General features: G+C 36.9%; 1 protein-coding gene across 2 annotated transcripts; it reads right to left on the minus strand.

Moving 5' to 3' along the window:
* Nucleotides 1–11,566: 11,566 nt before the first annotated feature.
* Nucleotides 11,567–55,789, minus strand: LOC145662378 (kelch-like protein 40a). Of its 2 annotated transcripts, none has more exons than XM_081727894.1 (5): nucleotides 55,632–55,789; nucleotides 43,687–43,798; nucleotides 32,348–32,493; nucleotides 23,406–23,616; nucleotides 11,567–18,630 (listed from the first exon to the last, which is right to left on the minus strand). In XM_081727894.1, the coding sequence occupies exons 2-5, from the start codon at nucleotides 43,786–43,788 to the stop codon at nucleotides 17,587–17,589; spliced, it is 1,503 nt and encodes a 500-aa protein (XP_081584020.1). In that variant the 5' UTR covers nucleotides 43,789–43,798; nucleotides 55,632–55,789; the 3' UTR covers nucleotides 11,567–17,586. The 2 variants fall into 2 exon arrangements, with proteins under 2 accessions (XP_081584020.1, XP_081584021.1); XM_081727895.1 differs by lacking the exon at nucleotides 55,632–55,789 and adding an exon at nucleotides 46,485–46,507.
* Between the last annotated feature and the right edge of the window lie 16,300 nt (nucleotides 55,790–72,089).

The following is a 72,089-nucleotide window of genomic DNA, read 5'->3' on the forward strand; positions in this document are numbered from 1 at the left end:
GTGATTTCGCAGGCCGCCTTTTTATAACGGCGCACAAGTTCATTACCAACAGCACTATACGAATTTACTAAACAGAACTGGCATACAGAACTAAAACCATTTATCCATAATGTGATGTTTCGCAAGGCGCTCTGTACCCTTCACAGGTTCTTTGTCAATAATAACAGTATGTATTTATTGCATAGAACCATACTGTAAAGAAGAATAAATAAAATTGTTTATCTTTGATTTGGTTTCACAAGGGCGCCTTACGTAAAGGACGAACTGTACCCCTCATGAGTTTTTTTTACCAACATCAGTAACAGTATGTATTCATTGTACACAACTGTACTATACAGAAGAATAAGTAATACCGTTTATCTTTGGTGTGGTTTAGTAAGAGCTCCTTATGTAAATAGCACACTGTAGTTATCATGGGTTCTTTACCAATAACAACTGTAAGAATTATTATTATTATTTTTTTTAAAAGCTGTACCTTTATTTATAAAGTGATGTTCCTGAGCACTCACCGGGACATATCCCGGTGGGGCAGCACGGGCAGCACGGCAGCATATCCATAAATCTATTACCCCTGATTTATCATGTTTGAAGGAGAGAAGGTTGAAAAAAATGGGACATGGATGTAGCATCATGATAAATCAGGGGTATAGAAGCAAAACCTGATAAGCCCATCTTTCAATTTTGTCACGAAACGAAAAAAAAATAGTGTTACATCCTTGTGTTTCAGAATTGTTAAACATTTTGTGTGTGTGTGTGTTAGTGGTAGACTTGACTCATCTGCATTAAGTAGTGGTATCACTTTTGATCAGTTTTGTACAGCTTTCCAGAAAGAAATAAATTTTTGTTGGTCTTAGCATCTTTTGATTCCAAACCTTCAATTTATTTGGTACTTACATCATATTTTGCAATGTTATGACACTTTTGCATGGAAAATACGAAAACAAAATACTCCAGGATATAAAGAACGTTTACACTCACTTATAGATTACGGAAACAATGAACATGCTTGAGAACTCATTTCTTAGAAAAATGAAAGTCGATTTAAAAATAGTTATTAGAAAAAAAATTAGAAGTCTCTTTCAAAACACGTCTTCGGTACAAGTTATCATCTCTTCTTCCCTTGTTGGTCCCGAAGCATGTTTTCATAGAAGGATAAATCGTTGTTATTTAGAATGTTAAGAATTATTTAGTATGTTGGTATCTCGTTTTTGTTAAACCGAGACAAGAAATTTCCATTTCTCATGTCAAGAGCGAGACTATTCCAGTTCACCTTACCATGATCAAACGAACAGTAATTCTATAATATTCTTAATAAATTACCGGGTATTGGCACTGTTTAGAAGATTACACAAGTTCTTATTTTACAATATTTTCAACAGAAATAATCCGCATTAACACCAGAGACCAACATTCAATAGAGAAGTCTTTATATGGATTTTGTATTGCGAATCTCGTTGAGTCAGTATCGCTATGTCATTGCACAATATAATAGAAAGAAGTCTTACCTTAGTTACTTTTGCATTCTTCGTTTTCAAGTTTTTTATTTTGTACTTTTATTCTGGACAAGAAAGCAATACTCTTGTCTTGTCATCTCAATATTGTAGTGCCTGTTCAAAGTTAAGCACAGTGAACACTAAAAATAGACATAAGCGCATTCAGAAGCAAAACATGCTTAATTCATTCATTGTAATTGGTTGGTGGATGTGGTATTCTTTGCTTTAAAATACGAGAAATTTACACATGGATATAGCAGATTTTGTTTCTAAAGAGCAACTTCACCATTGAATTTCAATGGGAAATATTAAGATTTGGCAATCAAAGTTTCGGGATTTGGTTCACCTCCCAACGAGGGATAAACTGCAATAAAAAACTCAATTTGTCGAAATTTGGACTTAGCAGGTTTTCCTCCTATACCCCTGAAATGCTTCTAGCTATTCAGCGCTCTTCATTAACATTAGGGAGTCTCGGGCGAAGAAAAATACAAATATCGTACCCGCAGCGGCGTGCCGTCAAGGGGACTAGGGGACTAGGCTAGTCCCCTGGCGTTTTAATTAAAGTATTTTGTGATAAATATATACCAAAGAAAACGAAAACATTGTATTTCTCTATTTTCATAAAATAACACTATTTCAATTGTCCTGACACAACTATAGTCAGCGCCCGTGTGCTGGGTGCGACAGTGAAGTGGAGATCGCAAACGCTAGGGTTTTAATCGGCTTTTCTCGGGGACAGGGTCCAGCCAGCTAGTCCTCATATTATGTTGTCTAAGCTCTAAGCACGGGCGTTCTGTCGTAAGCAAATTTAATGCTCGTTTGCTTTTTACAGTTAATAGTTTTAACGCAATTAAATTTACAGTATTAACCTTGACACTTTAAGAGATCTAATGAAGTGTGAACTTTTTAGATTATCAATATATTTTGAAAATGACTCAAAGAATAAAATATGGAAGGGGACTCGTTTGAGAAACCGAGTCCCTTGCAGCAAAGCGATGGCGCAAGCAGTGATATTACTTCAATTGGTATAGGGGACAGTAGGGGTGGGAATCGGCCGTTTCAGTGTTGAATTCTGGACCAATTATTCATGGTATCATTTGGATTCCTTAATTTTCAAGAAAAAGCAACAAATAATAACCAGTGGTAGAACAACTCCAAGCATTTCCATTTAGACAAAAATGAAAGATTATATACATAACTAGCAGCGTTCACCCCGCTTCGCTGCGGTCACCCCGGAACGCAATAAACTTTGTTACTTAGATAATTTTTACTTTTTCGCTTTCAAGTGATATGATAAAAACCATAGAAGATTGCAGTAAATGTTAACATTATATCGCCTGTCATTTATGTTAACCCGCCCCGCTTCGCTGCGGTCACCCCGGAAGTTTTCGCTTTCAAGTGATATGATAAAAACCATAGTAGATTGCAGTAAATGTTAACATTATATCGCCTGTCATTTATGTTAACCCGCCGAGTTACACGGTCATGCGGGTTGCATATAAATACGTTTATTTTTACCTATGATGAACTAACAAAGGATTTGTACGTTATGGACACTTGAATGGTCAATTATCTCAAGACACTGGTAATTAAAAATTAAAGTGATATGATAAAAACCATCTAGGGTCCAAATCCTAATAACCCCCCAAAAATAAAAGAAATTGGTTCAGCCGTATTAGCGTGATGAGGTAACAAAGGATTTGTGCGTTCTCTTTTATATATATAGATAGAAGATAGATATCAAAACGGATTATTTTGCTTGTTCGAAATAGTTAACTGCATGTAAGACAAGAAACAAACTGTATTGCTGGCCTTGTATTCTGTTCCACATAGAAAAGGACGTGTGGAAGAATGATGGCTTTTGTGACATGAACAATTTTCACAAACCCAAGTTGCGCCAAGAAAAATGTTATTCATACCTGTCCACAATAACTAGATTGAAAACTTTCGGGAAGCCAAAATTGATTTTTAATTGAGCAAGCAATGCAGAAGTTGATTCAAACCGGGAACTAATGAACCGATTGATTTATTCCTCTTGTTTTATGGCTAAACAAGAGCTATCATTTAGAAGTCATAACAAACAGGAAGATCCTGTCAATTAGGGAAATTATATTGAAGTAATTCAGTTACTTACTAAGTACGACACTAAATGGACTTGCAGGGGCGCCTGAAGAAATTTTTCTAGGGAGGGGCCCATCTCCATGGTTGCTATGTTGCGTCTGGTGTTTCTGGTATTTAATGTACGTGGTTTGCCGTATTACGTATACATTTTCGTGAGCCAGAGGAAGGTCCGGGCCCCACCCTGCCCTTTCGTTGGGGCGCCCATGTTGACTTGTCATCTTCACAGCATGGGAGTGTTTAAAGGAACATCAAGCAGAATTCAGAATTATATTATTAAATGTGTTGGTGAGTAATTCTGGATAAAATTAAGTCAGAAATAAACAATACACTTCTTACAGCAATAACGTTGGACAAAACTACGGACATTGCAAAGATCTCTCAACATTCAATCGGTACGTGAAAGACGGCAATTCATGAAAGATTTATTTGTTTTGCAAGTGTTACTAATGATTGCACTGCGACTGCACTAAGTGAGCATGCTTTCCAAGTTCTCTCTCACTTTAATTGTAAGCAAAAGCTTGTAGCATTAGGTTATGGATGGGGCTGCCACATTTTCTGGACATTTGAACGGTTTGCAATCTTATGTGAAAAGGTGTTTGAGTACACTCACCATACACTGGTATGCTCAGTCTAAATCTCGCTGTTCCACAGTCTCTTAATCATATCAAGGAATGTAAAATATATTTTAGAATAAGTGGCATTCCAAATTTCTTTTCATATTCATCGAAACGCTGTAACGCGCTTGCTGAATCAGAAGTAACTAAGCGATTTCCAACGGTTGCCACTATAAGATGGAATTACAATTCCAAAATTGTGAATGCAGTAAATGAAAATCAAATAGAACTCTTACGGTGTTCTAAGAACATTGTAGAAGATTCAGATAATTGCGACACCGAAGCTTTCAAGACTACAAAAAAGAAAAAAGAAGAAAATGTGTGAATTATCATTGAAGGATTTCGATTTTGCATTTCTACTAAAAGTTTTGTCATTTTTTTTTTTTCGCACACGGATATACTAATTGTTTAAAGTAAAACCTTGGATATGAAATATTGCATCCAGAAAGTACAAAAGATGGTATCTCAATTTAGAAATGCAAGAAACGATTTTTAAGATTTATAGAAAAGTAGAATTGGATGACAATGGGAACCTTCTAATAAAAGACGTAAAGTAGATGACTCAACAGATTCAGAAATTAAATACGTGCGTCTCTTCAATGACATTATTGATACTGTGATTTCAAGATCTCAGTGAGTTACAATTTCTTGAGCTGTTAGATTTAAAAGAATTTTCAGTGCGTGAAATCTCGATTTCCTGATTGCTTGTTTTTGGCCCTTAAATCAATTTACGGGAGTTCTTTTTATTTTAATTTTAACAATTTGCGGAGTGAATTAATATAGGTTTACAGACTCGTAGATTTTTCAAATAAAACTGTGACTGAAATTATCCATTTCTTGAAAGAGGCTTGGTTCAAGAAGCGTTTACAGAAACACACAAATTGTTGAGTTGATTTTGAGTTTAACGTCCCGTTCAGCAGCGAGGCTATATGAGACGTGGACCTACTGATTAACGTGGAATCCGAACCACATGAGCTCCCACCGGGAATCGAACCCGGGTCTCCCACGCCAAAACACACAAATTGTGTTATTTGGTGTCAACAATATTACTCAGGACCTCCACTCTACAGCACACATTCTCTTCGAACTAGTCCCCTGTGAGAAAAGTCACGGCACGCCACTGCGTACCCGAAACCACTCTACTCGCTTGATTTGGCGTTTGCGGACTTCCTTTTAGTTCCCAAGTTGAAATCCATTCTGAAAGTTCGCCGTTTCCAATCCATAGAAGAGATTTTAAAAATCTCTATGAGACCTCCAGGAGATTCCAAAATGTGCGTTTCAACAGTGGAAGGTACACTGGAAACTATATACTATTAATAGTGGACTGAACTATTTTGGAGGAAATAAATCCGAATAACTTCCATAAATGGTAAGTACCATTATATTTGGAATGTTCGGTCTCTTTCTGAACTGACCTATATTATCTACCCCTGTTGTTTTCCCTTCTTTCGGTCCTTCAGTACTGCAAATACTTGTCATTCTCGTTTTGTGCATCCTGCTCCGTATTACCTTACTTGTACTCTCTCTGGAATTAACTGGACTTCTTCTCCGCTCTGGTGTAATGATTTTTAATCAGTTAGCTCTAGAATTGGGTACGAATCTCGCTTATCCAATACTACCGTTGGAAGTGCAAAACTTTTTTCGGTTGACCTGCACTGTACAAGATAACTGCCTTTGAATCTTAATGGGTGATCCGTCTATATTCCTTAAGACTATATAGTTGGACACATTTACCTCGCATAAAATATGCCCTACTACTAATTGAGGATACAGCTGCTCCAGTGTAAATTATGAATGTTACTGTCATAATGAAGCTATTCTGGTGTCTTACTTACAAGGGAACCTTCCGAAAATGATAGTTGCAGTGAAAGATGTGGCCTATGCTAATTGAAAGAGCTGTAACAGAGATGAGCATTTCCAAAAAAATTAGCTGCCCATAGCAATAGGCTCAAGAAATATAAGGGGTGGAAGTTCGGGAAACAGCAAAGTTGGACAAGGGGGAAAAGTGCAAATTCCGCAACAAAAAAAAAAAAAAAAAAGGGGGGGGCACGGCAAAATACAATGCTGACAAGTGATGTATAGAAATAAACTTGCTACAATAGGGAATAAATGAAGGCCACCATTGGGGTTAACAGTGTTGCCAACTGCAATGAAAAGTACATGTTTTGCAAAGAGCACTATATGAAGTGAGTGCAATATTCAGTGTCAACCTCTCATGTAGAACATAAGATATGACGTGTATAATCAGTGGTACAATCTAACAAAAGAGAATAGAAAAATCAGAAGTACGAAAAATACGGAAAAGACGGAGTTGGCCATAATGCGCCACATTTGATCACGAACTGTGCATATTAGAATGAACAAAACAAGAAGCACCGACTATGCAAGAAACCGACGTACAGAAAACGAGTTCCAAAGATGGCAACACTGGCTATGAACATCCAGACAAGTCTAATATAGTTAGGCCACTCGCTTCACAGAAAGAAAATTCCGGCAACAGGCATCACTCGGAATGCATCAATGCTAGAGTGATTGAGGCAATGTCAAGTCGGGGAACATGAAAAGGTTGGGTTGAGCCAACAACCGATAATAGAAGTAGTGAACATTATGTCATGGTTGGGTCGTACGTGGGAATATACAGGGTGTCCCACGAAACTTTGTGACCTGAAAGATTTGCGAAACGAACAAAAATGTGACGGATCCAGTTGTGCAGGAATGTACCAATGTCAGGGGGTGATAAAAGTCTGTGAGAAGCAAGTGCCCCCAGGATCCCCATTATAGGGCCCCAGGAGCCAACTTCAAATTTTCAAATGGCAACAGGGACCTCTCTCCATAGATAATGGAATGTGCAACAACATCTATAGGAAACATTTGCTTTATGAAGCACGGGTTTCAAAATGGCCGCCAAAAATGCACGTTGTTCTTGTCACCGAGCAGATATTTTTGGCGGCCATTTTGAAATCCCATATAGTAAATATTTCTGATATGCGTTGTTGCATATTCCAAGATTTATCGAAAGAAATATAACTCGACCGATGGTGCTATTTGAAATTTTGAAGTTGGCCCCTGGGACCCTATGATAGAGGACTTGGGGGCACTTGCGTCTCACAGAAGTTTGGCGCCCGCTGACATGGGTACATTCCTGCATAACTGGATGTGTCACATTTTTCCCTTTGAAACTATTTCAGTCGCAGAGTTAGGTGGGATACTCTGGATATATCATATAGGCGGTGATAGTACTGCAGACAGCAACACACAGCAGATCAAGCCTTTGATTATGTTTGCTTTCTACACGTGTGGATATGTGATAGAAAGACCACCAAAGGTTCCGACACCTCTAAAGTACTGTTTCGAGACATTCATAGGCGATCATTGTACCATGTGTGACGGATTGGCAGTATTCCGCTGTGCTCACTGCAAATGTATCTTCTGTTTGGACCATTGTCTCATCGAACAATTGCACGTACAATGTGGACGAGCATGTACAAATGATGCGAAGGCTAATGACTGTTGCCGGAATTTTCTTTTTGTGAAGCGAGTGGCTTAACTATATTAGAATTGTTTGGATTTTCATTACCAGTGCTGCCAACTTTGGAACTCGTTTTTCTTTTCGACTCTAGGTACGTTGGTTTCCTGCATAGTTGGTGCTTTCTTGTTTTGTTCATTCTAATATGCACAGCTCGTGATCAAATGTGGCGCATTATGGCCAACTTCGTCTTTTCCGTATTTTTCGTACTTCTGTTTTTTTCTATTCTCTTTTGTTAGATTGTACCACTGACTATACATGTCATATCTTATGTTCTACATGACAGATTGACACTGAACATTGCACTCACTTCATATAGTGCTCTTTGCAAAACATGTACTTTTCATCACAGTTGGCAACACTGTTAACCCCAATGGTGGCCTTCATTTGTTCCCTATCGTGGCAAGTCTCTTTCTATACATCACTTGTCAGCATTGTATTTTGCCGTACCTCCCTTTTTTTTTTTTCGGAATATGCACTTTCCCGCCCTTGTCCAACCTTGCTGTTTCCCGAACTTCCACCCCTTATATTTCTTGAACCTATTGCTATGGGCAGCTAATTTTTTGGGAATGAACATCTCTGTTACAGCTCTTTCAATTAGCATAGGTCACATCTTTCACTGCAACTATCATTTTCGGAAGGTTCCCTTGTTAGAGCCATTATCAATAATTAAACGCAGATTCCATTATCTAACTGCGCCCAGTTTCCTAGACGCAGATCTTAAACATCGTATCTTATTGACAAGCAATGGCGTAGGGAAGGGGGGCAGAGGAGCCGCCCCCCCCCCCAAAGAGGTCCGGCAATGTACTTTGATGTTTGTGATTTTTTAAATATATTTTTATGTTTGTAATTTTTCTATATGTACCTATAACAGCACTTCCCCCCCAACACACATCCTGGCTACGCTACTGTTGACAACTATAATTACTGCTGTCACAAGGTAAACGTACTTTGTAGACATTTAGGATGAATATACTGCTTTGGTTTTCTCTTCAACGTTATATATGCATTGTTTTCTTATCTACCATATATTATACAGTGATAATCTAACTTTTAAAGATCACTGCATACAGCTATTTAACATGACACTTTCTGTCCAACAACATCACTGGTGTTTTAGAATAAAACAAAACGGTGTTTCAAACATTTTCATGGGACGCATGTGCCTTGCTGGTAGTGTAAGGTTAAGTGCAAGTTCATCCCTTAACGTCATGGGGGATGATGGATAAAAAGAGTAACATTAGAGATTTTTATCATTACACTTTCATTCTGATGGGCATCCTAAGAAGGGAAAGGGTTCAAATATTTTCCATAAATCTATTATCTCCGTTCGAGTTTCAGCTAGTTAGAAATAAAAATGGAACCTACATACTATTCCTGATAATAAATCATAAGAAATAAAAATGAATCAATGAAATAAGAATAAATCATGAAAGATACATATTAATCATTTCCCTCTCTGCACAAAATAAGAATATAAAAATAAAATGACGCTTTCGACAGCTTCTTGTTCACATATCCCGCGTTATTGCTGTAATAATTATGTAATGGAAAAATGATACTCTAGAAGAATCCTTTAGCCAAACTCCAACGCAAACTCAACTAAGGCTAAAGACGATCATAAATGTAAATGAATGATGACAGGTGAAAGTGGTGGAATGAAGTGAGAGGAAACGGGAAAACCTCGAGAAAATTTAGTCACGATGTTACACCTCTACTAAATTTACATAGACGACTAACACGTCCCTTACAAATGATCATGTCAATGAAGACGCAGACTACAAAACCTCCGTATTAAAATTTGGAGTAATCACCGTGTGCTGCGCAACTACTGCACCCAGTCGCTCTTGCAGCAAGTGCAGAAAAGTAATCTTATTGTGATAGTACTGTGATACTTCTAGAATATAAGATTCTAGAATCGTCTGGTTTCTATTCTCTCGCCTTTCCTTTCTGTGCACAATGAAACCACATAGATGTTTCATTGAGATGAGATTAAGAGGACGTAAAGTTCATGCAGATGACTGTCAGGTGTACTTGTAGCCAGGCCTGGGTATGTCTGAACGTACGCACATCATTGTTATCGTGCAAGAACACCAATTCCTCTTGTGTGAAAAAATTACAAGAGGTGGAGACAAGCTGGTCTCCAGTATATCAATAGAAACCTGACTGGTCGTTCACCTCGGCATTGGAGTAATTTATCCTGGACCGCGGCTGCCATGCAGCTCTAGAAGTGTGCTATAATCCGTTCGGGTTGCAGTGTCTACATTACATGTGGAAGCACATACCTTGTCTCTTGTGACCTATAAAGAATGAGTCTTCCTCGCTGATCGGAAAAGAATACCTCCTCATCACACTATATGGTTAGATTCCAGTATGCCTATGGGAGTCCAATATTCCACTGTCTCCATTCCAATCATCTCGCCTTATGCTCCTCTGCGAGAAAGGGTCTTCGTGACAAGACAACAGTTCTCAGGCCTACCTGATCTTAGTAAAGAGTTGTATCATCTAATTCCAAATATCTGCAAACAGTTTGTCAGTCAGAACCGAGTGTTCTTGAAATTTGAGTTGTACTGTGATCTTGTTACGCATGACCTACAATTTCACCACAATGAGCTATTATTAACTTTTTGACGACCACGCAGACGCGGCATGGCTTTGTTTCTCAAAATGAACGTATTGGTCGATATGCTGTCAACAACATGCACGGCGTTATTGCACATGCTTCTCGGTAATAATTATGTAGTCCCCCATACTTTTATCCCCCATAAATCAGGGATGAGGAACCTTTTTTTTTTTTTTTTTTTGTTTCAAAGGCCACATTGACATTGCCAATTTAAGGCCGCATATGATAATTTTGAACATATCTAACTTTGTACTTATTTCACAGTTATTAGAGTTATATTAAAACTTTAGGTGAAACTGTATAACATATTAAACAGATAAAGGAAATTTATCCGTTATTTAGTTTTCAGAAGTATATTTCATATTCCTTAATTTTACATGTTTTACAAGAGGCCTGTATAAGGCCGTATTTTATGACTCTGGAAGGCTGCAAGTTCCCGTACCTTCCCTTAAACAAACATTTCTGTTTCCACGATCACAAAAACTTAGTTTAGATTGTCTAAATTATATCGTCAACGACAATACCATTTTTACCTTACTTTAGAGTAAAATATTACAACGTTTGACCGATGAAGAATCGAAAAAAAAAAAAAAGAAACTCAGTTTATTTGAACTATGGTCTGTCAAATTCGTAGTCGGCTATCTTAACCATTAGAATATGACTATTTCGCCCTGAATGCGTTGTCATTGGTGTCTTTACTGCAGTCGAATTCTGTGTCTCCACTTAGGATCTGTGATATTTTTCTTTGTTTCATTCCTACTTTTGTATTTCATTTACGTTGTCCTCACTTATCTACACTACGCATTATTTATATTTACAACTTCTTCCGTAATGTCTTCCAAACTGACACTGCCTCTCTCAACATGTGGCGTTTATTTCATAGGTTGGTAATCCAAGTATAGTAAACATCACATTAGATAGCCATTAATTGAATTTTTCTCCCGAGCGTTAACGAAGAAACAAGTTATCACAAAATGATATCTTCTTCCACCGCTAATACACCTAGAAGAAAATTCGAGTAATGACTTTAGCTTGATAAGCGAAACAAGATTTCAGCATCATTGAACATGAAAATTTAATTAAACACTCTAAAATTGCATTTGTATCAATATATTGCACCATGCACACAAGGCGAGAGCACATATAAGGATCGACCACAAGTTACATTAACGTCAATGATACCCACAAATTTGGGAAGTACGTTTAATATCTATAATACTTACATTATTTATCGACATAGGTAATATCTCTAACAGTTATGTATATTAATGTTCTAAATGTATGTATCTATGTACGGATGCGTTGAGATTTTACATTTTGTATAATTGTACCAGCAGTGCTAAGAAAAAGGTTCCAAGTACGTTGCAGATTCTGGCGCCGAATGAAAGCAGTTTCCCGCGGATTCTCTCTTGTTCTCGCTGTTTGCGTGAGCTCCACTTACCAGATGACGTAATCACAGGTAGGGCTGTAATTGGCTGCCGTTGGTTGCCAAGGCCATAGCCACATCGTCTGCAGGATGTTGCTATCCGTGCGAGAATGCCTAGCGCTGTTGTAAATATAGCAGTCCTTTTTAAAATAAAAAGGAACTAAATTGTTTGAACTGGATACACCAAAAATAATGCATAAATGAGTTTATCACAAACAAAACTGTAGCGCTGCCTAATTTAATTCCCATATTTTCCATACTATTCGGTATAGGAATGCCAGACTTACAAATAGATATACATTTACTTGTTTGACAGATAGTGCGCCCAAATTATTATCTGTCTTCGTGATCAAAATGGTTCTTTCCACGTAGGAGACGATGCGCTTAATATAATTCTTAACTACACAGAATCTTTCAAATAATCACAGTCCAACCAATCTTGTGTAACAAAAGCAGAAGAAACAACAATTTCGGTAAAAGTATAAACTTACAAATAAAATCTTTATTTAAAAAAATAACTTAATTTTTTATTAATAATATAAATGCTTTGACGTAGACAATGACATTTTTTAATTACATAAAATACATTTTGATATACATCAGACATTTTGATGTCTATTCTTAATCTTTTATTTCTGTAATATAATAATATTTGAAAATTTTCCTTTACAACTTTTTTTCTTTCTTTTTACCACCATGATATTCAAGTAGTAAATATATATTCCACAAATCAATAACCAAAATCGAACCGTTTTCGAAGATTGCAGTACTATGAAAAAAATCAGCAAACACGCTTGATACTCTGTAGACTGTCATTAGAGAACGAAATGAAAAAGAAAAGTGGTCAACGTTTATTGTTAAGGACCACATAAAAACAAAACCTGACAAAACCAAATATTTATATTACAAGGGCTGTCCAGAAAGAAACAGATGTTTTGAAATAAAAAAAAAAAGGAACAGAGTGAACAAATCAAACTGAATTATATACATTTGGAAGGTATACTCTTAAGCTATTTTTCCAAATAATCGCCATACAAATTAAGGCACTTACCGTACCATACCATGGGGCAAGTTTATCAATACCGTCGCGGTAGAAATCTGCTGCCTGTGATTTCAACCACTGGCTTACACCTGCATGTAGTTCGGTGTCAGTATCAAAGCGTTGTATAGCGAGCAATGTCTTCATTGCTGGGAAGAGGTGATAGTTGCTCAGCGCCAAATCCGGGCTGCATGGTTGCTGATCGATCACTTCCAATCCAAAACCATCCAAGAGCTCTCAGGTACGCTTAGCCGTGTGTGGACGTACGTTATCGTGAAAAAACATCATCTTCGCGTTGTTTTCCCCGGCGCTTGCTTTGAATCGCGCGCCTTAACTTTCTCAGCGTTTCTCTAATACACACAAACACACACAATATCTCTCTAATACAAAACCTAATCTAGGAGAGCACCTCACAAGAGCCAGGAATTTCTATTACAGCGCACATTGTTACACGTTAAAGAAAGCACAGTAAGAACGTCACGGTCCTCACGCTACCACAACTGGAACGTACTGAGTGTGGCAACGTTCTGACACCAAGATGGCGATTCTAGCCCCGCCCACAGCCGCGATAGGCCAATACGTCTGGCACTTTCTGGACATCCCTCGTAATATTTTGTTACACTTTCGGCAATATATCATTGCCTTCATCAGACATGCTTCAGTTCAGAATATAAGTTCAAAGTAAAAGAAGAAAAGATAGAGGCAAGACAACTAATGTATTTGGTGTAACAAGATATTATGGGCAAGAAAGTTGAAAGAAACAGATAAGAAGGAAAGTGGCGGCAAAAGTGAAAGAAAATATGAACAGAAGAGTAGGAAATCTTAAAGAAAAAGGAGAGAAAGACCCTATGTCTGATGAAAGCAATGATACACTGCCGAAATTTTATCACAGATTACTGATATAAACAAACTGTTAATACGATAATGATCTATAGATAATTCAAAGTATAAATAAACTTACTTTATGCAGGTACTCGTCTTTAATGGTTAGATAAAACAAAGAGTATAAGAACTTTCTACATGTTAATTTTCATAAGTCTGCAAAGGAATAGTTTTCTGAATGACAGTATATTCACAAACACATACTAAGAAGAGTGATCAAACAATAGGTTTCGAAGAAGTTCTTGCCCGTGACAAGTCTACACAAGCTCTGGAAATACAGTACATTTGTTCAACTTAAGTTCTACACAGTATACGAGTATCTCGGTGATATGTCAATTATGATATTTTATATTTGATATCGCAGTCTTTCAAATGAAACAACCGACACTTAGGTTCCTATATTGAGAACATTTTCAATAATTTCTGTATAATAGGCAAAGTTGCTGTCACTGTAGACAATACGAATATAAATTTTGATGAGGTGGTAATGGTTATTAGTTTGAAATTCTGACCTGCGGTTGAGTAGGTACTAGTAATTTAATATAACAGAATTACAGTTGTAACAAACTTGTTCGTATAGTTGGTATTTACTGGGAAAAATGCTCTCTAAAAGGCCTGACAGTGAAATTAATTTACAACCTTTTGTTTTAGTTTGATTTAACAAAATATTGCAAACAAAAATATATTAAAACTACGGAACAAAGGAATGTTCCATACCAGCCCCCCTGGACCTTGGGACAAGGATTTCTAACTTCAAATTTTATTTACTTTTTGCGAGTGCTGCTACACATAGAATACTTAACTGTTATACATCTTGACAACGGTTTGAGTTCATCAACGCCTGCGAGTCTATAGCCCTTGACGTCACCACAGAAAAATACGGCAGTAATTGTTAGCCAAGACTTATTATCTGCTTGTTGTTATCGGAAATTGAAAGAGTTCAATTAGTTGAAAAATTATGGTAATAAACATTGGCCAGCAACTCTCCTAACCTTTACCTTTGCTTTACTTTATTGCAACTTTTATTTAATTAGTCAGTTCCGCACAATCAGCTATACTGCTTCTCAATTCAATTTATGTTTTAATTTCTATGTGTTTAATAGTCTGTTCTTTGCTCGTGTGTTTCACAAGTCATCCTTCGTAATACCTCTTTGAAAGCCAAATACATAGTTTTTATAGGATGTCGATATGTCAAGCCTGGAAGAAATGCAAAGCTTGAAATTCTTTCTACTTGACTGTTTTTTTAAGTTTCCTGCTTCTTGCTGAAGAATGCTCGGTTATGTCCTCTTGGAGCTAAGGACATGTGTATTGGTGACCATCAGGACAAGGAGTATTAACTACCTAAAAATATTTAATGGAACAAAAATATACTTTTTTTTCTTCTTGCAGGACTTTCGTTCGTACACCAACGATACTCTCAGAACGAGAACTTTTCTTTTATTGTGTGAGTTTGCGTGTCGCTGCTACAGGCACATGGTGCATTACAAAAGGCGATAGCTCACGGTAGTTTATTCTGTGAATCTGCTTTGCACAAAATGGGGCGTCAAAAGGAGTTAAGTAGTGATTTGAAGAAAGTGACCGTGAACCTTGCGGTAAAAGATAAATCACTTAGAAACATAGAAAAATTGTAAGAAAATCCCATTCAACTATTCAGTACATAGTTAATAAAGGCTCAAACAGGTATTTGCCCCGCTCAAAGGAAACTAAATAAGAGAAATGAATGAATGATTGTGAATAAGAAAAGAACACGAAAATCAGTGAACCGACACTCCATTCAGCAGTAAAAAAAAAAGTACGTAGAAAAGTAGTGTTGTGGAAAAACGGAAGCCATGGTAGACGAATAAGGAAAAAGCCATATGTTAGCAAGAAAAATCATCCTGCTAGACGTGTGTTTGCTGAGAGGCATCTAGATGATAGAAGTTTTGGGATCTTGTAATCTAGATCCTATTTCCCAAAGCAACAAGTCTTGTAGTTTTTTTTTCTTACAAGTAAAATATGATGTAGAAATTCTAGAATATTATCAGTAATGCTGATTCCTACAATTTGTCATTATTTCACAGTATATTATACAATTGTACAATATTTGATTTCCAAAAAATTTACTTTAGTATTACAAGACTAGTAATTTTGAGAAATAGGTCCCTGATCAGATGAGTCAAAAATAAATTTATATGGCTCAGAGGACATCACAAAAGTTTGGAGGAAACCTAATACGGACAATGATCCCATAAACGCCCCCACCCAACTATAAAACTTGGTGGGAAGTCTCTTATGATATGGAGCTGCATGTTCGTCAGAGGAGATGGGAATATGCACTTCACACATGGTATTATAGGTAAGTGGGATTATAACACAATTTTCGAACTGAGTGCGAAGCAGAGTGCCGAGAAGATCGGGATGCCAGCAAATTATGGTCTTCAACAAAACGATAGTAAGCATACGGCGTACATTATCAAAGAGTGGCTAATATGGAATGCTCCTCAACAATTGCAAACTCCTCCTCAATCCTATTAAGAACCTTTGGTCATATTTGAAAGAGCAAGTCTCCAAAGTCAACCTAACAAGTAAAGATGAACTTAAAAATGTTACTCAGAAAGCATGGGAATCGATTATGCCTTCAAGATGTAGGAAAGTGGTTCAATTAGTGAAGCGACGATGTGCTGCTGTAATCAAAGCCAAGGGCTACTCCACAAAGTGATAAATGGTACTGTACGTTGTTATTTTTTCAAGGCTTTTTTTCTGTATTTTTTTATTTACTTCTTTGAGGGTACGAACAAGTGTGTTGCAACAAACAAAAACGTCTCTTTGTTAAATCACATATGTTACAGTTGTTTTATAGGCTTACACACCGTCCGACAACTAAGTAATGAAACTGTTTTTCTTGTGACGCAACAGTGAATGCAATCTATAAACCAACACGTGCGTTTGAAAGAGTAATCCTTCCTCTACAATCTGGCAACTCCACATTGGTGCATGCGAAGCATGACCAGAAACATGAGCCATTTCCAACAGCCACTAAGAAGCCCTCGTCATACTAGCAGCATGGAGCAGAGAGGGAATATCAAATTCTGTGTTAAATTGGGTAAGAGTGCCACAGAGACTGTCGATTTGATGCGGAGAATATATGGGAATACGGAGAAACTTCGACTTCGGAAGTCAAAAGTGAAAACAATGCTCCTGTGTTTCTACGACAGTAAGGGTATTATTCATTATGAATTTGTACTAAAAGGTCACACAGTGAACACCCAGATTTATTTAAGTGTTTTGGAGCGTTTCATGAAGAGAATTCGTAGTGTTCGGCCTGAATACTCAGCCCCAGGTAGGTTCCTTATCCATGACAATGCACCTGCTCACCGGGCAGTATGTGTTCAGGAATATTTGGTCAGAAAGCAAGTGTGTGTTCCACAGAACCCTCTATTCTCTAGATATATCCCCCCTGCGACTATCTTCTGTTCTTTAAACTGAAGTTACCATTAAGAGGGCTTTTATTTATTTATTTTGACAATACCACAAAAGTTGCAGAGGTCGTTTTACTTCTTGCGTGATTGTGCCACTCGCTGCATTAATGCAGGAGGGGTGTATTTTGAAAAATAAATAGGTATTATTACATTTGTTTGGTCACAATAAAATCAATCTCATTACTTAATTGTCGGATGGTGTATGTTTATTTTTTCCCTTTATATATTGATAGTGTTCAACAGACACTTAAAAGGAAAAATTACAAGGCAATTTTTATCAGTAAAGTCCCAGTGTAGGAACAAGTCTTATTACATACGGTGTATAGAATAAATCAGTCTTTTTTTTTAAACTAGTAATTCTATTCTTCTCACAAAAAATAATTTTAGGTAACTCTACTACTCAGTCAGTGTCCTTGTATTATTAATCCCCCAATGCAACCTGTTTTCCAAGTATGTATATCGAACATATCGAAATGCCAGGATTTTTTGTCAACGGTACGATAGCATTTTGTGGTATCACTGTCAGCATAAGCATACAATTCAAATAATTTGCCCACATTAAGACGAACTGGTTTTGGAAAATAAATCTTTGTTAAAGATACAGTGTTTTCGTCAATAATGCTTACTTGAAACTTATGGTTTTCAAGATCCAGCTTATGTTCTATGACTTCACTGGAATCACAAAAGGTTTCCAACGTAATCGTAATTGTCTTTTCAGGACGCTGGATTCTGGCATTACTGGCACCAACAAATGTGCTACTAATTGCACCGGCACCGAATGAATTACTAATGGCATTAGTGGCACCTAAATTGCTATTAATGGGACTACCAAATTTGAAATTAATGGCACTACCAAATGTACTACTAATGCTATTACTAACACCAAATGGATTTGGACCAAGTGCCACCGTTCCTTGGGGTCGTTGAGAACTCGAAGTATTTTGCATAATTATTAAGAGACCAAGCAACATAACGTCATTGTATGTCCTAAATATGATTTTATATTCCGGTTCGTCTCCTCCATACTTCACTAACTTACCACACCAATTGACTGTTCTCTCATAAGCACGTCGAGCATTGTTTTTACTGAAGATATCAGGTAAGGAATATGTTAAAGGACGTACTATGCATTTAGAAACAATAATTTTCTCTTCGGTAGTTAACAAATCTGAAACCATAACAACTTCTTGAAACTCTTCAGGTGTGAAAGAAAGGAATCGAATTTTTCCTATTATTTCTTCGTCTACCTTTTCCCTCAGATTAGTATGACTGGGAGACAAGTCTTGTTTAGCACACTGATGTTCTGCCCATTTCTCTACACCACTGAAAAGTACAGCTTCGTTCCTCACATTTAAATGATCCAAGTCAAGAAGTTCTGACAAAGTTTCACGGCTTAACTGGATAAAGCTTGGATCTTCTATCAGTTGCTGTGTTTCTGATTTTAAAACCTAACAGAAACGAAACAAATAAACAAACATTTAGTTCAGTCAAAACAAACATGGCGGAAGCCGGTATTAGAACAAGACAATGGTTCTTGTCTTAGAATATTACTATTCTTATTAGTGTCAGTGTGGTAGTACAGTGATAGTGTGTGACCTATGATTCGATTCCCCTGTAGGGTATGCTATCTACAATGCAATAAACAGTATATGCTTCTTCTTCCTAACGGGACTGGGCAATAAGCCCCTACAACTCCATCATAAATAGGGACGTAATTATTTTATAAACTACTTAGTGAACCTTCGCCAATATAACGCTAATAGCTCTTACAATCTTTCGTTAACCATATTTAAGAATTGCAAAATGGAATAAGAGAGAAAACACATAATGACGATGATTGTTTATTTACATAAGTTATACATACAACAAAAGGGAATCTGTTGGTCACTACTGCTTATCTGCTAAACCAGGGTCAAAGTCTGTGTGTCATAAAAGTTAGTTTAACAGAGTTTAATTTAATAATATAGATTCTGTCCGACTTACAAAGATCATCATATTAGCAAAGTGATTTGAAGTAATACGCCAGGCATAAGATAAGCCTTGGGCTATATCGCTTAGAACTGTCTTAAGACTGAATGTATCATTTATGCATTGAATTCCATTACTGGCTACTTACATGTTTCGGCCTCGTCTTGGAAGTCAGCTTCTGGTCTCATATTCATACCACACGATAATGAGTTTAATCACGCACTAATTATAGGTACTGTAGTTCACTGGATGCATCACGTCTTCCTCTTCCAAGCCCAGAGCAGCGATCAGAATGCAAGCCCACAGCAAACATCTTGGTATGGCTACGGAGTTGGGATTGAACTTTGGACCTCTAAGGATAGCATCAGTGGTAGCCCTTAGCAAACCTCTTTGCGTGCCTATATAGAGTTGGATGGATCTCAGGACCTCTGAGATAGGCAATAGTCACGGCCCACAGCAAACCTCTTTGCGTGGCTTATGGAGCTGGATATAATTGGATTGAACTCTGGGCCTCTCTCTTTCGAAATCGAGGCAGTCTGTTAATCAAGAACTCCTCGGCGAACGTGCAGCACCTTGACCTACCCTCCGAGAACGACCCTCCTGACCTCAAAACCCGAAGTTTAAATACTGCTTGTTGTTCTTGGTTTTTCAGGTCACGAACTACTTTCTGTAACTAAATTTTACTTGGAAAGTTAATTTTTAGCTTGTGTTCCGTGTCTTAAATGCAGCCACGGAAACTCTTCCAACGGTTTCTTGTTGACTTGTAGGAAAACACAGGTTTATTTTGTTTAATATTAGAAGTAAAGTTTTTATATTTTTTTTTCATTCTTTCAGTGTATATTGTCCTGATCCTAGGTGATCATTACAGTATAAAGAAACTTATTCATATATCAATACTATCCACTACGGCTAATTTACTTTTGTCATTGTGCTACCACACGACAGATACCTCTATTGAAGAATTATTGTGGCTGTGAAAGGGTACCCAATGGTGAAATCTCTCGTGATCGTCTTGGTCCTACCGAAAATGAGGCTTCCTCAAATTCTCCAATCACATGAAGAAATGTCAAGAGTTGTAGACTGGAGGGGCCGAGCCTTCCAATGGCGTACTGTTTCCTATGCAGAATGTAGAAGACCACAACTTTGAATCTTGATGTTCTGCCGCAACGATGCTGAATTAGCGATTGACAGTAACGATCGCATAATATGAGCCTAAGTCGCAGTAACGAACTATAGCGTCATTTTACTGACTTTTGCCAAGTCTTACTTCACTATTCTTTTACAACTATACTATAACTATATATATGTAGGGTGTCCCAGGAGGAAGGGGCAATATTTTGGGAAATGATAGTATGTGTGATTCTAAGCAAAAAAATTCATATGAATATGGGTCCTAATCTCAACGGTTTGAGAGCTACAGGTTGTAAACCATTTTTGACTTCATGCTGCTTACTGCTCACAATGTATATACTCTACAGAGGTGAGACATAGCAGATTTAAAAGATTATGGAATTGCCTTTCCAACGGTATGCAACATGTTGCAGTGGTGTTTTTGAAAGGGAAATTTCGGAATCAGTTTTGCCATCCAATTCCCTTACATCATCTTAACTTTCTATCAATAACCTTGGTATTCTATCGCGTATTCAAAAAATGGCGCCCACTGTAAAAGGCAGAACTATCTCTGTTTTACATCTGCATATCGTAATGCAGATTAGTGCACATTTGCATATCAAAATAGTTCTTCTGACCTATGATGTTCAGAATTAATTGCTATATTTGATATAACAATTTAAGGAATTATGTATGTACAGCTCAGTGACACACGATAGTAACATTATAAATAAATAGTATTGTGTACTACTATGTATTTTATGTAAATAATAGTCAATGCTTCGTATTGGACGATAATGAATAGGAGGAGATATTTAAGTTTTTCAATTACTTTGCTATTAGTGAAGAAAATAGAAGTGGCCCCTCTAGACCTCAATACAAAAAGCACAATTTAGATATTGGTAAGAGAATTTTTAATAACTTGCTTAATAACTTTTCACTCATGATCGAATAATATAAGCAGTTAAACGGGTTGAATTTGGTAATGATAGACTTTCTTTTATTACTCTTAAGAGTCCGGTGGTGTGATATTATTGTTCTAAATGTACATGTCCCAACAGAAGATAAGGAGGATGTCATAAAAGACAGTTTTTACGATGTAGAACGGGTATTTGACCAGCTCCCGCGATACTATATGAAAATTCTATTAGAGGATTTCAATGCGAAGGTAGGACGAGATATTTTCAAACCGATTATAGGGAATGAAAGTCTGCATAAGGAAATAATGACAACGGCATTAGACTCGTTAACATCGCAACATCCAAAAACCTTATCGTAAAGAGTACAAAATTCCCACATCGCGATTTGGATCTTACTAGATGAAACACACATAAACAGATTGATCACATTTTAGTAGATAGAAGAAGACAGTCTAGCATAATCGATGTTCGGTCGTTCAGAGGAGCTGAATGTGACATTGATCACTACCTGGTAGCAGCGATAATAAAAGAGTGAGATTATAGTTGAATAAAAGATATATTCAACACCTGACAACGAAAAAGTTTAAACTTAAAAAATATTAGAGGTGAGCTAGGCGAGGGGAAATACCAGATTGGAGTGTCCAATAGATTCTCGGTTTTAGAAGGTTCGGAGTTCACTAGTGTTGAGGATACTTGGGTTGAAATTAGGGATGACATTAAGATTTCAGCAAAAGAAAAATCGAAGCACATGGAAGTACACAGGAAAAAACCATGGTTCAAGCAGAAATGCATTAAAATTGCAGATAAGAGAAAACAAACAAAACTGCGTTGGCTACAAAATCCGAACGATATAAATACACAAATTTTCGTTGACATCAGGCGGGAAGCTTCCAAAACTTTTTAGAACAAAGAAACGCGATTTGCTGAAAACTAAAATTAATAAACTTGAAGATAACAGTAAAAACAAAATCATTCAGGACATATGTAAAAGTATCAACAAAGTTTAGAAAGGCTATCAACCTTGCGTTTATATATTCAAGAAAGCCGACGGAACAATTCTTACTGACACAGACAAAATCTTCAATACTTGGAAAGATTCCTGTAATGATTTACGTTAACACGCAGCCAAAAACTAATGTTCGTGGAAAAGCGAAATGCACACAGCAGAACTGTAAATAGAAATCGCTATAAAGAAATTAAAGAAACACAAATCTCCGGGTCAGACGAAATTCCGGCTGAGTTAATTTTAGCTGGAGGGGGAAAATTGTGGAACAAGATACACAAATTTATTCTACTTATCTGAAACAAGGAGGAATTGCATCAAGAGTGGAAAGAATCAATCATTACTCCAATTCACAAGAAAGGTGACAAAACTGACTGTAATAATTATCAAGGTATCTCTCTTCTGTCAACATCTTATAAAATCCTCTCAAACATTCTATTAGCAAAATTGATTTCATACGCAGATGAAATTATTGGAGATTATCAGTGGGGGTTTATATGAAATCGATCAACTATCGTTCAGATATTTACCATTCGACAAATACTTGAAAAAAATGGGAATAGAAGATCCCGGTACATCAATTATTGATTTTAGAAAGGCCTACGATTCGATTAGGGAACTATTGTACAACATTCTTACAGAATTTAGAATACCGAAAAACCTAGTTATATTAATTAAGATTTCTTTAAATGAATCTCAAAGTAAAGTCCCAATAGCAAAGTCCTTGTCCACGAGCTTACACGTTGAAAATGGCCTTAAACAAGGAGATGGGTTGTCGCATTTATTATTCAACTTTGTTCTGAAGTACGTTATAAGGAAAATCAAAGACAGCATTCAGGACCTAGAACTAAGTGGTATTCACCAGGTTATGGCGTATGCTGATGACATGAATCTGAAAGGATCTCGTAGAAATAGGAATACAAAGTAGAAATTGGATCCAATTGGCTAAGGGCAGAAGTTAATGGATGCAGCATTGAACATCCGGGTTTCATAGGCCATAAAGTTTAGCATATCCCCCTTCTAACCCTGAAGTTTCAGTTTTTCTTTTTCTTTTTTTTTATGCATTCGTTATTACAACTTTTTAAATGAACATGATGATAATTTTTGTTTTGGAAGATACCAATTTAATAACCTCAGGTAGTTCTTTGCTAACTTATTTCTCACGGACATTATATTACAATCACAACTAAACAATGAATATCATAAATAAAAGCATACGTACCTGTAAACTGATATCTTTTAACTTTGAGTTATTAAGAAGTTTTGCAAATTCGTAGACATGAATAACTGAGGTGAAATTGATCTTTTCCTCTACATATTTAATGCATTCGTCCATCAAGGATGATATACAGTATTTGTTTGCAACGTACATCAAATCACATGCCTCAGACATATCAGTTAGAGCATCTTTAAAACAACCACAGTACATCCATCTTTAAAGATATGTTAAAAAAAAAAAGAAAGAAATGTTATCAGATTGCGTTGAAAGCTACAATTAGACAAGTAACACCCTTCCTAACTGTATATAAAACTACATGAACTCACTCACTGACATAAAATAACGGGTACTTCCAGTTGACGTGGAAAGTTGAAATTTGGCATGATTGTAGCTTTCCGGAACCTACCCACACAGAAATTGCCAAAAGTTTTTTTCTTAATGTTTAGAAGGTCTAAAGGGGGGTGAAGAAATACCCCATGTTATTTAAATCGGCCTTATTTTTTTTATCCACAAATTCACGTTTTAGATACTTGGAATTGGAATAAAAACTTGAAATTCGGTATGTTTGTACGATTTTTTATAGAATTATTTAAGAAAATCACTAAAACTAAGAATTTAGAACCTTAGGGTGGTTTTATGGGGAACTAAAAAAACTTCCCCATGTTATTTATATGGGACATCATCTACACCCCGAAATTAATGGGCACTTTCTGTAGGGCTACAATGATTGAATTTGGTATGATTGTAGCTTTTCGAAAGTAGCCCACAAGAAAATTGCCAAAAGTGATTATTTTTAATTTTTAGGGAGTCTAAAGGAGGATGAAGAAATTCTCCATGTTATTTAAATAGTAGGGTAGGCCGAAAAAAAATTTTTTTTTGAATTTCGATTGGCCGGGTTGCGGAAAAGTTGCCTCGTGTTAGTGGTAGTCAACACACAAAATTAGGATTTTTTGGTCAACCCCTTCCTTTGCCTCATCAGACTTGAATATTTTTACAGCTGCAGCTATGCAACCCGCAAGACGCTACGAAGAAAATTTTACGCACAGCTATAACCTTTCGTTCTTTTTCACACTGAAGCGCTCTGAGGCCGAAAATAAAACGCAAGATAAAAGTGAGATGCGATATTATACCTATGTGGTTAAAAATTATAATCAATTAGGCGAAGAAATTGTATTGATGTTTTCAAAACACATTATGAATATAGGTCATGAAAAATTGTTGATAAACCTTCCCTTGTATCTCTTAGCTCGCCTTGGCACATACTCTCCAAAACTCCCCAGAACCCACCACGAGGAGCTGGTCTGACCTGACAAAATAGTGTTAAAAGATTTGAGTAATGATCAGCAATACCTTTTGGACATTTGTCGAGCCGTTTCAGAAGGTTTGTGTCCGCCAGACCTTCTGAAGGAAAACCCTGGACCAATTGTCATGTCCCGATGGTTAATGACAGCTTCTCGCATTCTCCGATTATATATTTGCACCAAAGATCCCGAAGAAGCATTTCGTTGGCTTGCACAATATGTCAGCAAAGTATTTACACAAGTTTGGTTTGAAATAAAGCGAAATTCTTTTCTCTCTCACCAACGGGACGCGACACTTGTGGCTACTTGCTCGATCTGCATCCTTTCTTCCAGAGGAATTACGAAGAATCCTGTATATTGTGATTAGCTGCAGCGCTTACTTTGCCCATCCGGAAAACTTGTTGTTGGCAATGATCACCGACAGGAACCAGAACCTCAAGTTTTAGGAGGTAGAAGAATAAAAAAGAGCATCGACAAAGAAAGAGATCAAGTCTACGTGAATTTGTTCCGAAAGTAAACTAACGCAAGTAAATATCATGAGATGATTGATTGTTTCTCAACGGATATCACCAAGCCACCATTAACAAGAGAATTTTCTTCGAGCCAGATAGAAGAAAATATTATAACGATGGCTACAGCTTCTGAGGAAATTAGATGTTTCTCGTGCCATACGCAAGTGGTGGAGAGGATGATAAAACTAGTTACAGAAGCGTCAACATTAGTGTGTGGAGCGGATCGAAGAGAAGGCTTTATTATGGCAAAATTAGAGTCTCGAAGAAAAAATGCAAAAATTGAACTCCCAGCAGGACTATCAAATGTAAATGAGCCAAAAAACGGAAGCAAGTTGGTGGGCGGGTGGAACTCAATTTGCAGACACCTCCTCGTGGTGGGTTCTGGGGAGTTTCGAAGTGTAGGTGCCAAGACGAGCTAAGAGATACAAGGGAAGGTTTATCAACAATTTTTCATGACCTATATTCATAATGTGTTTTGAAAACATCAATACAATTTCTTCGCCTAATTGATTATAATTTTTAACCACATAGGAACAATATCGCATCTCACTTTTATCTTGTGTTTTATTTTCGGCCTCAGAGCGTTTCAGTGTGAAAAAGAACGAAAGGTTATAGCTGTGCAGCACAATTTTCTTCGTAGTGTCGTGCTGGTTGCATTAAGTTTCATGAGGCAAAGGAAGGGAATGACCAAAAAAAAAAAAAAAATCCAAATTTCCTGTGTAGACGACAACTAACACGAGGCAACTTTTCCACCACCCGGCCAATCGAAAATTAAAACAAAAATGGCTGTGGAGCACAATTTTCTTCGTAGTGTCGTACAAAATGCAAAATATTCAAGTTCGATGAGGCAAAGGAAGGGGTTGACCAAAAGATTCCAAATTTTGTGTGTTGACTACCATTAATACGAGGCAACTTTTCCGCAACCCGGCCAATCGAAATTCTAAAAATAGTTTTTTCGGCCCACCCTATTAAATAGGCCTTCTTTTGGACCTATAAATTTATGTTTTAGGTACTTAAAATTGGAATAAAAACTTGAAATTCGGTATGATTGTACATTTTTTATACGATTATTTAACAAAATCACTAAAAATAAAAATTTCCAACTTTAGGATGGTTTTATGGGGAACTGAAAAATATTCCCCATGTTATTTATATGGACATCTTCCACCCCTAAAATTAATGGGTACTTCTACTGGGGCTACAATGATTAAATTTAAATGATTGTAGATTTTCGTGACTAACTCACAAGAAAATTGCCAAAAGTGAATATTTTTAATGTTTAGGGGGTCTAAAGAGGAGATGAAGAAATTCTTCATGTTATTTATATTTAAATAGGCCTTTTTTTTTATACCTATAAACTTATGTTTTAGGTATTTGCAATAAAAACCAGAAATTCGGTACTTGTACGCTTTCTATAGGATTATTTAACGAAATCATTAAAAATAAAAATTTTCCAAATTTAGGGTGGTTTTATGGGGAATTGAAAAATCTTCTCCATGTTATTTATATGGGACATCTTCAAAATTATTGGGAACTTCCTGTAAGGCTACAATGATTAAATTTGGCATGATTATAGCTTTTCGAGACTAACCCGCAGGAAAATTGCCAAAAGTGAATATTTTTAAATTTTAAGGGGGTTTAAAAGGGGGATGAAGATTTTCCATGTTGTTTGAATGGGTTTTTTGACCTAGAATCTCGTGTTTTAGGTACTTGAATTGGAATAAAAATTTGAAATTCGGTACTTTTACGTTTCCTATAGGATTATTTAACAAAATCACTAAAAATAAAAATTTTCAACTTTAGTGTGGTTTTATGGGGAACTAAAAAATGTTGCCTATGTTGTTTATTCCCCATGGGACATCATCTACACCCAAACATGTTTAGGCACTTGGAGCAGGATTAGAATGTCGAAATTTGGCATGATTGTAGCCTTCCGGGACTAACCCACAGAAAAATTGCCAAAAGTGAATATTTTCTCATTTTTAGGAATTAAAAGGGCGTTTTTTTTTTGGGGGGGGGGAGGGGATACAAAATCTTAACTTTTAGGTAGTTGAAATAGGTAAAGAAACTTGAAATTCGGTTTAAGAGATGCAAGGCCATAGGTCGAGCAAACGAGGTCTGGGGGGAAGGGGGTGCATAGTTTTACGACGAAGATTGAATAAACCTTATACTAGAGAATGTTACTGAACTTGTGCACGAAATTTGGAAATTTCTTTCTGAAACGGTAAATTCAATTTGGTAGGCTCTGCAAACACACGAAGACGCTCAATGTAAAGAATGTAAAGGCATAAAATTTGGTTTAATGAACAGAATACGAATACACACTTAGCACTTGCATAACTTTTGGAAATTCCATTTCCAGAGAAGGGAGAACGGGTTAGTTTTGCTATTGTTTAATGTTTCTTCCTTAATTATTAACACAATCTATAGAATTAAGTCTATAGAGTACAGGACCTTTTAATACAGAATGACTCTAAACTCTTTATCCGATATCAAATTTATTACTAGTTTATTTTTTCTTAACCGAACAGAACAAAAACCTGAACTTTTCTTCTTAAGTTCTGTTTTAATTTGTACCGAATTCCGTATTATTTTTCGCGAAAATAATTCTGTGTGATTCTTATAATTTATTAATTTATTTATAATAGTCCTCTACAGAGCCAGACTCAATTTACAGAGGAACATAGGTATTGTCATATAATTTCATATGAAATATATATATTGAAAGAAAGAAAAAAAGATTACACAGATCACCCAGAACATTATGACCACCTACCTGCTATCGACATAAAACCCGTCCAAGCGATAGCAGGGTCACCTGACGAGGAATACCTGTAGTCAAACACGGGAAGGCGCGCGATCTATCTGAGTTTGACCAAGGGCAGATTGTAATGGCCCGGAGACTCGGCACGAGCATTTCGGAAACTGCACGACTTGTCGGGTGTTCGAGGAGTGCTGTGGTGAGTATCTTCAATAAATGGCGAAACCAAGGTGAAACGACGTCCAAACGCCGAGGAGTTGGGTGGCCCCCTCATTACAGATGTCAGACGTCGTAGGCTGGGCAGTCTGGTAAAACGTGACAGGCGGCGAACTGTGGCGATACTAACATCAGACTTTAATTCTGGGCAGAGTACAAGTGTGTCTGAAGACACAGTACACCGAACACTCCTAACGATGGGCCTCCGCAGCTGATGTCCCATCCATGTGCCAATGTTAACACGACGATATCAGCAACTACGACTGAAATGGGCACGTGACTATCGACAGTAGAATGTGGCGCAGTGGCAGAGCGTTGCATGGTCTTATGAGTCCCGATGCCTTCTTCATCATGTCGATGCGAATCCGTCGTTTTCCAGGGGAACAGCTTTTTGACACTTGTACTGCGGGACGGAGACAAGCTGGAGGCGACTTAATTATGCTCTGGGGAACATTCACGTAGGCATCCATGGGTCCAGTGGAGCTCGTGCAAGACACCATGATGACCGAGATTTATCATACACTTGTTGCAGACCACGTATACCCCTTCATGACGACTATATTTCTCAACGGCAGTGACATTTTTCAACAAGATAATGCGCCATGTCACAAGACCAGGAGTGTGATGGAGTGGTTCGAGGAACACAGTGGCGAGTTCCAATCGATGTACTGCACTCCCTACTCGCCGGATCTGAACCCAATCGAACATCTCTGGGATGTGATTGAACGTACCGTCAGAGCGCATCAACCCCCTCCTCCCCGGAATTTACGGGAATTAGATGACCTCTGTGTGCGGATGTGGTGCTAACTCCCTCCAGCGACCTACAAAGACCTCATTGCTTCCATGCCAAGATATGTCGCCGCTGTTATCCGTGCCAAAAGTGGATATACTGACTATTAGGTAGGTGGTCATAATGTTCTGGCTGATCACTGTACATATAACGAAGGAGAAAAATACAAGTTACATAATAAAACAAAACTGAAATATTAGTAGTATAAATATTTAAAAAAATGAAAAATAGTCTCCAGTATAGGTTCAAAATTCTTACTTCTTACTTAATTGTTATTCCATACTTAATGTTTCTTTAAAAATTATTTACGCAAATATGTAGAGATAAGATAACAGAAGTTAAGATCCAGAACTAGTGAAACCAACTGACTGAAATTTTTACAAACTTTACCTATGAATGACTTCTGGTGGGTTGTCTTAAATTTAAAGAAAGGACTTTTACACTTACCTTAACCAAGCATAAAAATAGTTAGCCGAACTTAATTATGATTCTCACATGAATTCTAACGAACACTCGGATAAATGTTTCGTACGAAATAACTTTAAATGTTTTATTTTTAGCAATTAACTTACAACAGAAAAATATCATACTCCTTCCCTCATCCACAACTTCACACAGAAACACTCACAAGCAATTGCTTTTTTTTCATACACAAAACTAAATGATTTCCTTCAGATAAACACATTTTCACGTTTTACTTCTACTAAACATGCAGTTTCTTTCCTGTCTTCACTCTTCGATGCACAAAATTTTTAATTTTTCCACATTTTGTGCTGAAGGTTGGTTGGATTAAAAGGACAAGTTTTGCCGATAGATGTGACTACAGTCTTCGTATCTCTTTTATGTATTTTTTACCTTTCACGAAAATTCACGATTTCTCTTACATATTTCAACCTAGAGACTCCAAATTTTTAGAGAAGGAACTTCATAACCTAGCGAAGGCAACAATCCGTGCCGATTTTTTATTTAGAATTTTCTTCATTGTTGGAATGGTTTGATTGTTGAAATGGATATTCAGACCTTGAACAATATAAGTTTCAACAATGAAGAAAATTCTAAGTAAAAAATCGGCACGGATTGTTGTCTTCAGTAGGTTATGAGGTTCCTTCTGTAAAAATTTGAAGTCTCTAGGCTGAAATTTGTAAGAGAAATCGTGAATTTTCGTGAAAGGTAAAAAATACATAAGAGAGATACGAAGTCTTTAGTGACATCTACCGGCAAAGCTTGTCCCTTTACATCAACCTGAAAGATCTTGCTTTCTCACTGTCACCACGCTATTCTACTCCGAGAAAAATCTTTCAGAGTCTACGTTCGAGGCAGGAATTAATATTGTTAGAATAGCGTAAGCAACAAACAGTTTCAAGTGGACTCAGATTTTTTCACATGGTTTACATTTTTTTTCTCTCGAACAATTCCTTCACAATAGCTTTTAGAGAAACACAGGGTTTCGCTAGGTCTTGAGGTTATCTTGGGACACTAGAATTTTAAAAGAATATTATTAATTTACGATTTTGTTCGTATATTAAGTAAAATTCTATGTTATTCTAACGAATTGTCCATACTTGCGAGCAAAAATCCCTTTAGATGTAAGATTTAGTTTGCTTTACGCAATTTTTCGTTATTATTTAAAACGGGACATACAGGTTTCTAGCTGTAGTTAAAAACAGCTAATCGTATTTCAATGAAACGCCTACCGTTGGAAAGGGGTGCTCAACTTTCGTTTGGTTGGTGAGAGATGTCGGTAATGTATAGGAGAGACGTGCACTAGTGACATTTTGCATCAATCATCAGTCAACTCGCTAACTAACATCGGTGCTCTAAAGTATGGGAAAAGTTGGACTATTGACTTGATATGTTCCGTACGGTTGGAAGCCATATTGAATATTGGTAAACTGAAACCTTGATGTACGTACTACTATTTTGCATTCAGTAACAAATCTGTTTCGTTTTTCTTTACAGTCAACACAGCCCTTTGAAACTGGGTATGTGTATATAGGTATCGATGTAATATGTGTATGAACTTGAAGAAAACTCCCTCTTTCAAACTGTAGGCGTTCTCAAGCTATAACACTTTGAAAAATGAAATGAAATATTTGAGTTTTACGTCCCACGGTTATGCCGGTTAGGCATAAAGGAGACGGTGATGATGAGAAATGAATGAAATGGTGGAATGAAGAAAGTGGGAGGAAACGGGAGAACCCCGAGAAAACCCACGAGCACGGTCTTTGTCCACCACAAAGTCCACACGGCGCGAGCTGGAATCGAACCAGGGACCCCAAGCACCGGAGGTGAACGCTCTAGCACTGAGCCACCGCGCCCCCTATAACACTTTGAAATCGAATGTAAACTTATAGGGGAAGTCTGTATATAGTAGAATACGGACATCTTTGTTCAATTCCATGAATTACGGAAATTCCACCCAGTAGTTAATAACTAAGTACAGTTTTATGCTTTCGCTGGAAAACAAAGAGCCAACGTATTTACGTAACCTTTTACTTAAGACAAATACACCTCTTCAATTTGATATCAACCTCCTAACTGCGTTTTCTAACAACTGATGGAACGAAAAACAGTTAAACGAGATGCACGAAACCTTCCAAACACTATGTTTTACAGTGTAGAATTTTATTTTGTCACGGAACCCATTCATCTCCGCGAAAGCATAGAGGAAACTCTGTCAAGACCACAATGTGGGGAAGGTTCTTGTCTGTCATCCCTACGCAGAGCCTGCCTTCTAGTGAATGTAATGCAAAACGCTTTACTCCATTGTTTACTATTTCCAGGTTGTACTGAGCCTCGAGTGAGTTACCCACTGCAGCAGTCAGTATGTGGCTTTTTAAAATTGTTTATGCATGCAAAAGCATCTACATAACTGTAGCACTTGTGTGACTGATGCATTGGTGTTTACCCTCTGTATTATTCTGAATCCCTCAAGGATGTACAAAATGGAGTTCTGCTCAGTTTCAATCGAATAAACTTCAGTTTTATGAGCATGACGCAAATATTCCGGTCGCCATGGCGACAATATACGAGTCTGTCGCCTTGTATTTTGATGTTAGTATTCCCAATTTTTACCTGTCTGCAGTTCTTTTCTGCTTAAGTGGCTTAAAAATTATAACAAATTTGTTATAAAGCTCGAAGATTCCAATTTAGCACCAATCTTCAATTTACCTAATTCCAGTAAGATATTTAATTAAGGTCACAACATGTAAATTTTTCTATCAAATAACATTTGTATTATTGTAGCGCCTGGTTTTCCGAATATCGTCTTGGTCAGAAGAGAATTTTTCGAGCACTGCTTATGAAGTTATGAATTCACTTTAATACATCTTATTATTATTATTAGAAAAAATGAAAATACTTACTCCAACATTTTGTTGAAAGCAGCAGAATTAACGTCGGACACAAGGATTATTGAATTCTCCTTTAGCTTCTCCGACAGCGAACCATAAAACATCGTTTCGAACACTGAACTATGTATTGAAAGTATTATTTTATGGGCTCGAAATTCCTATAAGAAACAACATATTCAGTGTATTACGTTAAACGAAAGAAAAATATTAAACAGGACATGTTATTATAAAAATCACAATGGATGAAAATTCCTGCAGAAACGCCGTCTACTTTCTCCGTAAATAAACAAAAATATTTCCAAATTGTTCGACTGATTGCACATGACGGGGAGGTCAGGCTATACGGTAAACCTTCTCTTGGATTGAGTTGAGGTGATTTTGAGTTTAAACGTCCCGTTCAGCAGTGAGGCTATATGAGACGTGGACCTACTGATTAACGTGGAATCCGAACCACATGAGCTCCCACCGGGAATCGAACCCAGGTCTCCCATGCCAAAGGCGCGTACGTTGACCGCTTAGCCACGAAGGAGCTCAAACCTTCTCTTGGGGAAGGGTGAAAAGTCATAAGTGAGGCTGAGGACTAGCTGAAGTTATGTGATGCAGGCTATGTTATAGGGTGGTCACGAATTTCCGTTTGGAATACTTTGTTGGTTGTTTTCGGTTAGGTATGGGTCGGTTCAATAATGCTCCAAACGGAGGAAGGAGAATAGAAGTATCACTGTTATTTGGGAAGGGGAGAACCAATGGAAGAGTATAACCATGGTATGACAAAGACATGAAGAGTTTGGAGAGGGGTTTTTGTAACAGTCTTGTTAAAACATAAATGTTGTATATTAAAAGTTGGGCATCATGGAAAGGATTGGTGAATTTATGCTTAGTCTAAGAGTTTAAGCATTGTTAAGTTTCTAAGATTAACAAAGAAAGAAAAAAAACTGAACTATAGCACGTAAACAATGGAACACGATCGCGCGCTAAATACAGAATAATAAAGCGTATACTCAGGTTCCTTTCCCCTCGATGACTGTTTTCAGGATGTCGTCATCCAACACATATGATCGTCCACTGCGAAGTTCATCCGAAAGATTCACATTTCCCTAACGGAATTTCTGCAACCAATGCCTGGCGGTGCGTCCGTTCGCGGCATTCTTCCCAAATGTCTGGCATATGCAGTGACTTGATGCACCAACTGACAAGCTGACAAGTCACACAACAAGCACATGCGAACAAGCTGCTTCGATATCTCCATTTCTCTTCGCGGACTAGCTATGACTGCTGTGTGTGCGCAATGTGCCTGTAGTACTGAAGGTCGATGATCAGACTAAGGGTACGAACATGCCGAAGAGACCTCGCGATCAAGGTTCGCGGTCGCACCCTCGATACTGGCACAAACACATGGATTCAAATGAGTAAGCGCATGCCGGAGATGTACGTTACATCGCGACCTAGAGGTCGACCGCGAGGGTGAATTAGTGGTCGCGATGATAAACAACCAAGTTTGTTTTTACATCGATGTTCAGCGGACGCATCGCTGTGGCTCGTGTTTTCACTGGTTCTCCCTGAAGCGCTGCACGGAATAAAGTCTTCATTTGTTTCGAACTTCGTCTGCAGAGGATTGTGTGTGTCTATGCTCGAGAGGTTTTGCTGCACTATTAAATTTGATTATGAAAGTCATATTACTAAAAGTAGTGAGGAATGTTCCAGCTCAAACAATATCATAATAGGCACGTTTTAAATAGGGAATGGAAGAAATTAGCAATTGAAATGGGAATGTCAGATAAGTTATTCATACTTATTTGAGAATTATATTGTAGCCTATTGTATAAGGCAGTGGCGGTTACAGGGAGGGAACTTTCCAGCTTAAGTCCGTAAATTGTAGAATTTCTAAAGAAAAAAGAAGCTACCGTTCATCATATCTATGCTTAAAAACTCCATGCCTCCCCATTCAATTCCGAGATTAATAAAAAAAAGGGTTTCTTCTAAATTCGTTACAGATATAAGTTTAAAAAATACCTGTAAAGACAGGCACGTATTCATAGGGAGAAAACATCGAATTATGGAATTGCAGTGACGAAACTTCATTTACTGAAGTTAATACCCCTTCCACCTCGAAACCTAAAGATATACCTGTTTTTTTTTCTTTCTTTCTTTCTTTCTTTTTTTTTAATTTACTGGGAAATGATTTCTCGCCTAAGTGCTGAAGGAGGGCATTTCTTCACAGAAAATTTTAAAAAATGTAAAAGTCTTTGATTTATTGATAGAGATGGACAAGAGATGAGACAAGTATTTTTGCGAAACAAAAGACGAGACTGGTATTTTTCATATCTCGTCGTGTCTATCCTTATTTACAAACTGTTTGGTCCTTTCAGTTACAAAATTTGGTTTCGTAGTGATTGTGATGCACTGACGGAATAATTTCACACGCGTCACAGTAATGTTTCTCTTCAATCTGAGAACTTACAGCAAGGATGCGACCTCCTCGATATGCGCGCCCTTCATACATTGCGACCTAGACATTGAGGTAGCGACCGCGACTTAAACCTCGACCTCGATCGTGAGGTCTATTCGGTATGTCTTTACCCTAACTCCCGATCGCTTAGCAGGCACGCGTATCATTTCGTTTCTTCTCTGCGAGTGCCTGATTAAGCAGGTATCCAAAACGGCAAGAACTCTTCTGGTTACTTTGTACATTTCTACTATTTCCTGTTTTAGTACAGATGCACGTAAAGACGTTATCTTTTTCTAAGACACTGATTCGATTCAAGAAAATTGTTGCTATCTATTACCGTTTATGGCCAACAATGTTAAGACCGGAAATGGTTAATTTCTTAACTTCTGGCTTGAATAGAAGGTAAACGGAGACGATCAAACCTAATTTTGGAACGGTGAATTGATTCCTAAGAAACAGGTTGTAACTATCTCTAAACGTTTTCTTTTCATGAAAATCAATATTCAGCGGGTGAAGTAAAACTGGAAATGATCAATGAATTTATGCCACTTCAGGTTTGAATAGAGGGTTAACGGATCAGATAGAACCTATTCTTGGGACTCTGAATCGATTCGATTCCTGAAGGCCGCTTATTTCTTACTGTCGACACACAGATGGACATTTTTTTTTTTTTTTTTTCATTCGCTCAGCCGCGTTACTGTCAGCCGGTACCTTGAGCATCCAAAACCGACGAAGTATCATCATTGCGAATGATTTCTCTTTTGGGTTTATTTATTTCATAATTTTGAAGAAGGAAAGGGAAGGGAAAAAGGACGTGAAAACACAACAATGGATTGGACAACAAAACAAAAGATAAAAAAAACGAACAAAAAAAAAAAACTTAATATTTGCTTAACTCTACTCTCATTTCTAATTTTGTGAGATTTTGTGTTTTTTCTTTTATTGAGTTTGTTGCGTTTTTTTTTTTTTATTTACCTTTTGGTCATCTTCTTTTCTTCAGGTTTTCACTCTGTATGTTTGGTTTCTCTGGTTTCTGCCTACATTTCTCTCCTGTGTGTTCTATTTCACATTTGCACTATTTACACTGGCTTTTCACCTGTATATTTTACCTCTTTTCACTATCCTACATCAACACTACACTACACTCACTACAGACACTGACACTGACTGCTTCTGATGAAATCACTAACCTTTACCAACTAATATTTACACTAAAAACACACACACACACTACACTTATTTTTATCTAAATTTTCACATTTTCAAAGTTTCAATTTTCTTATGCTACTATATAAGCGTTTCCTGTTACTTCTGCTTCGATGCTTTAGTGTTCTCAGTTCCGTATCAATGTCAGTTTCCACCCATTTGTGCTGGCTTGAGGTCTAGGGCCCACTCAGAGCACTTATAATCCATGGGCCAAGAGGGTGATAATTCCTCCCCCTGGGGAACTTTTGCTACTATATTAGAAATGTTCCTTAGGGTCCTTAGAATCAAAAAATAGTTGTTGGTCAACATATAATTGCAACACCTGGGTCCTGGGGCCCTTAACCCTTTAGCACCCGTGTATATTTACAGACATCGATGGGATCACTTTAAATGACCGTAGATCAGACCGTTAGTGCAACACTGGAACAAGTTATACCTCGATCGATTTGTAAGACTGTAGGCTTTGAGTTTACGTTGTGAACGGGACATTTCAGTGTACAAAGGAAAATTAATTGAGGAATATTTAAGAAAATTTCCCCTAAAAACGTCCCATCTCGCGATTCTTTTAGTTATTATGTGGCAACACTGCAAACTACATGAATAATAATAGGTATTTGTGTGTCCCATTTCATGTTCAACTTAAACTGAAAATTTCATCTTGATCCGTCAAATATCAGCAAAGGAAATTTGTTTTTTATAGTTTTCACAGAGTTCATAATAATAGATTTTCATGAAAGTACGAGTATGCGTTTATGTCAATGTTCCGACCGTCAGTGCAACACTGGAACAAGTTGTACCTCGATCGATTTGGAAGAGTGTAGGCTTTTAGTTTACGTAACGAACGAGACATTTCTGTGTACAAAGGAAAAATAATTGAGGGATATTTAAGAAAATTTTCCTAAAAAAAAGTCCCTTCTCGCGATTCTTTTAGTTATTACGTGGCAACACTGCTAACTAGGTGAATAATAAAATGTATATAGATGTTCTGTTTTATGTTCAACTTAAACTGAAAATTTCGTCTTGATCCATCAAATAGCAGCAGAGGAGATATGTATTTTATAGTCTTCACAGAGCTCGTAATAATGGATTTTCATGGAAGTATGAGTATGACTTTGTGTCAATGTTCCGTTTTATTTTTCTATAGAAAACAAGTTATACAAATTATTTTAGTTGATTTTCTCATTCGTTATATTATGACAAACTCCCAATACCGAGAAATCCCCCAGGAAGGTTTTATGATTTGTTCGTCCATCGCATAATAGAAATAATTTCAAAGCAATAATTTTACTGTTGTGTGGTTACATTATGTTCCTTTAAAAATACTTGTTGTTCTGCTATTCTATAATGAATACACTTCAAAACATGTCTGCTGATAGGTGAAGTTATGAAACAACTTTCGAAGTTATTGCGTAGGGCATGTATTCCTATTACATGTGCACACAGATAATCGCACTTAATATAGTACGATATGTAATATGTAGTTTTTTAATTGCCGTAATATTAAACAATTTGTTATATTCTTTGTGTTCCTATCTGTCTGTAAGTTCATAATACTAGCACATTCGCTCTGAAATCCACGTGTTCTGAGTTATTCTGGAAAAGAATGACAAACAAAAAGAAGCCAGTCAGACAGACGACAATTAAAACAAGAAAAAGGATTACTGTTGTGAAAAATCCAAAATTCTGCGTAATACACTATGCATAAAACAAAACTGAAAGGACGACAAATTTCATTAAAAAACATAAGAACTTTCAGGTCAAAGTACTGCGGCAAGAGACTGACACTGCAAAACTGCACCGATTAACATCAAATTGCATCCAAATTCCTACAGAATACGACACAAACAAACACGGTCTATCCTTGGGACTACCAAAGTTTCATAAAATTACCACGATTGCTAAGTCAGCCTGGTGAATCATGTGTTGCGGAAAATTGTACACTCTTAGTGGATAATTCACCATATTTGGAGCGTACTGCTATATGGCAGTATGTAGCAGACATCCTATTTAACGAGGAGCAGTGCGTATTTGGCCAGAAATATATCTAAAATTGGGATCACGAAAAAAGGGAAAGGGTGTTTCATGGGAAACTCTAGTAACATGTGTCACTAGAATAGCTGAACGTGTCATTAAAGGAATACCTATTCGATAGGAAGACGAATCACTACTGTTACACACAAGAAGTGGATTTCAGGGCAGCCGAAATGAGGTACCACAACTTGTGCCAGATCGTCGAGCTGAAATTGTTGATGGAAGAAACATACCTAAAGATAAATTCATTGAAGACACAGTCTGTGCAGGTATGTCAGTAAGTGTTTTAGTTATTGAAGCAGCTTTATTGTTACTACGAGCTTTTATTATTCACCATGGACATGCGTCACATCTTTCGTGGCTTACCACGGTAAAATTGCTACACGCCATGAGCTTAGACTTACATCATCATGTTTTTTTAGTTTATATCTATCCTTTTAGCTGCAAGTAATACAGGCCTAAGTCTTCGGAAAACCCGTGTCTCCAAATTTTTAACGCAAGATGTTTGTTCAGCTGCTTCAGGTGTACCATGGTTGATGTCAAAGAAGATGCTCCTAGGTATAACCGTCAGATATCTCACAAGCAGAACATAATTAATAACTTGACTCAACCATACGTGCCAACTCATCTTCATATTCACAAATATTTAGATTATAAACAACAATGTATGATTGTGTCGCCGAAAGCGATGATAACCTCCAGCTATCAGTCATAAAAGATTCATCTGTGTTCTTCCCCTTTTGATGTGATAATTTCCGAGGATTTGCATATCACTTCCACTTAAAAGGGTAAAACATGGGGCATTAGGCAAATCTGAGCTCTTGGAACGTAGCAGTCCCGCTGTGGGCGGCCAGGAAGGAACTCACACCTGTTGGTGGTGATTAAGAATAGCTCGCAGTAACAGTAAATCTGTTTCAATAACAAAACACTTAGTCATACCTGCACAGACTGTGTCTTCAATGAATTACTTTAGGTATGTTTTTTCAATGAACAATTTCAGCTCGACGATCTGGTACAAGTTGTGGTACCTCATTTCGGCTGCAATGAAATCCACTTCTTGAATCTGTAACAGTAGTGATTCGTCTTCCTATCGAATAGGTGTTCCTTTAATGACACGTTTAGCAGTTATAGTGACACATGTCACTAGAGTTTCCCATGAAACACCCTTTCCCTTTTTTTCGTGATCCCAATTTTAGATATATTTCTGGCCAAATACGCACTGCTCCTCGTTAAACAGAATGTCTGCTACATACTGCCATATAGCAGTACGCTTCTTTTCCAGAATAACTGAGAACACCTAAATTTCAGGGCGAATGTGCTACTATTATCAACTTACAGACAGTCAAGAATACAAAGAATATAACAAATTATTTAATATTACGGCAATTAAAAAACTACATATTACATACTATATTAAGTGCGATTATCTGTGTGCACATGTAATAGGAATACATCCCCTACGCAATAACTTCGAAAGTTGTTGCCTAACTTCACATATCAGCAGACATGTTTGAAAGTGTATTCATTGCAGAATAGCAGAACAACAAGTATTTGCAAAGGAACATAATGTAACCGCACAACAGTAAAATTATTGCTTTGAAATTATTTTTATTATACCATGGATGAACAAATCATAAAACCTTCCTGGGGGATTTCTCGGTATTGGGAGTTTGTCATAATATAACGAATGAGAAAATCAACTAAAATAATTTGTATATCTTGTTTTCTATAGAAAAATAGAACGGAACACTGACACAAAGTCATACTCATACTTCGATAAAAATCAAATATGAAAATTGTGAAGACTATAAAATACATATTTCCTCTGCTGCTATTGGATGGATCAAGACAAAAGTCTCAGTTTAAGTTGAACATAGAATAGGACACATAAATACATTTTATTATTCAACTAGTTAGCAGTGTTTCTACGTAATAACTGTACATTGACACAAAGTCGTACTCATATTTCCATGAAAATTCACTATTATGAACCCTGTGAAAACTATAAAATACATATCTCCTCTGCTGCTATTTGATGGATCAAGACGAAATTATCAGTTTAAGTTGAACATAAAACAGAACATCTATATACATTTTATTATTCACCTAGTTAGCAGTGTTGCCACGTAATAACTAAAAGAATCGCGAGAAGGGACTTTTTTTAGGGAAATTTTCTTAAATATCTCTCAATTATTTTTCCTTTGCACGCAGAAATGTCTCGTTCGTTACGTAAACTGAAAGCCTACTCTCTTCGAAATCGATCGAGGTATAACTTGTTCCAGTGTTGCACTAACGGTCTGATCTACGGTCATTTAAAGAGATCCCATCGATGTCTGTAAATATACACGGGTGCTAAAGGGTTAAGGGCCTCAGGACTCAGGTGTTGCACTTATATGTTGACTAACAACTATTTTTTGATTCTAAGGACCCTAAGGAACATTTCTAATATAGTGGCAAAAGTTCCCTAGGGGTGGGGGGTTATCACGCCCTTGGCCCATGGACTATTAGTGCAGGCCCTGGTCCGTTTTATCCTTCGGCTGGCATGACTGGGATGGGCCGTTGTATTGGCCAGAGTTGCGCTACTATCCTCGCTTCACCTCTACTCGTGCACTCACGCAACATTCACTCTTGCACCGGAGTTCCTTTCCAAACCGAGAGGCTGGAGATGCAACACACATTCTGGTCCAGTGCTTGGGTTCCAGGAGTCTTTTCACTGGTCCGAGGACTTCCTCACACGTTCTTCCACTTGCACTCATCCTTCTATTCTTCTTCTATAAGTTTTCGTCTTAGTTCGGAGTATTCATTTGTCAAATTTTCCAATTTTTTGCAGTCTTCCTCTACTTATATTATTTCTTTCAACCGTTTTTCTCTTATTTGAGTTCTTAGTTCTAAAATTTCTTCTAATAATGGACACCACATGACATGGTGCTCAGGAGTTCCTTCTTCTCCGCAGCTGGGTTTTAACTTGATTCTATGGGTGTTCGTATGGTCCATGAACTGATAGGTAATGAACCAATCCATATGTTGGATTTAAATTATTTATTTTTAGTCTGTCGACGATGCTAGGAAAGATTCTATGTAATCCAATGTATTTCTGCCATTCTTTATGTGACAGTTGCATTATGTTGTCATTAATTTCTTAATTATCTTTTAGATTTCTGTTAAAAGTTTTCCTAATTTTTCTTTTATCTTCTTTTCTTAACCAGTAATTACCTAGGTAGTTGCCCTTTGCAATAACATATAGTTCATTGGTTGGATACCAAGAATTATACAGAGTGCGCTATGCGAAGTAGTGTTAAAGGCTTCAGACATTCTGATTAATAGGTTTCTTTGTGGTCTATTGATTTCGTGCCGTTCTATAATATAGTGCAGGCCACTTATAACGAATTCGGAAATAGTGAATTATTGGATATTACGAACACAAATGAAATCCCCGTCATACCGCTATTTAAAACATGAAAGAAATTACCTATATCACGAAAATATTTTCCGTAAAGATCGCTTATAGCGAAGTTTTCAGAACCGGATTATGTTTTCTCTTCTGCTCATGGATAACTCAGGTACGGCAAAAAAGGTTTTTATAGCTGTTGTCGCTGTGCAAACCAAGCATGGCTCACTCTTCCCCCACCCACTCGGATGACAGCAGAAATCGCCCCGGGTGCAGATATTTCCGGCAGCGCGCATCCACCAGAGTTCAAGGTCAAGGTTAAAAATAAATCTATGTTTTTAATGGAGCTCATTATGTTAGACGCGGAGAGAAAGTAAGTGCGTTTTTCGGTAGCTGTAAGATAGGAACACGGCGCAAACTGATTTTTTAAAACTCGTGTTTGTACATTGCTACGAACACCGACATCAGACACGGTTCAGAAGAAAATTACAGACTTCTTCAAGAGTGCTTGAACAGGTACGAAGAACTGCAATATGTACGATAGGCTAAATAACAACCCAATTAATAAAAATATCTTCAGATGTAAGTCAGATGTAGTTTATTATTATGCCGTCCCATCAGTGCCCTAAATTTCTCATGTCTAAATTGAGTTTTGGAGTTTTTGTGCTAACAAAATTGGATTTAAAAAGGTTCTTCTGCATATTATTGGAATCGCTTTCTTTTGAACAGGGCGAAAAAAATATTACAAGATGCCAAATTAGTGTATTTCGGCTAGCGCTCAAGACTCTCGAGAGGGTTGAAATATAGGCGAAAATGAACTCATAAAGAAAACTACTGGGCACACGGTAGGTTTAATTTTCATATTAAAATTTACCCTTCAGCATCTATTAGTAAATATATACAGGGTGTTTCAAAACAACATCAACGTTTGGGAGATGATTCATAACACCAAGATAAGACGAAAAGCAGGGCGCAACATTTCCGCTCGTCAGGTTGCCATTCGCAACAAGAAATTTAGAGCTGGCGACTAGTGTTCAGTGAAAGAGTGGATCTTGTCTTAGCAGAGTGGGTAGAATATAAACTTTTGTTTTCTTCATTGACGTTGAATCAGACACGGAAAAAGATTTACAGTCAGAACTTCATTACGAGATTCCCACATTTGCTTCCAATTGTCACATTTTGTGCAGTTTTTCCTGTGAGTACTGCTTCGTGTGATACAGGCTTCAGCAGTCTCAACAGAGTTAAGGCTACCTATAGAAATTCACTGAAGACTGACACATTGGATGATTTGCTGACAATTTCCGTCAATAGCCCTTCACTTCAATAGCCCATCCGAAAACTGCAATCGACAACTGGTACTTCAGTGCAAAGAGAGAGCGTTATACAAAAGTGAAGTCTTAAGGTAAGATATTTTTTAACATGTATATGAATTGTCCAATTCAAAATTGATTATTCTGAATCTAACTGTCTGATTTTGAAATTTTATCCTCTGATGTAAACTCTTTCTTTGTCAAACCAAAGGCCGAGGGGGCTCTCATAATTTGTACATGAGAGATACTGGTGACCATCATTTTTAAATTGGCTAGTGCGTCTGACTGAAATTTTGCGCCCTGCATAGACGAACCTGCACAAATGCTTCCCTTCAGAGTTATAGACTGCCCAAAACACGAAGAAAAGAAAAAGAAAAAAAAAAAAAAAAAAACATTAAGTTAAAAGGTCCATAGCTCCAGCAGTATGGGATCTACCGTAGTCGGGTCATGACTTCACTTAGGTAATAATATGTGCGCTATTTAAAAATACATGTTACAGAATCCTAAGGTACTGCCCTAACAATTTGTATAGACATAGTCGCTGAGTAGTTTAAATTATATACCCGTAGCCAAACTCCCTCTATAAACATTGTGGCAATAATACCTTAGAATTCTGAAACATGTATTTTTGAATCGCGTACATATTAGTTCCTAAGTGAAGTCTTGACCTGACTACGGTAGACCCCATAATATTGGAACTATGGACCTTTAAACTTTTTTTCTTTCTTTTTTTTTTAATGTCCACAGCCTATAACTCCGAAAGGAAGCATTTGTGCACCCATGTTGGTCTATACTTTTCGTCTTATCTCTGTGACGAATCACCTCCCAAACGTTATCCGTGTTCTTTTGAAACAACCTGTATATTACTGGAAAAGATTTATACGATAAAATCAAATATAATTAACGCAATAAAATCTACTTTCTACCTGAAACTGTTAATTTTATGTAACTGAGTATAAAATTACGATACCTCATTGCCAACCTTAAACTGGCAATCTGCAAATGTCTGTGTTTCCAATATATGACGCAATTTGTCCCTCAGTTTTGGTGTCTGGTCCTGCCACTTATCCATTGCTTATATTCTGAAAAATAAACATTAATTAAATCTAAGTAAAATCTCGTTAATGGGTGGGGAATTTCGATTAAACAAAGAGACTATCCGGTTGCAATGATGTGAACGGACTTTGGGGCAGAAAATTCAGACTCGATATTTCAAAAGCAAATTGTCCTAAAATCGATGGAACATAGTAAAAAATCACGAAACATTAACATTAATGTCAATGGAAAATAAATGGAAAACAAATAATTTCTGCACTTATCTCAAAAACCAAAAAAGGGAGATGGCCGAAATTCAGCTTAAATATAGAAGAGATTATCTAGATTCTTATTCCAAAAGCAAATGGTCCTAAAATGAATTGAACATAGTTAAAAGAGCATGAAACATTAATATTAATGTCAATAGAAAATCAATGGCGTGGGAAACCCGGGTTCGATTTTCGGCAGGAGCTCATGTGGTTCGGAATCCACCTTAATCAGTAGGTATACGTCTCATATAGTCTCACTGCTGAACGAGACGTTAAACTCAAAATCAACTCAACTCAATAGAAAATCAATGAAAAATAAGTCCTTCACTTATATCAAAAGTCAAAAGAGGGACATGGCTGAAATCCACCTCAAATGTAGAAGAGACTACGTAGATTCTATATTCGAAAAGCAAACTGTCTCAAAATGGATGGAATATACTAAAAACTCACGAAACATAACATTACCGTCAATGGAAAATCAATGAAAAAATGAAGTCGTCCACATATCTGAAAAACTATAATAAGGAGATGGCTAATTGATAGCTTATTGGAACGACATACTGAAGAGCTTAAAAACGATGTATAGCATGTAAGGTAAATATGGGTAGAACATTGTCAAAAGTCAAGTTGTTTGAATAAAATCAGTAATAATGATAAAGTATAAGCATCTTTTTCGAATTACCAAGGGCGCCCCACGGAGAGGTTACGTGATTGAAAATCTCCCATCTGGATTTGGAATTTCCAGACTCGATTTAGCACGCAACGTGATTTTGACCTGATTACGTAACAGTCTGGTCCTTATGGCAAACCGGATATGTCCTTACAGTCGGTAGAAGTGAAATGAAATAAAATCATTAAGTTTTACCTCCCACGGTTATGCCGGTGAGGCTAAAGGAGACGGTTATGATCAGACATGAATGAAATGGTGGGATGAAGTAAGTGGGAGGAAACGGGAGAACCCTGAGGAAACTTAGGCATACGGTGTTTGTTCACCACAAAGTTCACTTGGCGTGAGCTGGGATCGAACCAAGGACCTCAAGCACCTTAGGTGAACGCAGTACCACTGAGCCACCGTGGCCCCTTGGTAGAAGTGAATCATAGTAAGGAATATGTGTGGTAAAATTAATATATTTCACATGAGAAACGACTTATTTTGGATTTTAAGGATTGTGATTCTCTGGACTTTCCCCTTTACCCTCAATTCATTACCTCATTTTGACAACTGCTTTTAAAATTTGAATAACAAGCTTATTTGATTTTCAAGAACTTCGGAGTTAATACTGAAAACTGTTTTCAAATACAAGCTTAGTTCGATGTTTAGGGCTTAAGTTCCCGCAAACAGCTGAAGCTTCTTTCCCCATTACCAGTAAGAAATGTAAAACCTGCTACGTTTATTGAATTAATCACTGCAGATACAAAATGGCAGACTTTTATTTAACCCGGACACAACACTTTTCATTTCGAAATGGCGCAGTATTAGCCTTACAACGAGAACATTGTATTATAATTGTCAATGCCCTGGGTTTATAAATGGCATACAGCCATCAGTGCCCGGATCCCAACCAGAAATAGCTACGAAGAGAGAGGAATTTTACAAAAAAAATACCGGGAATTCTGTTCTGATATTTATTATTATTATTATTTGCTATTTGTTTCTGCATAAAATAATAGGCCTAGAACCTTTACATTCTAGGTATCTTACGGCAAGGTTCTAGAACAGGTCCTCCTCCAGGCCCACCAACCAGAGGCCAAGTTAGGTGAATTACGACAAAGTAAATTATTTCTAACTCTTAACTGACCAAAATACCACTTGCATAAAAGGATTTCTTCTAATAATCTACACCATAAAATAACAGTTGGAGGCAGAGCCCCCACACACCCCAAACGTATATTAATTTAGAATATATATATATTATTACAAGAGATGCAAGTGGGATTTTGGTTAATAATTTCAAATAATTTATTTTGTCGTAATTCACTCAACTCGCCCTTAACAAAAAAACAGGAACATTAATAACATCAGACAATGGAAAACAATATACTCATTATGAACAAATGAATTTAAGAGAGCATCACACTGTATGCCAGAAAAAAACATTCTGCAAACTCACAAAACCCAACCACACATACAAACACAATATAATCAAGAAACAGAACACTAAAAGAAACTATAAAATGTATACAGAACACACGAGGTATAAAGCAATATACTGCAATATATAAATGCTTTAACAGAATCACACAATACAATCACCTCGTACCACGCCTATCGCCAATGAACAATTCAAAAGTAGACTTCGAAGACGAAAACGAAACTGAATGGAATTTCGAATAAAATAAAAAGCGAACTAAAATAAAATTTATGCACGTAAAATCAAAGAAATAACGAAAAAAAATTCGTTTATCTAAAATTATAATTAATTAAAACATTATTATTACTTTATGTATAAAACAACAGACTTACATGACTAGTTTGGTAAGTAAGCAAATATGGTAGTGGACTCTACAAAGAAGTTCAAAAACTGGAAGAAAAGAAGACAGACAAGAATAAGAAACGAAAAGGAATCAAAACGAGGTACGTAAAATGTATTTCATTAGTTTTATAAAGGGGACCCTGTGTTCTAGAAACTTCCCCCGTTTTACTAACATCGATATGACGATATGCTTATAAAGTTGGCCAGCACTGTATTGTTTCAATATAATCGGAATAAATCAGATTCATTTCATAGTTTGACAATTTTGTGTAAGTAGAAATATTAATATTAGTAATAGGATCTAATGGGAATCAATTTTAAAGTATTTTTAGTGATAATGATTTTCATTTATTAAGCCAGAGTCTCCACTTACTTTTATTTTGAGTTGAGTTGATTTTGAGTTTAACGCCCCTTTCAGCAGCGAGGCTATATGAGACGGGACCTACTGATTAACGTGGAATCCGAACCACATGAGCTCCCGCCGGGAACCGAACCCGGGACTCCCACGCCATCCGGTCATGGCACAAATGGAAATTTTAACGGCACTACTCAGGATAAATGTAACACCCACAATTGAGCTTTTTTTTTTTTTTTTTTTTTTTTTAAATATAATTCTGTGCTCCCAAGGCAGAAGTTGACGTGGCACAGTTTTAGAAAATCACTTTGTTCAAAATTGGGAACACTTCTCATATTATCTTGCGCATTGCTGTCAAAACCTAGTATGTTGAAATAAAATGATTAGGACTCCTTATTTTATGTCGACATAAATAAATTTAGCTACAACGAGCAAAATATAATAAGTGACTGTAATTTCAAACAAAGTGATTTTCGGCAAAATGTGACATACCAACTTCGGCTTTGAAACTATAGAATTATGATAATACTATTTTGTTTAGAAAAGAAGCACATTAAACGAGTTGAGGAAACCATCTGCAATCGATGAAAGTAAATTAAAGGAATGAACAGATTTAAACACTTAGCCACAGTTGCATCAAATACGAATGAGGTTTGGAAGAAGTTAAAATTAGATTGATGAAGGAATAGCTATACATGATAATAGATTTACTATTTCGTAAGAAGAATGGAGAAGCAAGGTGGCTTAGTGGCAAGGCGCTCACCTCCGGTGCGAGGGAAACAATGAAATTAAATCTTTCGATTTAATGTCTCCCAATTATACCTGTTAGGCTAAAGGAGGCGATGATTAAGGCAAGTGAATGATGATGGAAGAACTGGTGGAATGAGAAAGTGGAAGGAAACGGGAGTATATCGAGAAAACCCACGGACACGATGTCGTCCACTAGGACTTACTTGGACGGGGATCAAACTAGGGTCCCCACGCACCAGAAGTAAGCGTTCTATCACTGAGCCACCGTGGTCACCTGTTTGGTGCGATGAGTTCAATTCCAGGGCATGTTAGTTTGTGGCGGACAACATCGTGCCCGTGGGCTTTTTCAGAGTGCTTCTGTTTTTCCCTACGTAGATTCTCATTCCTCCAATTAACTTCTTAATCATTCATTTTCATAAACTGTCTCTTTTAGCCTCAAGTGCATACTGTGTTTGGGTTAGCCTGAAGATGCCATACCTCTCAGGGCTACTCACCTGTCATAGCTCATTATCACTTGTCTGATTTCCAATCTGTCCGTTCACAACATAAATTCCCATGTCCAAATACGCTTTACAGTAAAAGTGAACAAAATATATCAAAATGTAATTTCATGTCTGCTCCCCCATTTTATATCTGTATGCACTTGGTGGGAAGGCACTAAGGGGTTAACTGGCGCAGATAGCGGCCCCAAAATACAAAATTTACCGACAAATGAACAGAATCAGACGAAACGTCAGCATTACAGGAACATAAAAGGGATCATTCCGTGTGAAATTAACCAAGCCCAGAACCTCATGGTGTCAGATTTCGATGAAACTTGGTGTCCATGTAGGCCTCTATGAAAAATGATCATGCACCAAATTGTAGTCCTGTTCAATTTCAGAGTACAGGGTGGTAACAAATGGACAATTTTTTTTTTTTTTTTTTTTTTTTTTTTTTTTGTAGAATCTTGTTAGCTTCAATTGGTCATATCTCCCGTAAATAGTATCCTAGAGATAAAAATAATATTTCATTTTGAAGAGGAAAAAATAGGCTGCAAGACATGTCAAGAACATTTCTTTGAAAATCAAATATTTTCCGGACAAATTTTGGATCAGTGATATCTTAGAAAGTGCCCATTTGATTTCCTTGAAATTGGGTACCAAGGTAGCCCCATATGTCCACCATAAGTGTGCCAAATGTCAACTTGAGTCAAGAATGGGCCTGGAAAATGAAATGAAATCTATAAGTTTTACGTCCCACGGTTATGCCGGTTAGGCTAAAGGAGACGGTGATAATGAGAGATGAGTGAAATGGTGGAATGAAGAAAGTGGGAGGAAACGGGAGTACCCCGAGAAAACACACGAGCACGGTGTTTGTCCACCACAAAGTTCACTTGGCGGGGGCTGGGATCGAACCCGGGACCCCAAGCACCAGAGGTGAACGCTCTACCACTGAGCCACCGTGCCCCCCAAGAATGGGCCTGGAGTCTACAATGATTTTCGTGTGACCATGTCGGGAGAGACACCTGGGTTGCTAATGTGGTAACTTGCCAATTTGTCAATAGTGGTGAAGTAAGGTGTAAGAAATATTTAGCTATTACTGACCTGCTGGAAGTGATCAATTGTTAGTGATGCCTGTGTTGAAGCAGTCAACTGGCTTCTTCCATCTCTGTTGCTGAGCGTGTATGCACGGCCAGCTGGAGTTATGGGATCAACAAGAGAGGTGATGTCGCAAGCAGACAGTGAGAGCTCATCTGGTATATCTGGATACACAGAGGAAGGTGCTGGTCCATGAGGTCTGAGAAAACACAATTTGGCTGTTTCATGTGTCTCGTCGACTTGCAGAACACAAGCAAGCCACCGTAGGTGCAAGTAACAAAGCCCCTGATTCTATCAATGGTAATTTCAGCTTGTGAGCCATCTGCTGCAATTACTAACTCTTATTTAAAGTCTGGTTTAGAATAATATTACCTCATTGCGACCTTTCTTTGAGACACAAGAGCCACAGAGTGAAATTTACGGGTTCCAGAAATATGTCGAACTGGATCAAATCTGTCCTTTAGAAAGGTGGCTTCCTCTTCATTTTCCCCCTGTGTGCAGTACACATACAACATTTTAGAATCCGTGCTGTCATTCGTAGACCAGCTGTACAACTGACATGGAGTCATGATGTGATTTGTGTACGATCTTTGAAGGCTTGCTTTGCAACATTCCTTTTCAGTGCACCTCCAATACGATCACACACACCCTTGCCACGTGGGGTTGCAAAGAAATGCCTTGATTCGAGAACCTTCTAGAATGTTTACATATTTAGGTCAATGCAATGTACTACGATTGATGAATGTTCCAAAGATCCCCACAGGATTACTGAATTACAGATTGCACCAGAAAAACACTACTGCTAGGTCAGTTACAACTTACTTCACCAGTACTGACAAATTGGCAAGTTGCCACATTGGCATCCCAGATGTTTCTCCCGACATAGTCACACGAAAATCATTGTAGACTCCAGGCCCATTCTTGGCCCAAGTTGACATTTGACACACTTATGGCGGAAATATAGGGTTACCTTGGTACCCAATTTCAAGGAAATCACATGGGCACTTTTTGAGATATCACTGATCCAAAATTTTCCCAGGATTTCCCGAAAAATATTCGAGTCTCAAATACATGTACCTGACATATCTTGTAGCCTATTCTTTCTTCTTCAAAATGGTATATTATTTTTCACTCTACCTCAATATTTACGGGAGATATGACCAATTAAAGCTAACAAGGTTCTACAAAAAACATCAAATTTGTCCATTTGTTACCACCCTATACTCTGAAACTACAGGGGGTACAGGACTAAAATTTGGTACATGATCATCTTTCATAGGGGCCTACATGTACACCAAATTTCATTCAATTCTGAGACGATGAATTTTTTTTTTTTTTCCTGAAAATTTGGTTGATTTTTACATGGAATGGCTTTTTACATGGTAATATTACAGTAACATTGAAGGTCACAGTGTGGGGTGATTAATTACGGAGAAAAACGAAGTTAAACTCTGGATTGTGAATTCAGAATGATTTGCTCGTGCATTGATGCGATATTAAGTAAACAGGTAATAGAACATAATATGGCAGTGTTTCAAACCAACTGTCTTAGAAACCAACTTAGGACGTGTATGCTGCAAATAATGGAGGAGAATACAGAAATAAAAAGCGAAATTTACAAGAGCAGAGTTGCATCTGAAACGAACAGGGCAAATTTTTTTATGCTAGCCTATATCATTTTACGAGGACATAAATTTGTAAGACCCACGGAACAAATATGTTACTTGATTTCACAATATGATTATACAAGTAATCAAAATAAATTGGAATCTGGCCCCTTAAAATGTATAAGGTAGAATTACGAAGTGGAAAGTGTATTCTTTACCATGTAGTACTCCATAAGAAAGACACTATGAAGTGAAGTGCTATGTGAAGGCAGCGTTCAAACTGTTCATACAAGTATCGCAAAGCTGTGCCACACATAAGGTATGTGTCTGATGCCATACACAGAGTTTTCCTACCTCTCGTTTTTGCGTATACTCACCATCGCTGACCGCCTGTTTCCTACAGACGCAGCCTCTTGCTAACGTTGACTCTGCTGCGTTCCTGTCCTGACTAGGTTAGATAGCATTCATGCCTTTTAGTGGTTATGTTTTAAAGTTAATTCATGGTTTATACACAACAGTTTTTGTCATAAGTGCAGATGCTGTAGTTATAATATTCACCTAAAGTAAATTTCAGTGCCGTAACAAAACTCTTCGGGACCCCGGTGCAAGAGGATATTTGGGGGCCCCACAAGTGAACATATTTTTCAATATAATAGTAAAAGCAGCAAACTCAATATTACACACATACACATATACACAGAAATACTTTCCTTCAAAAGCAAGCTTAAATAATGGAATAACGTAAGATAGAAAGGGTATATTTACATACTATAGCATTTCCCGATTTACGATAATTTTATAGAGCTTTTAAACAGCACAGTATCGTATCTATCGTCCTTTCAGTATTAATAAAAATGAGAAAGGTATTAATCACAAAAATTTTTAAGTAAACAAACAAAAAAAAATAAAAATAAAAATAAATAAATAAGAAATAATGTTATTCATAGTTATACACATGTTATTTACAGAAAAGTACATCATGATTAAGAAATAAAAAGGGGATATGAGGGATGGAAACAATTTCAAAATAAACTTATTGAAATGGATTCAATACAATAAAATACAACAAAAATTTAATGTCGTTTCCAAAAGTTTTTTCTCCTAGCTTTAGCATCAGCAAATTCTGAAACAATCTTACCTATGTTGTCTTGAAGTTCGTTTTCGTTCTATATTTAATATAGCAACATAACATTTGTTGTGAGGTACTACTTCTTAAGTACCGTACTATAGTTCTTAATAAGCTTTAATTTCGAGAACGAGCGTTCAGCAGAAGCCCCACTTACTGGTATTGTTATAAACATTCCACATGTGGTAAGCACATCAGAAATAGACACAGAATACCCATTTTCCACTAAGAATAAAGTTATTTCCCGAATTGTTCGAAGGTTACCTATTTCAGTCCTATTATAATCTCTGAATACCAGTATTTGCCGTGGAAAATCTTATCTTACATCACTACTGCACTTTGTAGCAAAGTTATATCCAGATTCCTGAACGTATTCCTCAGATGCAGACAACAATGTTGCTGGAGTGAGGAAAGAAAAGCTATTGAGCACTTCGTTCCGTGAAAACAGGTACCAAGTTGTGACACAATACAATTCAGAATAGGATATAATACAGTGAACCGAAATGTATCTTCTGATACATCTACTTTACTATCCGTAGTCAGTTCATCAAAATATTTCTTTGCAAACATTTTGTGTTTCTCTTGAAATGTTTCTGAAATACTCAATTTCGAGCACAGATTTTTTGTGGATTTTACAAGCTCGTCATATTCCCCGAAGACCTTTCATTTGCTGAAATGATTTCTGCAGATTTTTCTCTGTTATTTGCAGATATATATCAGAAGACTACAAACTTTTAGAAGTTACATACATGGACATTAGGATCTTTTCCCAAATGACTAGAATCAACACAAATTCAAATGTCTTTACTTTCTTTAACAGGGTGTCTACTAACATTCCAAAATGAAATTTCGTGACTTTTTCTTGATCAAATCATAAAATTTCTTAATATTTTCAAGAGCGAATTTGGGTGTGAATTTTCATCCATGGGATAGGAACGTACTTTGCTTGAGATTTGGCAGTGTCTAAAGCCGACCATAGACATTTTTGGTGGTGAACTTTGACGTTTTATAGAACAAAAGTTCCCAATGTGTATTTACATTTGTAGTTTAAAAAAAAATCGTGATCCAAAAGATAAATTTCGAGACTTTCATGACGTTTTCTGATTTCGTGACCGAAAGACACCCTGTTTAATGACTCACCTACTCTCAACTCATCTAGTTTCTTACTTGTCAAACAAATCGCAGTAAAGAACTTTTGAACATCAGCAATTTTCTCTATCATGCTGCTAGAGGAGTATGTTTTGTTTCCCACCTAATTATACATTTTTTTTTAGTTTCCTTCTTTAATTTTGGAGTCATTACATCACCAAGAGCCTAAAATTGACCAACTAGATGCACTTGAACTAAAAAGAAAAAAAGGAAAATACCTTGAACATAAAAAATAAAAAAAAAAAAAAAATGGAAACGTATGTGAAGACCAGATTATGCACACAGCAATGAACGTACGGAGCGTTTGTAGTAGTATTACTAATACTTGCTTGGAAACCACTATAAATTCCGCTCGTCACTGATGCTCCATCATATCCCTGCCCTCTGCACCATTGTATGTCGATTTGGTTGCTGAATAAGATGTTTATAGTTTTCGGCACCATGCTTATCTAATGCATAAAATTCTACGAATCTTTCTTTAATTTCTAATGTCGCTTCTTCATAGTTCACAACAACGTAGCGAAGAATGACACTAACCTTAACAGTTTTTGTTATGTTCAATATTGTATCCATGATTATTGAAAAAAAAAAAATAATAATCGAAGTCTTCAAACATAACTTTATGATTACTTCTTCCACATAAGAAAAAAAAAATAACACTTTATAAGCATTCAGTACCGAGTAATAAACGGGTTTAGCGAGGTCTCTAGGCTTGGAGGAAGCAAAAGCAGAAAAAATATTCATAAGATGGCTGGCAATTTTAAAATTGACAATTATTTTCTCTTGCACATAAAAAATTAATAATAAAGTCAGCAGTCTACTGAGTAATTAACGGGTTCGACGGGGACCCCAGGTGCGTTGCACCGCTTATTGTTACGGCACTGGTCAATTTGCACTTACTAATGCAACTTTTCCCTTTATAAACAGTTTCTAGGTTAGTATGAGTGTATTTCCTGCCAAGAGTTCATATTTCATGAAATGTACGTGGCAACGTAGTACTGGAAAGAAGTATCTTTGTATGCCCTTTGTAATTTGATATCTGAGGAACACATGAATCATAGAGGGTTCCACACCTTATTCTTCCTCTTAAAATTTATTTACATTATACTGTAGTATGGTGTTGTTTATAGTGCTTCTTGGAAATATGAGAAGGTAAGACTTCGTTGTTTTCGTTATTTCTGAATAGTGTGTAATTTGCAACATTTAACAGTTGGAAGTTATTATTTTTGCGAAGTAATTCAATACAGATGAATACTATCTACTGAAGAGTAAAAAAAAGCATTAAAATAAGAAATATTTGTAACTACGAGTAAAGAAAGAACAACGGAAATTAAAAAGAAGTAATTCTAAGTACGGTATGTTATAATAACAAATAAGTACAACGTTGAAAACAGATTGATGTGGGTCTAATCGGGGGCCGCCAACTGAGGAAGATTAGCCGGTAATGTTTGAATGTATTTTAGGCTAGTATCATCAACAAACGTGACCATTACTATAGGGTGGCACTTGAATTCTTAATCTGCACGAGAATTCCTACTGGTCTCGTACCATACCAGGAGTAATAAATCTCTGATTTATTATACATATAGCCTACTTTGCATTATTCGTGGCAAAAACAGAATTCCGGAAGCTTTGCGTCTCGGGTGTATACCTGACAGGTTTATTCACAAATCGGCAACAGTTTAGAGATGGGGGGCCAACGCTGACCCCTCCCCCTAAAAGGATGATTTACAGAAGTGAGTTGATAGTGGTGACTAGCAATTGATGTTTGAGTAAAGCGTGATGAAAATTTTAACTACGGTGATTTTGCCTTAGATTGCCAAACTTGAGTTTTATAGTGACTTATGTGGGAAAAGAAAGTGAACTATTCGTAACACAGACAGAAAACGACGTGCCCTGCGGGGCTCTAACCCGCCTTCACTTGCTAACGCTCGCTCGGCAATACTATGTGAATTAAATATTAGTAACCTAATTTAACGCATAGAACTATAAAATGACCGAATCTGAGTAGAACATCGCAAAAAATTAGGTGAAAAAGCTAGCCACCCATCGCTAAACAAAGGCCTACAAATCTACTGAAACTCTGTGATGCCAAGCAAATCCTTAGCATCTCCACAAAACCATCGACGGCTCAAGCACCATTTCTGTGACTTATAGTGAGCCGTTGTGAACAACCTCATTTATGCGTATACCCGCCATCGCTGACGCAACTGCTCCCTACGGACACACCCTTCACTACCGCTGCTGTGCTCCTGCCCTGACTAGGTTAGATAGCATTCGTGCTTTCAGTGGCCACCTAGCACATCTTGGTTTGTTTTATGCACTGTAGTTTTTGTCATACTTACATACTGTAGTTATATTCATCACAATTACAAATAAATAATCACTACTAAGTGAGCCAGTCACTAGCAAGTGATTTGCGGAGAAACTAAATAATACTGAACATTAATTTAGTTGAAACGACAACTTAATTACTATATAAACCTTTTTCGGTCGTTTTCTGTTTATGATAAAACTTGATTTACTGAAACAATTATTCACTAGTGCTTTAGCAATGCGAACGCTAATACCTGTAAATATCCTATAAATATCCAGGTTGTCATTGAATTTCCTGTTCACTTCAAGTTGTTTTTACCGGTGACCAGTGTTTCCTTATTTCACCGTCAAAAGTACTGCCAGGTTCTGTCAGGCAGAATACCCTCCAATGAGTATCAAATATCCCGCGTATTCGAAAAAATTTCCCTACACAAGGGGCCCCATTTCGTAACAGTATTCCTTCAACGCAATGCAAAAATATCCGTTTTAGTTTGCAAGAATAGGCATAGCAGTTGTATCTCGATTTTTTCCTTTTTTGCCCTGCGTTACGTTTCGCATTGTTTTGCGAAGGCTGGCGTACAGAATATCACCCTAGAAAATAAATAGTAGTCTAATGTTTATAATAGGGCCTATGTTCACTTTATAATTAATATAGTGAGCTATAGTTTAATAAAATTCTATTATGACGAAATAAATAATGAAATAATGATTAATGGTCTAAACAGGGTCAAAATCCATAACTATCTGATTTTTTGCTCGATAAGATGTGTCATATTCCCGGACAAGTCACAACAAAGAAAATTATATAGGGTGACCAAATCGTCAACTAGTAAAAACGGGACACCTTTTATTTCTTGATAGGTTGCTCCCCTAAATATATTTTTACCCTCTCTGTCTCTCTCCCTCCCTCTCTCTCTCTCTGTATCTCTCACAAAATTGGGTAAATTTACTTTTTTTGTTTTAAGACCTATTGAAAAGGTTGTGGGATTAATTAGATAACAAGTAACTATCAGCAGCTAACAAAAAATGAAATATTTGAAAACATTACTAAAAATATATGAACGCTCAAATCTGTCACCGACAGGATTTATAATTACTCTCAGCATCGGATTCTAACTCCTTTTATTTGCTTTTTCTTACTTTTAAACATTATTTCATTTACAACTAGTTTTCTTTTTTACTTTCACTTTCATAGTTCTGTACCTTTATTCCCCTTTCGTAGTGTGTTACATCTTAGTCAAATCACGGAAACACTGTACTGTACTGATGACAGCGCCTCAGTCTTCCACCGCAGGAAAAAGAGAGTAAAAACAGGTTACCAGCCCCTTGTACTGTCGTCTGCGGAGTGGGGAGGCCTAAGAGGGAAATTAATGGAACCAACACATTCATGGGCGGCGATTACGGGGGCAAAGGGGGGCACATGCCTCCACTTTTTTGAAGTTGCACATTAAGGTATATAGTTTCATTCGGAAATGTAAAGTTTTGTATCTGTTATTGGTTCATAGAAAAAATGGTGCCATATATTTGTCGTTGCGTGAGTACGTATTGGTTATTTGTCTTCCCGTTGAGTTAAGAAAGCTAAAGGAATTTGGTTTTAATTGCCACTGAAAATAACCCCAAAAATTAACCTATTGGAGCACAACAATTCCAGCATACTTTCACTTCTTCTTACAAGGGATCGATGTGCTATTTAGTCGCTTTGAAACTAATTGAGAGAACATTTCGAAAAAAAAAAAAAAAAAAATAGTGTTTCACAAGTTATTCTTTAATTGTACAAAAATTCACAGTTCCTAAAATATCTTTTGTTATTTCTAATAGTAAGAAATATTGATTAAAAAGTAATATGAAACAACTTCTATATTTTCCATTGTTTTGCCGTGTATACGAGTGAAGTGGTGTGTTTAGGGGTGTATGAGTGTATATATAATTAAATTTAGTGAATTCTAGGTTTTAGGATTATTTTATATAACTAGAGTGTGGAGTGATTCTAGGTATTGTGTTTTGACGTGGTCCAAAAAAGTAAAAACTGCACCTAATGGCAACAAACATGTTTCGGGAAGCTGCAAAAGAAAATATTTCTTTGAATGTATATGCTTGTAGTATTTACTGTCTTTCATTTTCTAAGAGTAATAATATACATTTAATAGCATATGTAGAATTAAAAATTAAGTTGTTCATTAACCCCTAGTTTCAATGTAACTTCTACAAAACAAGCCTCATTATTCATTACTATGATTAATATTATCTTTTCTATTTATTTGTTTTGCAAATTTGTTATTAAATAATCTGATCTCACAATTTTCCAGACAGAATTTTAAGATATTCATGAGCAAGGAATCAAATCTCTTCTTACACCTTCGTTGTTTAAGAGTACAAAGGTCTAGTACCTACTTCCTTTGGTTTGTCAATTTACTTAATAAAATATGAAATACGATATACGGTATTTTAACTGAAAAAGATAGTATCATATTAGTTATACAACCTTTCGGCAAAGTGTTAGAAACAATCAGGAAAATTAAGATTGATACACAAATATTCAGATCATGTCTTGCCCCTCCTCCCATTTTTAACGTTCAATCGCCGCCACTGACCACATCCAATACCGTAAATATCGTAAAGATGTTGCTCAGTAATTAGATATATCCAATATAATCACATACCTTAGAAAATAATAATATAAATTAGGAAATTTTAGCGATTCGAAAGGTTTTTTGTACCCAATGTAAGTAAATACGGGACATTTTGGCGTCCCGGGAGAATTTTTCGGGACACCGGGAATGGTAGTGAAAAAACGGGACAATCCCGTTTTTACGGGACGGTTGGTCACCCTAAAATTATATGTGGTGCTTATTTTTAATATTGATGGATAAGTACTAAGACAAATCTTACAGCTTCTTGAAGTAGTCTTTTTTAAAATAGACCAACTGTCTTTGGAGATAATTAGGGATGTAATGGAACATATACGTTAGTATATTGCATATGGGCTACTCATCTATTACTTTTACAGTCCAGCGTATATTCACCACGATTTATGAAAGAATGACCTATACGGGAATACATATACACTATATTTTTGAAAACAGTCCAGCCTATACCTACCAAAAATTCTACTATTACACAGGGGCGGATCTAGAAGGTAAAAACAGGGGGGCTGCCAGAACCCAGACTATGATAATGTATCATGCGTATACTATAAACTTTCAAAAATATATAAATAATAGCTTAAATTATTTCCGTCACTCAAAAAGTGGGGGCTGCTAGACCCCCCAGCCCGGGATAGATCCGCCACTGCCATTACATGACTAGAGATAATACTTCATTACGTATGTCTCATAGACGAGAGACGAGAAGAAACTTGCTAAAATATATATATATATATATATATATATATATATATATATATATATATGCTCGGTATCGAAATACTAGAACTAAAGTGCAGGGGCCCACAAGAAACCGGCTTTTTAGAAGAAAGAAAAAATTAACAGAAGTTCTCTCCCATTGCTTTTTCACATAGGATTTTTTAAACATTACAATTTCTAATGAAGAAATAATTAATGCGATCATCCAATCTTTTTCCCTATTATAACACGGAAAAGCATTTAATTAGTGAATCTTGAAGAGAAGAATATGGAAATGAGGCCAATCAATCACTCGATTGGAAAGAAATAAAAATGAAATCTTTCAGTTTAACGTCCTACGTTTATGCCTATTAGGCTAAAGGAGACGATGATTAAAGCAAGCGAATGATGATGGAAATATTGGTGGAATGAGAAAGTGGGAGGGAACGAGAATAACCAAAAAAAACACTAGCTCGATGTGTAGCACAAACTTACTTGGCCGGGATCAAACCTGGCACCCCACGCATCAGAAGTAAGCACTCAACCACTGACCCATCGTGCTTCTCATGATTGGGAAAAAAAAGGGAAAACCAGGCGCAATGGGTTTTGTAGTTCGAAGAAATTGTTTGTTAAGTTGTACGACGAAAAAGTTTTAATGAAAATTTAATTGTGTTACCAATACGGTAGTTACCTAAACTTAACGAATCTACGCATAAACTTTGTTTTTTCTTTTAGTGAAAGCGCACCTTTTATGTAGATTACGTGGAAAGAGTATCTCTCTATAGGCCTATAATCAAGGATGTTATGAAATAGAGGATCTACCCATACAACAAAATCGTGAAGCCATACGTCATCAGTGGCGGCGGTTGGACGTTAAAAGTGGGGGGGGGGAAAGACATGATCTCAATATTTGTATATCAATGTTAGTTTTCCTGGTTTCTTCTAACATTTTGTTTGACGAAAGGTTGTATAACTATTAGGATACTCTCTTTTCCAGTTAAAATACCATATATCGTGTTTCATATTTTTTAAAAAGTAAATTGGCAAGAGCAACGCAAGTAGATACTAGCCCTTTTTACTCTTAAACAACGAAGGTGTAAGAAGAGATTTGATTCCTTGCTCAAGAACTGTCTGGAAAATTGTGTGATCAGATTAGCGGCCTATTTAATAACAAATTTGCAAAACAAATAAACAGAAAAAATAATATTAATCGAATAGTAATGAAAAATGAGGCTTGTTTTGCAAAAGTTATATTGAAACTGGGGATTACTGAACAACTTATATTTTTAATTCCACACATGCTATTAAATGTATGTTATTACTCTAAGAAAGATACCGGTAGTAAATACTAGAAGTATATGCTGCGACATTTAAAGAAGTACTTTTGCAGCTTCCCGAAGCATGTTTGTTGCCTGTAGAATTTTCACTTTCTTGGAATACGTACATCAAAACTCAACAATACTTAGAATCACTCCAGTTATACAAAATAATCCTAAAACATAGAATTATGTTGAATTTACTAAATTTAATCGTATATATTTGGTCTAGGAATTAATTCGTGCGGTTGGTACGCACACATTGAAGCTGTAGTACAAACACAAAATACATACATACCTTAAGAAAAATATTGTCCATCGCTAGCCACCACTTTCGCCCATCTGTCAGGCAATGTACGGATTCCGTGGCGAAAGAAGTCCTAATCCTTGGAAGCGATCCAGTCAGAGACCCATGTTTCGATATCTTCTGAAGAAGTAAACCGCTGTCCAATCAAATCGTTGTTCATGCAATCGAACAAGTAGTAGTCCGAAGGAGCAACGTCTGGTGAATACGGCGGGTGGGGTAAAACTTCCCATCCGACATTTTCTAAATAGGTTTTGACCGGTTTTGCGACATGTGGGCGAGCGTTATCATGTTGAACAATAAGTTTATCATGTCTGTTCTCCCATTCTGGTCGTGTTCTGGCCAGAGCTTGCTTCAAACGCATTAATTGTCGTCGATAACGTTCTCCATTCATAGTTTCACCCGGTTGCAGCAGCTCATAATACACCACACCTTTCATATCCCACCATATGCACAGCATAACCTTTGCACAGTGAATATCTCGTTTTGGTTGTGATGGACCTGGTTCACCTGGTTTCACCCAGGCCTTTTTTCGTTTAGGGTTCTCGTAATGGATCCACTTCTCATCACCCGTAATAATTCGATGCAGAAACCCCTTTCTGCTCTGTCGTTGAAGCAGCAATTCGCAAATGGTTTTTCGTCTTTCAACGTCTCTGTCTTTCAATTCATGTGGAACCCAATGTGACATCTTTTGAATCATTCCCATGGCTTTCAAGCGTTTGGAGACTGTTGTTTGATCAACGCCTAATGCTGCTGCAAGTTGTTCCTGCGTTTGACACGAATCCTGCTCGAGCAATGCTGTCAATTCTTCGTCTTGAAATTTTTTTGGCTGTCCAGCTCGCTCTTGGTCTGCCAAGCCGAAATCACCACTTCTAAACCGTGCAAACCACTTCTGACACGTTCGCTCAGCTAGAGCATGATCACCATACACTTCCACCAAAATACGATGACTTTCAGTCGCACTTTTCTGCATGTTAAAGTAATGCAGCAGGACACCCCGCAAAATCACTTTATCAGGCACAAATTGCGCCATGTTCACTTAACTAGAAACTGGTGTTGTTGACGTTTTAATCCACTGCCCTATACTACGAACGATACGCGATGACAGGGGTTTGCAACACATGTGTGGATACACGGAACTGTGGGACGCTCCGTTCGTTGCGCCATCTCTTGTCCACCCGCACGAATTAATTCCTAGACCAAATACAAAATTGTATATGTACACCCCTAAACTCGTATATTACACTGCAAACATTGCCTTTGACGTGGGAAACCCGGGTTCGATTCCTGGCGGGAGCTCATGTCGTTCGTATTCCACGTTAATCAGTAGGTCCTCGTCTCATATAGCCTCATTGCTGAACGGGATGTTAAACTAAAAAAAAAAAAATCAAATCAAAATATTCCTTAGTATTAGAAAGATGAAAAGACATTTTAGGAACTTTCGACTTTTGTGCAATTAAAGAATAACTTGTGATTCACAAGTTGTGAAGGACTTCTTTTTTGTACGAAATGTTATCTCAATTTGTACCAAAACGGCTGACTAACATATTGAGCCCTTGTAAGAAGAATAAAAATACACTCGAATTATGTCGCTCCAATAGGTTATTTTTTGAGCCATTTTTCGTGGTAATTAAAACGCAATTCCTGTAGCTTTCTTAACTGAACCGGAAGACAACCTATAAGTAATCACGACACGGCAAACATTTTATGGCACAATTGTTATTCTATGAACCATTAATACATGTAAAATCTTAATATAATATTTCCGAATGAAACTATATTCATTAATGGGTCATTTAAAAAAGTGGAGGGGCAACTGCCCCCCTTTGTCCCCCCTAATCGCCGCCCATGTACGTCATATCTTCACCATACCTACTATGCCCACTCCGCGCCACTAAGATCGCAATGTTTCGAGCCAACAATCATGGCGGAAACGAGAGTAGCCAATCAGACGTACCGGCTCAGACGATACTCGGTTGTTTTTAGGCTTCATTGAGTTCATATGATGACGATACGTCTGGGCAGATCCAATATTTTATAACATCCTTGCCCACTGCCGTCTCTGGCATGTAAAATTTGGGGGGGGGGGAGGTGGCATCAAAGAAAGTTATTTAAGTGGAACTACCTAGCCCAACCTGTTTATTAACTTCGATTCCATTTGTTACCTTTCTGCTTTCCTTCACGGACCTCCTAAGGTATATCAAGAACTCGATTACAATAATTTCACAGCCTGAATATTATATTCCGAATAAATATAATTATTATTATTTATATGGTATTCTGTCGTTAGTAAATAAATTAAATTAGAAAAAATATATATAATATTTGTACTTCAAAATATTGGGTGAACGCGTCCCACTCGTCTCCCCGCCAGAGACGCCCGTGTACTTGCCTATAATACTTACACAAAAACTCTGGAGATTGTTAAAATTTGAGCGGGAGAATGTTAAAAACAATATATTGAAATTTTCTATTTCAAATATATTTTACAGGATATATAGAAATGTTAAAATATACAATCAAGTTATATGTACTCAAATATGTAGTATCTTGTAATACGAAGGAAGAATTTATACACTTGTAAGGCTAAATTTTTCATACATGCTTCTTCTTCCTCTTCTTTCTCTCTTTATGTTCAGTGTTCTTTTTTTCCCTGTGTGCCGCTGTTAGAGTAATAAAGAAATTGCTTATTAACTAAAAGTGACTTTATATATATATATAACCTTACGGACAACAGAACCACCCAGGGGCGGATCCAGAGGGCGGGACCGGGGCAATCGACCTCCCAGAAGAGGAAACTTTCTTATTTTATATATAAATTAAATCCATCCCCAGAGTTTGGATAAAAAAAAAGTATTACAACCCACCGTCCCCCTCAGAAGTCCGTCCTGGATCCGCCCCTGAAAATCCCTATATTCAAATTTTGTATTTCAAATATACATGTGATACAATATAAAGAGGGGCCGCGGTGGCTCAGTGGTAGAGCGTTCACCTCTGGTGCTTGGGATCCCGGGTTCGATCCCAGCCCCCGCCAAGTGAACTTTGTGGTGGACAAACACCGCGTGCGTGGGTTTTCTCGGGGGTTCTCCCGTTTCCTCCCACTTTCTTCATTCCACCATTTCATTCATTACTCATCATCACCGTCTCCTTTAGCCTAACCGGCATAACCGTGGGACGTAAAACTCAAAGATTTCATTTTTCACAATATAAAGAAAGAAAGAGAAAGTTATGAAAATACCAAACTTCTAATTTTGTAAACTAAACTTATAGACTACTAATTTCTGATAGAGTATCTGAAGCTGACAATAAATTATTTTCCGAACAAAGAACGAGATGTAAGAATTCTTTACTAAAATGTAAATAAAAAAAAGTAAAGTAAAGAAAAGAAAAGAAAAAGAAAAGGTCTGTATTAATTTCTTGTCTTAATGATGCTTCTTTCGTGTCTGCCTGTTTGAATCTAAGCAGTCCGTACAACACACGTTACAAGATTTATAACTTTCGGGAACTTGATAAGGTGACTAGGCAACCAACATTATATTTTGAGTTGCATAATTTATATGTAATGACTTTAATGAAATGTCAGTTTGGAAACCAGAGAACAATTTTTGAACATAGGAATAAAAAATACGGCAGTGAATGTTGTGAATGTACTCTTTAAATTGTAGAATCCATTACAGGAAAACTAAAGTGACACTTGAATAAAGAAGTCATGAAATATAAAAATAAAATAAAATAAAATAAAATGCGAAATTTTCTGCTTCCCCTTCCTCAAAATGCCGGCATTTTATGGCAAAACTTTCAGGCTTTTTGGCTTCTCTGATCAGAATAAAGAAATTTTCGATTTCTAGAGGCTTTGAAGTTAATGGCAATTCAATATGAATTTAAATTGTATATTTGAAGTGCAGCGTAACAAGAAAATACCTTTATTTCAAACGCTTGGCTAAAATATTTCCTTAATCCCTCTCCACATTAAAAATCCCTGAGTCGTGGGATTTATTCCTTTATCTGATCCAATCGAAAGTATAGAAAATAACAGGAAGCCACAAACCACGTTCAGCGCTCTGATTCGCTTCCTGTCCATGACGTTACAGGGAAGTATCGGCGAAGAATTCTTCCTGCCTTTTCTTACACTTTGCACTTTAGTCGTAAAACTGGATTTGAAACATTAGTATTCATTATTAATATCCACGGTTTTCAAATGCTAAGAATGTTTCTTTTTCTTTTTCTTTTTTTTTTTTTAAATCAAAGGATCCAATATATTTCAATCAAAAATTTTCTTGTACGCCTTATATCTGGAGAACTACAGTATACAGTGTAGCCAAACCGAAACTATCACTTAATTCAGTATGATGTGTTTATTCCATAGAAACTACGAAAACTCGATTTAGGGGCCGTTTCAAAATTTTGTGGCTCCTGATCGAAAATCTAATTACTGGTCAAGATCGCGATCTTTTGATGCATTCTTTTTGGATCATTCCTAAAATTCTTGGCCAAGATCGCAATCTTTCGACCATTTTTTTTATCAGTCCAAAAATTCTTGTTTCTAACAGATAAAACAATCTAATTTCAGAAGACAAGTAAATTTTGTTAATAATAATTAATTACGATTATTTTTTCTATATAATGTATGCAAGGTTGCCACCTTTCCAAAGCAAAATGTAGGGCCTTTTTATTGAGTTGAGTTGAGTTGATTTTAGTTTAGCGTCCCGTATTAATAGGCTAGTCAAAGTAGGTACGGATCATGGACGTAGCCTAATTAATAAACATTTTTCTTCATAAGACTGTTATAATTGTCTTCCTCATTATAATTGTCTCCATAGCAAAAATCTACACTGATCAGATTTATGATAAGGCCGTCAACTTGAAAAACCGGCAGACGAAGAGATATCTCTATTAGCTTTTTGGCTTTTTTCTTTTTCTTTTTCTTTTTTTCTTTCTTTTTTTTAAGAAACGGCTTATTTAGAAAGGAAATGTATACTGGACAAATTTGAAGGAACAGAAAATTCCTATTAAATAGAACTTTCAAATTATCCCTAACACTTACCACTCTCCAGAAATTGTGATCACTTTCTGGGTAATTGCATTTAAAAATACCTGAGAATTGAAATTTTTATCGGAATGTTGAAACGGGTTTTAAAATTAATGACCATCATTCATTTTCAAAGATGTTTTTATTACGAAATTTGAATTTTATCGTATTTTTTACTTTTTTACGATGAAGGAAATATTCCCCCCTCTTTTATTTAACTCGCTCTGTTTGAAAACTGTTTATTTTCTAATTCAAAATCTATCTCTACCTATTTGGCTCGCGTTGATTCGTATTTCTTTGATGGTCCGATTTCTGTTATATTTTCAATTGGGTCATGTGTGATTTCCAATTGTTGGTTACTGGCCTGAAAAACTTTCAACGGTGTTTCAATAGTGGCTGATGGTTCATTTAGCTTGTACATATTAGTTTTGACATTGATTTTCAGCTATTATTGCGTTTTTTCAAAAATAATAATCTATTACATTAGTGAAAGATAAAGCGAACAAACCTGCAGAGGATAGATAGTAGCTTAATCCTTTTTATAGAATTCAATATGGAGCTTCAATCTCAATATATGAGTTTGCAATTCCAGTGCAAATACTCTTCTATCTTAATTTCTTGATTTTCCTTCTACATCTGTTATTTTTTTAAAAAAATTGTTTCCACCTTTAATTATGAAAAACTAGTTTGTGGCAAAGACAAGACTAGTTTTCATATCAAAACTATGATAATTAACTAAATAAAGCAGGTGTCTGTTACTGTTTGAGAATTGAGTTCTTGTATTTGACAACAATCAAGTAATTCATGTTGGAATTTGTTTGACCATTTGCTTTAGCACTGTGCGTGTGACCTTAAACTAATGCGACTTAAACATGATTTATAAATGTAGTATTTAAACAGAAATTCAGCTTAGCAAATTTAACAACCATCATCATGAAGTCTGTTTTCAACAACAAATATTTATTTTAAACAGTGGCATATTTAAGGGGGGCTTCCGGGTTTAAGTACCCCCCGAAATTGTATTTTCTATATTAAAGTAAATGGAATACCTTGCAGAATTTTTTACACATTCCCAGGAATAAATTTGGCAAAGCTTTCCCCGAAAAAAATTATAAATACGCCACTGATCTTAAGGGGGCAGACTACTAAATATTTTTCAAAAGCTAACAATTTAATCTTTTGCCAGTTTTTCGTAAGTGAAAAGAGATGATGAAATGTAACTTACCTCAGTAATAGATAATGTTATTCTACGTATATTCCCCGAAAATACAAATCGGAAGAATTTTTAGTGTTGCCATCCATAGAAATTACCGTGTGATCAAAATTTGAATTACCCAAAAATCTAGGCGACTAGAAAAATGAACTCAACGGCAATTGATGACTTATCATACTGTTTGTGTTCCTTATTAGCTACTTTTTAAAACAATATTTGTATTTATTTTGTAATAAAGAGTACAAAATAAATATTTTTTATTATCAGTAGAATTAAAATACTAATATTAATTAAAAAGTAATTAACAAGAAAGACGGACAGCATGATAAGTCATCAATTGCCATTGAGTTCATTTTCTAGTCGCTGCTATAACCTAGATTTTTGGGTAATTCAAATTCTGGACACACTGTAATTTCTATGGATGACAACATTGAAAATTCTTCCGATTCGTATTTTCGGGTGTAGAATAACATTATTTACTACAGAGGTAAGTTACATTTCATCATCTCTTTTCACTTACGAAAAACTGGCAAAAGAAAAAGTGTTAGCTTTTGAAAAATATTTAGTAGGCTGTCCCCTTAAATAATAGCATTAGTTATGACAGATTTTGCCTCTCTGTGCAAATGCACTTGTTGATTTTATGGTGTAGACGGCCCTGTGTAATATAAGGACAACAGATGATGTAATTAACAAAACAAGAAAGTTTTTAATCAATGGGTAATGGGCAGTGGCGTAGCAGCTGCCCCCGCAACCCCCGCAGTGCGGGGGCCCCGGGGTATAGGGGGCCCCGAAGTCTTGCGATGAATAAAGATTTAAAGAAGTAGAACTTCAACCTTACTTCTATCGGCTTAACAACTAGGGCCCCTTCTCTATACTTTGCGGGGAGGGGGGCGCAAAAGTGTGCTACGCCACTGGTAATGAGCGATGAAAGATCGCTTGAAAAAATATGATAAATAAAAATAACTAGATATATTCAAACAATCTTTGAGGTAGTCTTAACAGAATAAATAGAAAATTTTCTGAAACTTAAGAAGGAAAAAGAACGATGCAATCTTACTTCTTCTTCTTCTTTTTCTTCATTTTCTTTAATTACATTGAATGATTTGAGTACGAAGATTAGTAAATAAACGCTTAACCAATGTAATTCTTTTGCAGCTTCTATTACAATTACTGAAAAATCCAACCAAGTTTATTTTATGTACATACGATCTGCTATATTATATTTGCTCACGTAATTACTTAACTCTCCAATCCCCAAACGCCAATTTTTCTTCCCATCTGGTTGGTTCGAAAAATAAAACAAATAAATCTCTTTGAGTAAGTGTTTCTCTCTGAAATTTGCTCTTTTTTCTCGTTTTTCTTTCAAGATTTTTTTCTTTCTTTCCTCTTTCAGAGCGGAGTTTATTGATTTGATTCTTGCTTTACCACAGCGCTATGTTTCTCTTTTTCTTGTGTTTATCCGTGTTGAATAATGTATGTATGTGCTTGTGTGTGTATTTTATAAATCCGTAAGAAGAGAAACAGATTTGTAGTAAATCCTTATTTCCTTACCTGGTGTGTTCGAAAAAAAAAAATGCTATCAGATCAATCAAAAACCACTCACATTTTCTTCTTTTAACAAACCCACATCTAGACTTCAATCTGTCTTGTCAAACACAAATTCATCATCATTCAATATTTTCCTTTTTCCTATAAGGTAACAAATGAACGCAATTAAATGAATGTATTTACCTAGGTATTCTGCAAGTAAAGAATAAAATAAAGCTTTTCGCTTCCCCCATCACAGACAAATCGTTGAAAATTTTCTTTTAAAGTAATGGTTTTCTGTTGGTTTGTTAAAAAAAGAAAGAAAAAAAAAACAAATTTTGCAACTTAAATTTGACGCATTTCCATATTAAATATTGGGTTGCGCACGAGACGAAACGTGACAATTTTTATCACGAGATTTAGGGAGAGACGGTGTTTCTCCAATAAAACCATATCAACTTTTCGATACGAGACAGTATTTTAAAAATACATTTCTGAGACGAGACAGAATAAACTCTAGTCTATGTGTATTTCTAATTCAATAGAAATATATGTTTTCATAGATACATAAATTCATTATCATCACCACCATCATCATAGGTATTCTGCTATTATTGGCAGTTGCCAGAACTAAGAAATTTTCATGCTTTACGGTTTTCCGCTAACCTCTTCGTCTTCAAATACGATTTTTCTGTTTCGAAATCGTCCATTAATTGTAGCATTCTCCACCCCCTCCATCTCTTTCCTGCCACCATACCCTCCACCATGTCTCTCATGATATAGTTCCTTCTTACCCAATGTCCCAACTATAAAGGTAACTCGAGAGTTCTTTCGCTTTTTCACCCACCACCTTGGAACACTGATATATCTAGAAGATCAAAAATAGTCCCTATCAGCATCGACGACCTTCTACCAACGTTCTGGAAGTCCATGGATTCCATCGCGGTAGAACTTGGTGGGCTGTGAAGCGAAGAAGGTATCAAGTGCATTTTGCACCTCTACTATGGATTTGAACTGGAATCCTCTAAGGTGATTGTCAAAGGAATGGAACAAGTGATAATAAGACAGTGCAGTGTCCGGGGAGCATGGCGGATGCAATAGTGTTTCCCTTCCAAGACAAAGAATGGTGTCCCGGGTCATCGTAGCCACGTGCGGCTTAGCGTTGTCCTGTAATAGGAGGACCCCTTTGCGATTCAGAAGTGCTGGCTCCAGAGTTTTGAGTTTTTCTTGAACATAGCTCAATTGCTGACATTACACAGTTGCATTGATGCTCTGACCAGGTGGTAGCAGTTCTCGATGCACGATGCCGCGAGCAGTCCGCCAAACACTTCTTGCACCTTCTTCTGGTGCACTGATGGTTTCATCTGTTTGGGAACCGGTTCACGGGATACTAACCAATGATGACGGCACCGTGGAGCTTCGTATGGGACCCACTTCTCATTACATGTCAACACACTGTCCAGAAATGGCTCCTTCCTCAGACGAGCCAGCAAAGAAACACAGGTGTCTGTTCGTGTTGCCTTTTGGCCCAGAGTCAAATCATGTGGGGACCCATCGGCCCAACTTGTAGTGCTTCCCAAAGTTGATGAAGGAGCAGCAGAATGCTGTTTTTGCACTCACACTGAATTGTAGTTCCAGTTCCTCAAATATCTGGCCACCGTTCGCCTGAAGATCTTCATTTTGTATATGTGTTGGTCTTCCGGCACGTGGTGCGTCTTTGAGTATTTCGTTCCCGTCCTTAACCTTGTTAAACTACCGGTGCACTGTCTGCGTAGTCACAACATCCTCACTAAAGGCCTGGCATATCTTTCGTCCCGCTGCAGCAGCGTTTTACCCCAGTTTGAACTCATACTTTCACCCCTTATGACGCTCTGTGAAGGTCCCATGTTCACCCTGTTCCTACGAACGTTCACGGTGTAACTGAACTGCAGCAACCAGATAGTACAAGGTGTGGCAATTAAAGAACGAGACTGCCCACCTCCTGTCGCACAGGATCCTGGGGAGGAGGTAGCTAATGATGTGTTGTTGATCTTGAACCTTCATGAGCAGCCACTGTTTGTTTCATGATTCCGAAAGCTTGTTTTTTCTTTGCAGGCTTGCAAGAATAGGACAGTGTTCTGTAGTAGTGACGGAATCATGGTGAACATTAAAGTTGAGCAGCGCATTAACATCAAATTTCTGGTGAAATTAAACAAAACACCGACGGAATGTTGTGCAATGTTAAAGGAGGTGTATGGTGATATGATATGCGAGTTTTCGAATGACACAAACGATTTTCAGAATGTAGGGAGGAGTTTGAAGATGATGAACGACCCGGTAGCGCTTTGAGCTCAAGAACGGACGAAAATGTTCAAAAAATTAATGTACTTGAGCGGAAAGACAGACGTCTGAGCATTCAGATGATCGCAGACATGACGAACGTTAAGAAAGAGACAGTAAGACAAATTTTGCATGACAATTTAAACACGACAAAAGTTTGTGCAAAAATTGTCCCGAAAAACCTCTTTCAGGAACAAAAAGACATTTGAAAGACCGTTTTTGTGTGACGTCATGGAGCGACTCAAAGTAGAACCAGACTTACTAACACGTGTCATCACATGTGATGAAACATGGATTTTCCAGTATGATCCCGAGACTAAGCGTCAATCCATGCACTGAAAGACTCCCACATCGCGAAGAATGAAAAAATCACGAATGAGCAAGTCCAAAGTGAAGGCAATGCTCATCGTTTTTTTTCGATATCAGGGGTATCATCATGGGTGCCTTAGAGTCAAACAGTGAATCAGACCTATTACAAAGAGGTCCTAATGAAGCTGAGGGAAAGAATAAGGAAGAAGAGACCCGATTTGTGGAAGAACGATGCATGGATGCTCCACCAAGACAATGCACCTGCCCATAATGCCCTTTCTGTGAAGCAATTTTTAGCAGCCAAGCGCATTCCTGTGCTCGACCATCCTCCGTATTCCCCAGACCTGGCTCCCTGGGACTTTTATCTATTCCCAAAAGTGAAAAGTGCATTGAAGGGAACACTGGCAGAGTTGTTGAACAGTGTGACATCTGATGACCTACAGAATTGCTTTGAACAATGGAAGGCACGTATGCAGCGGTGCATAGATAGGGGTGGGGAGTATATTGAAGGGAATAACAGTCAATTGTAACTTTCTTTACAATTCATCACATTTATGACACCAGTCTCGTTATTTAATTGCCACACCTACAACTGACCTTCGCCTTATCTCTATTCGCATTCAACTCACTATGTGAGTGCCAATTGAAAACACACATCCACCAAATGCGATTCATCTTTCTTGGTTACCTTTATAAAATAATGGTTTTATAAGATTTCTGTTCTGTTTGTACATTCGATTCAAATCTTGCACCTTAGCGTACACGCCTTTGACGTGGGAGACCCGGATTGGATTCCCGGCGGGAGCTCATGTGGTTCGGATTTCACGTTAATCAGTAGGTCCCGCCTCATATAGCCTCGCTGCTGAAAGGGTAGTTAAAATCAACTCAACTCAACACAAATCTTGCAACTTAAATTTGATGCACTTCTATATTAAATATGGAATTGTACACGAGACGAAATGTGACAATTTTCATGAGATTTGAGACGAGACGGTGCTTATGCAATGAAAACATATGAACTTTTCGAAACAAGACATTATTTTTATGGTACATTTTTGAGACGAAACATCTTTATCTCTAGTCTGTGCGCCTACTCAAGTAAGTAGAGATCCAATTTCTTTTACATATACATAAACTCATCATTATCATCATCATCATCATATGCATTCTGCCATTATTGGCAGATCACTTGCAACAAGTGAGAAGCTTTCCATGCTTTATAGTCTTCCGTTAACCTCTTCGTCTTCACGTACAATTTTTCTGTTTTGATATCATCCATCAATTGTAACCTCCTTCGAAGCCTCCCTCTCTTTCCTGCCACCATAGCCTCTAGCACGTTCCACATGATACAGTT

This window comes from Thermobia domestica, chromosome 10 (genome assembly GCF_964235325.1).
Source record: "Thermobia domestica chromosome 10, izTheDome1.hap1.1, whole genome shotgun sequence".
In the NCBI taxonomy this organism is placed as follows: domain Eukaryota; kingdom Metazoa; phylum Arthropoda; class Insecta; order Zygentoma; family Lepismatidae; genus Thermobia; species Thermobia domestica.

Coding starts and splice junctions, on each gene's coding strand:
- LOC145662378 (XM_081727894.1), bottom strand. CDS start 43,788: ATGGATAAGTGGCAGGACCAGACACCAAAACTGAGGGACAAATTGCGT. Junction 32,494..43,686: donor AGTTTAAGGTTGGCAATGAG/GTATCGTAATTT, acceptor TGTTTCTTATAG/GAATTTCGAGCCCATAAAAT. Junction 23,617..32,347: donor GCTTTCAACAAAATGTTGGA/GTAAGTATTTTC, acceptor ATATCTTTAAAG/ATGGATGTACTGTGGTTGTT.